The sequence below is a fragment of the Lethenteron reissneri genome, chromosome 32 (genome assembly GCF_015708825.2).
Source record: "Lethenteron reissneri isolate LAM-NWPU_2019-01 chromosome 32, ASM1570882v1, whole genome shotgun sequence".
Classification (NCBI taxonomy): Eukaryota; Metazoa; Chordata; class Hyperoartia; order Petromyzontiformes; family Petromyzontidae; genus Lethenteron; species Lethenteron reissneri.
The window spans coordinates 14,112,065-14,184,153 of record NC_083810.1 but is presented as its reverse complement, the minus strand read 5'-3'; the positions used below and the strand labels follow the sequence as shown (position 1 = coordinate 14,184,153).

At 42.2% G+C, this 72,089-nt stretch overlaps 1 protein-coding gene across 6 annotated transcripts; it reads right to left on the bottom strand.

Moving 5' to 3' along the window:
- Window positions 1-45,082: 45,082 nt before the first annotated feature.
- AIMP1 (aminoacyl tRNA synthetase complex interacting multifunctional protein 1) lies at window positions 45,083-71,040 on the bottom strand. 6 transcript variants are annotated; one of them, XM_061564088.1, is made up of 8 exons: window positions 71,022-71,040; window positions 61,380-61,455; window positions 59,779-59,916; window positions 55,190-55,303; window positions 54,487-54,672; window positions 50,226-50,437; window positions 47,823-47,991; window positions 45,083-46,754 (listed from the first exon to the last, which is right to left on the bottom strand). In XM_061564088.1, exons 3-8 carry the CDS (start codon window positions 59,885-59,887, stop codon window positions 46,588-46,590), a joined length of 957 nt encoding a protein of 318 aa, XP_061420072.1. In that variant the 5' UTR covers window positions 59,888-59,916; window positions 61,380-61,455; window positions 71,022-71,040; the 3' UTR covers window positions 45,083-46,587. The 6 variants fall into 6 exon arrangements, with proteins under 6 accessions (XP_061420072.1, XP_061420070.1, XP_061420069.1 ...); XM_061564086.1 differs by lacking the exon at window positions 71,022-71,040 and adding an exon at window positions 62,778-62,831; XM_061564085.1 differs by lacking the exon at window positions 71,022-71,040 and adding an exon at window positions 62,778-62,818 and having other exon boundaries at window positions 59,779-59,912.
- Window positions 71,041-72,089: the final 1,049 nt, after the last annotated feature.

Below are 72,089 nucleotides of genomic sequence, written 5' to 3'. Positions count from 1 at the left end.
TTTTATTTTTATTTTGATGTTTTACTTACGTGACTTAACCGAAAAAACCTAAGAATATGCAATAACTCTATTCATGCAGTACCTAATTCTTGATCTTACGAGAAGTCAAAGTAGTTTCACGTGTAATTATTTTTTCTCAGTTAAGTATCACATAGAGCTAAACTAGGACTCATTTCCTGAACACACACACACACACGAAGATTAAAGATTATTTTGGATGTTCAGAAACGCAAGCGTGATTGGGCAGAACATGCCACTAAAAATACGGGAGGCCACTTTCACCCCGGAGATCGAGCATGCAGGTAGCGAGGTGGATTCTTGCATCGCATAATAGAGGTGTTTTTAGGTTAGATCGCGTAAATATAGAAATGTGTCGTTAAACCCGCCACCACCCGACACAGCCAACTAGTAAGGGCCGTAACGTAAACAGAACGTGCGAATTCGTCACTAGTACAGCACACCGGTGTGTTGGAGAGCAAAGCCACAACATTTACAATCCGAGTACGACGTTTCGCCAGTAATTACAACTAGCTTCATCAGGCGACAGCCAGATTTTTCGAGAAGTCTTAATGTTTCGTTCCTTCTACAGAGGCGAGGATGCCGTGACGACGCTGCTGCTGCGCTCTTGCGCCACGTGGGGGGGGGGGGGGGATTACTGAGTCAACATCCATGATGCGGGCGCTTTGATCTTGTCGTTCCCGTCTATTGTGTGTATTAACCCAACATCATTGTATATTTCTAGATTTGAAGCTTTCGTGACTGCAAGGATTCATATTCTTAGGTTTTTTCGGTAAAGTCACGTAGGTAAAAAAATTAAAATTAATAAAAGTTAAATTAATAAAATAAAAATAAAATAATTGTTATTTTACTTGTATTAATTAAAACGTTTTACCTACGTGACTTTACCGAAAAAACCGAAGAATATGAATCCTTGTATATCTCAGAAGCCAAGCAGCCTGGCTGGTATTGGCATGAGTGACCACAATGCATAACAGGTGTTACAGGTGTCGGAACTATGTTGTGTGCAGTGCAGCAAAATATATAATTGGTCTACTGTACCTCTGTGCTTTCCACCATCACGAACCTGCACTGACAATTGTGGTGAAGTATGGTCAAATAGAGTTCACAACCGGGATATCATGGGGAGGCATCATCTGGCAGGGTGTGGACAAGGGGCTGTACATGTGTCGCGATGTACTCACACAGACACTCTTCGCTTTTCTCCGTGTCACTTTATTTACCTCGCAGCCAGTGTGGATGTTCCTCATGTACACACACACACACCCTTGTTCCCAACTCCTCGCCAACTCCGCACACCCCTTATATCTCCCTCCTCATTAGGGGCCCTCACTCACCCCCAATGAAGCTGGCGCCTCCAGCACGTGCTCGCTCGCTCGCGCTCTCATCGCCTCCATCTCCCGCCGCTCCGGCGGCTACCCCGTGTTCCAACGCCCGCACCTGTTCGTCCCCAGTTGCACCCTCCCTTGGCTCAGCCCGCGTGATCCGCCACTACACATGAACAGGCATCGAGTGCTTCTGCTCCCAGAAACGCATCGTTCTTTAACGCGTTTTTAAATTATTTAAATTCTTATGCTTCGTAATTGTATGTTTGATATTTCTTAATTTAAATTGTGCACCGTTAAATATTGCTAATGGTGTTGCTGCCCTTGCGGTAAGTCGAGACATATTTAATTTGAACTCTCGTCGTCACCCAGTCCTGGCAGGGCTGCCGCCTCCAAGATTCAACCAGTGGGATGAATTCCTGTCCTGGCAGCCACGGGTCTCGAGGCGACCGCGCCACTGATGCTCACTGTGCACGCGTGACCTGGATTCACATTCATATACACATTTAGTAGCGCCCGATAGGTCCGATTGATTTGGTAATGGTTCAAACATAATAGGGCACGCGAGTGTGCCTGAATAGAATATAGACGTGACAGGAAATAAATGGGTAACGCTCCATTGCTGAAGAAACCAGGGACTGAGCAATTTCACTTCAGCATAATACAACAAGTTGAAAATCCACTAAAATTCCACACCATTCTCTTGATAGACCAACCACTGCTGATGTCCTAAAATTCTGAATACATTTTATAGCACGAGCAGGGATAACGGGCTGAGTGAATCATTGACTGATATTTCAAATCATCACCGTCTGAGTGTTTGACGGGGTTTTTTTTGCCAGTTTGGCACCAATCAGGTTAACTCTCCACCACCCAACAAGATTGTCACGTTTACAAAGGTATTAGTTATTCGTGACAACATATTTTATCATAATTCGGACTAAGAAGGATCACCAGTGGCTAAAGAAAATGCATGGCTGAACCTAAAATCAAGATCTGTTTCCTGTTGCCGAACGAATATATTATAAGGTCACACTCATTACACACAAAGTGCTTGCCACGAATGAACCACAACACCTTGCTGATCTCATCAAGGAGCATAAACCATCATCACGCGAACTCCAATCATCCTCGCACTGGCTTTGGCTCGCCATCGAACACAAACGGTCACTGCGTCGCGCGCGTTCAGATCCACTTCTGCGGCCATCTGGAATGCTCTTCCTTCTGTTATTAGGAAGCCACTGAAGCTCAGCACTTTAAAATCGAGATTGAAACCATTTTTTTTAGAAATGCGTTTTGTGTTTAGTTGTATTGTCCTTCCCCCACACCTCCGATCAGGATGGTTGGCTACGTACGGTGCGAAAAAAGTTCAACGGACAAATGTATATTTGACGTTTCACTAAAACTGCTTTGAGATTCTTCAGGTATTTAGGTCGTGCTTTTAAGTCTCAATGTCAAGGTGTGCACTTGTAATCAGAAATAAACTTCAGATACATACAGTATATGTAAATGTTCAATTTCCTACCAACAGAAATTACTTTCACATTCACCTTTCCTGAACATTTAATATTAAAATAAATCTCATCAACAAGTGCCATATCCTTGACTAGACGTACAACTGTCACCCCCCCCCCCCTTCCTCACCCATCTGCTCGGGAATGTGATCACTCAACGAGCCACTCACAAACAGCTGTGCTGCTCTCTGTCATGCCGCACGGTGCTGTGCCCTTACCCTCAAAAGCCCCCTGGGACTGACTCCACGTGACCCCTGGGACTGACTCCACGTCACCCCTGGGACTGACTCCACATTACCCCTTGAACTGACTCTACGTGACCCCTTGAACTGACTCCACGTGACCCCTTGAACTGACTCCACATGACCCCTTGAACTGACTCCACGTGACCCCTTGGACTGACTCCACGTGACCCCTTGAACTGACTCCACGTGACCCCTTGGACTGACTCCACGTGACCCCTTGAACTGACTCCACATTACCCCTTGAACTGACTCCACGTGACCCCTTGAACTGACTCCACGTGACCCCTTGAACTGACTCCACGTGACCCCTTGAACTGACTCCGCGTGACCCCTTGAACTGACTCCACGTGACCCCTTGAACTGACTCCACGTGACCCCTTGAACTGACTCCACGTGACCCCTTGGACTGACTCCACGTGACCCCTTGGACTGACTCCACGTCACCCCTGGGACTGACTCCACGTGACTCCTTGAACTGACTCCACGTCACCCCTTGAACTGGCTCCACGTAACCCCTTGGACTGACTCCACGTGACCCCTTGGACTGACTCCACGTGACCCCTGGGACTGACTCCACGTGACCCCTGGGACTGACTCCACGTGACCCCTGAGACTGACTCCACGTCTCCCCTTGAACTGACTCCACGTGACCCCTTGGACTGACTCCACGTGACCCCTGGGACTGACTCCACGTGACCCCTGAGACTGACTCCACGTGACCCCTGGGACTGACTCCACGTGACCCCTGGGACTGACTCCACGTGACCTCTGGGACTGACTCCACCAGCCATCTGGGCAGTGGGCATTTCCACTTTCTGAAATAAATCCATTCAAGGTCAACATTTAAATTGCGTACATTTATATTTCATACTGTTTTGGTGGTGCATCAGATGTCGTGTTACATACGGAGTTGTAATGTAGTAATGTAGGAGGTAAATACAAATGGAGGGCACGACTAAAGAATCGGACGCCGCTTAAAACAAAAGCAAACCCCATCATTTAAGTTAGTACGAAAAGGAATAGATACGTATACAATGTTACTCAAATACAAATACACGTCTTGAATTTGGCTGTAAAAAGCTTTACTTAAAATGATCACTTGTATTATGTTATTTAGGACACATCGTAAAAATCCAAACTGTCAATTGGCAGAATTCATCCAGAAAAATACATTTGCTACATTTGAAATGTGCAGTGTCCAAGTCAAGGTCAAATAATAATAAAAGCGAAATAGCCTTGCAATGTATTAATATCAACCATTGTGACAATGTGCTTTGATATATCTTCGAATATCTTCATGACAATTTCCTACACAACGTAAAAGTTCTCAGCCATAACGTCCACTTGATTGTGTCGTGAAATGTAGGAGCACATTAACTGTCTTGTTACAATGAAAGGGCACCAAATCTGTCGCTTTTTGTCCCCATTTTACAACCTCATCTGTGCCTGTATTCAGCTTCTTACATCATTTTGACACAAACATACATGTCTGGCACCATAATGAGTAATCTCCATCAATGGCATTCATAGCCACGTGAAAAAGGAAGCCAAAAGATAATCACGCATTTTTCAAAACAGAACCTTCGGCTCATCTGACTTGGTCCTTGGTGTCCTTCACAGCTTCATGTCCTCATTTCTTGGCTTTTGAAATGAATGGCTACATCAATTTCCACTGAGTGAAATACTGTTTAACAAGGAAAATAAATCAAGAAATATAAATGGTTTCTGTAAAGATTTCCAAAATGAATCTGTCCTTGTAAGTATTTAATTAGCAATTACAACAATATAGCATTACAAGCCACAAAATTAGATGACATCACATCGCTCATGAGGTGGGACAATGCCAAGATATCATCACACAATTATGTCATCAATAGGGAGGCAAGCATGTCTTATAAAGCCATCGTTTTTGCAGACAAGGCATATCCTTTTACCGCTGTTTTTTAATTGCCAAGTTATCAATTGGTCAGTCTTCTATAGGGCGAGACCACAATGTTAGTATAACCGCGTGTTTCTATTGGATCATATTTCTGAAATTCATCATATGCAAGTGGGCATGAGTAGGACACATCACAAGCAGTGATGGTAGCGGGTGGTCGAGACAGGAACGAGGTAGATTGACGCATTACTTTAGGAACGAAACCACAATTGACAGATCGTGACTGAGATGATAAACACAAAAAAATATATTATTGTGATGCAAATCAATACAATTTTAAAATTACTTATTTTGGCCTCAAGATCATTACATCTTCCAGAAATATTTTGTACAGCTAAATTTCTTTTATGAATTCACACATATATACACAGCAGTACTTTATATATATAATGAGCAGAATCCTTCTTGTGGAGTACTCTCTTAAATACATGTTATTTTCGCGAACCAGCTCATCTCTCTGTTTTCTATATCCTTGCAGGCTCACGGATATTTGTTTCTTAACTTAAACTGCAAAAAACATTAATGTTTGCGACGTAAATTGGAAGAAAAAAAAGTAGGGCATGTGGGCCTTTGTTAATTTTCAAGTTTGCCAGATTTGAAAATTGCGATTAAACTCACAAATTACTTCGTTAAAAAACCATCCCCCACTTGCAGGCCGGTGCATTGTTCTCCGCCTGCAGCAGCGAGACTGCTGCAGGCGGGTACATCGTTCCCCGCCTGCAGCAGGGAGACTGCAGACCGTGTGAAAGAGACCACCTACATGGAAAGAGACCGCCTTCATGAATTACGTAAATACCAAATATACAAAATTTGAGCTTCATGGCAATTTCTAAAATGCATTCGCAAATCAATAAATAAAAACACTGTAACGTTATAACTGTGCAGCTATGTTCTTATATTTTTTCTTACATTTATTTGAACCTGACCTGCTAATTCTTAGTTACTCATGCACCATGAAAGCAATCTCAATTTGAAACCTACACGGCAAATGTTTTTCCAATGTCGTCATGCGTGTTCCTTTCAATGCAAGTCGTTCGTGTGAGAAGAAGCCTTTCACATTCAGCAATAACTTCTTCGGCAAGTTCCGGAGCAAAATATCATCATAAATCCGTTCATTATCTTCACGTGAATGCTGGTGCTGCATGATAAAACAAGTGACTGATGTTTTGGACAAAAAATCCTTTCAAGGTTTGTCACACACGGAGACACCGTTTCTCTGAGATAAAACAAACGTTCTTCTTATTTCTCCTAAATCACTATTAGCAAAGCGTATAACATTTGACACACTATGCAGACGTGATTTTTGCCGTCTAGTCGTACAACAGTAACTTATCCATATATAAAACACATTATATTGTGATACTGAGTTAGCGATGGTGCACAAGCACAATTAATATAAACACTCAACACTCAGAAGATGGATCATTGCCCGAAACATGACATTTAATATTTTCTATTACAGCAGAGATTTCGACGAATTTTTTGGGTGTTGTCAGTTGTGCTTACACAACACTGTCAATGCAGTATCGCAAAATAATGTTATAGCTGGTCACAAAGACAGAGATGCCCATGCAGCGATTAAGAGACTGCTGGCAAATGCACTTAGCAAGCACCTATGAAGGCCGGCACGGAGTGGGTGGTGTGGTCAAGACCAAGTCTAGCCATTGCTTTCTTCATTTTAAGGCGGAATTGGCCTACATCAGACCCAGGACCAGTTCAGATATCCATCACTGGTATTATCCATAAGCAGGAATCAAACTCAGATTCCTAGGTACAGAGTGCATAACAGTAACTACTACACCGCCACTTCCCACCACACACATATGCACAATATTATGGACGTCTGTCACTCTAAAAGGAAATCGCAAACAAAATTTGTGCCAATGGTCATTGCTTATATACCCCATAGCTTCTCGACTCCCTAAAGCTCCCTCTCTATATGCACGGCTAAATCCAAGAGATCATCATTCCGCTGAGACGGGAAGGTATAACAAGTTATGTAACACCACAACAACACCACGCATTTATTTGTTTACGTTCCTGGCATCCAAATACATTTTCTATATTTGACATTTGATATGACATTTCCAGTTGTACATGGCTCCAGGTGGTTTCCCACACACACCCACAACAAAGCAATCTTGAATATGTATTTAACCAGAAAACTTCAAATAGCTGCACATCAAGGCACATTTTGGAAAGCGACTTGGTAATGCTCCACCGCATTGCAGTACCCTGGAGTCGACAAACTGAGTTGCATTTGTGGTGATTGTTACATTGGGGAAACAAAACGACACGTATCTGACCGCATTCGCGAGCACAAGTCAGATTTGAAACACGGTAGGACGAATTATTCTGCCGTGGCTGACCATTGCTACAACCCAGTGGGCTCTCATGATATTGTTTTCTCCGATATCAAAGTGCTCTGCAAGCCGTCTGGATACCACCAAATATTTGTCCATGAAGCCATCCAGATATACAAACATAAACATAACTTCAACCGAGAGTATGGATTCAAATTGAGCAATCATTGGAAGGTTGTTATTAACCAAGTTAAAATTTTGCTACCTTATAGTTTATATTCATATCCACATCTTCAGTTTTTTACTCCCAGCCTTGCACACTACCATCACTAGGAAATTTGACGTGCAGTGTTTCGATCGTGCAAATTTGTCCCCCATATCCCACTCCTCCCATCCGAGGTACATGAGCAGTATGAGCAGTATGAGCAGCATGCCCAGGAGCATCACGTCCACCCTGAGGATTAGCCTCTCCAGCCCACTCCCCCCCACCCTCCTCAGCTATATAAACCGTTGTCAAAGCCATCTCTTTGGCATACCTCAGCAACTGTTTTCACTGTGGTGGTCCCCACCTAATGATGGACGTTTGTGTTGCGCCCGAAACGTCGTGATTTAATTTAGTTGTTTTCACTTTTTTAATTTATTTTATTATTATTTTCACCTACGTGACTTTGCCGAAAGAACCAAAGAGTATAGGTGTCATCATGTCATTACATGTGTGTATCTCACGTGTCGTGTGTAAATAGTGTTTATCACACTGTGATAAGATCCCTGCCACTGCTTATTGTTGTGTTTAGTTTGTTGTCCTTCCCCTGCACGGTTGCCTACGTACGGTGCCAAAGAGGTTCAACATACATACATGACGTCAGCAGTAAACAGCTATTGTATACACCACAACATTAATGCACTGCAATGTCAGGGTGTAGATTTAAAACAGATGAGCTCATTAAAAGTGTACCAAATGTGGCAACGACTTCCCACTGCCTGCTAACATGATGCATATACAACAGTAATTGTACGAGCATTACGAATTATGTGCTGTGTTCTTGCTTTCACTAAGAATTTGCTATTACAACTGTGGTTGTCAAAATGTGTAAGCTGAACCTAAATAGGTTGTTTAGCGTCTGGGACAGAATGATTTCCTTCACAGGCAAGCTCAATTTCATGCAGTGGCACACAACTCAAGTTAACCCTTGCACAAGGTGACAAATGGCTTAACCAATATTTACTGAATACACGTTTCCGAAGTTAGTGAAGCGAAATATATATTAAGGAGGCTGCACCAAATGAATACTCTATATATTGTAGCTGTGTGCTCGAATTTCACATCAGTCATATAAAAAGAGGATAATGACACTGCATTGAAACCGGAATATAAATGTAACGTTGGAAATGCTGTGGCTGGCTGCTCTCCATGCAAAGCGATATAGATCTACCAATTTAAATGGCGACTCTACCTTGTAGCTTTGCTTTTAACGCAGTTTCAATTACCTTGCATTCATGGATGAATCGCTCCTCTGCCAGCAAAACCTGACGAGTTCCGCGATAAAGAAGGTCTCTGATGTCGGCGCTCTTTGATGTGGTGCGTTTAAATGATTTATAACACTCTCATTATAATCTGCAGCTCCATTGTGAGTAATTTCAGAGATGGCATCGACAAGCGAATCAATGCTGACGCAGTTCATTGCCGATATATATTTCCACCGGTGTTTAAAGTTAAGAAACTACAGACAGGGTCAAAGATATACAGCACGACAAACATCTCACATTGTTGACTGCCTGTGATCAAATTCAGGGTGAAGCATTTTTCCCCCTTTGTTTGCTTGGCCTTACCTGTCTGGCACAGATTTGATCCTCAGCGTGCCCTGTCCAGGGCTATGTAAATCATCCACGTGTCTCCTCTACGACGCTCACGCTTTTGCGCAAGGTTGGGCCGCACTCGGGATTTCTGTGGCCATGAAAGATCTTTCAAGCTCAGCATGTAAATGTCAAAATTCTTGCAAAAATTGTGTCTAGAGTTTATGTAATTCTCTGTCATGTGCCACTAGAATGTTAAATGCTTCTATAACTTTGGGGAATGTAAACGTGTTTTTTGATTTTACCAAACAAATATGTTCCAAAAGAAGATTTTAAATTAAGAGAATATATGCAAAAAACATGCACTTTCATGAAAACACATGTTTTATACGCTTGGGAATGTGACATGAATTATGTACAAGTAAAAATAACATAATTAAACTATATTGCCCAAGTGACATCCTCAAATGTGTCGAACAATAATTAATATCCACTATTTTATGAGTAGAAACATCTATACTATACAATACAAAGCAATACCACTGTTCTATTTTTGGCGTATTGATTAAATTGTCATCTGATACATATGCATATTCACAAGCAGATCGTGAAGTTAACTGTCGATCAAAAATATATTGGAATTTAAGCTGATAAATACATTTATATACAATTCATAACAAATGTGTTTTTAAGGATGACTTCTCAAACATTAATGGAAAAATATAATATGATTGCTGTGGGTAGTTACTTCATGGGGAGAACAACATTTTAGCCGCTGACATTTACATTCTGAAGCTGACTGGTATTAGTCGTAGGGAAAGATGAGTCTAAAGTTCTAAATAGATTAATGTTCATGTTAAAAAGTGTATGTCTAAACGTATATGATCCCTAGCATCGGTGAGCCAAGTACTTCAAACTCCCATGCAGTGCGATGTTAAAGGCTTACTCTTTATAGCCTAGAATGAGGGCCACTAACACAATCATCATACGCTCTATACAGTTAAACGTCAACAATCCGCGGATCCTGTGATCTGTAGCACACCGCGAAATGAGTTGTTACAAATGAATTGTTACAAATGAATTGTTACAAATGCATTGTTACAAATGCATTGTTACAAATGCATTGCTACAAATGCATTGTTATAAATGCATTGTTACAAATGCATTGTTACAAATGAATTGTTACAAATGAATTGTTACAAATGCATTGTTACAAATGAATTGTTACAAATGCACGGCAACAAAATCGCAGATTTTAGGATTTTCCCTCCCCCGTGTATTTTGGGAGTTGCTGTGAACCACGTGGGCACTCCTAATCACAGACACCGCAGACCATTGGGGTGCAGATAGAAAAGTGTCAGTACAATAGTAACGTTAATGTTTAATGTTTAAGCATTTCCTAGAGGACAACACGTGTCGTATTGCAGAATGTACGTAAGACTGAGATGTAACCATTCAAGATTTATACAGAATGATGGTTAATGCCGCATTGTCTCTGACATAGCTCTCTCGTGCCACGAACAATGCCATTTAAATGCTTTGTTATCTCGTTATGAGAACTTCAATGAATGATACGTAGCGCCATGATTCACCTTGAAAGGTGCGTAAATAAATGATTATGGGACTCGAGTGTTTCCATGTAGTGTGTGTTCTGCAGGAACCCATCGCATACCAATTTGCACAAATAATTATCAAAGGCTCCAAAATAATTTTTCCACGATTACGAATTCATAAGCACATGTCCTTAACATAACAAAACAAGCCAAATGTCCAAATATAATTCTGAGCTTAATACAATAAAAAAATCAGAGAAAATCTTCACATGACCTGAATTTAGCCTCCCAGTTTTTAACCTTGGCAGGATTGTGTACGCATCGTTGCTGTGTGCATGCTCAAGGAATTCCCGTATTTGCTAAATAGATTAATGGATCATTTACCACAGTAAACAAACATTTTCATATACAAGATTAGCTATATAATACATCATGACTTTTTCAGAGTTATTGATATATATTAGTGCTCATCTATTGATGCGAAAACAAATACTGCTTTGAATTAAATGCAATACATTATCTACTTTTTCATATTGGTAATACTGAAGCATTAAGATTGATTATAATTTTGAAGCAATGTCACATTTTACGAATGGCATATACTGACAGGAGAATGACTCTTTTGCAGCTGACATTGTAAAAAATAAAAAATTAACGCAATGACCCTAAAAATGAAACGTAAGATGCGCATGTGCCCATAGACGTTCAGAAATATGTTCACGAGGAACACAAGGGAACGAAGATTTACAAGTGCACAAGTTATCATGTAGAGAGAGACGCGTGCTTGGAATTACGTTGGGAGACATAAAGTGTTAGACGTGGATTTGAGAGCATGCGCAGGTGAAAGACATGGTTCAACTCATTCAGAGAATTTCGATTTAAAGCTTTCGTGACTGCAGGGATTCATCTTCTTGGTTCTTTCGGTAAAGTCACGTAGAAGGGAAGTAATAAAATAATAAAAATAAAACATAAAACATAATAAAATATTACTTCCCTTCTACGTGACTTTACCGAAAGAACCAAGAAGATCATTCAGAGAAGTCAAAGTGGTCTTGGACAGAGCTTGTTGCTTGCAGGCATGATGGCTGGTGGTCAGAATGAATCAGAGTGGTAGCCAAGCGATGGGACGCGTCAACCCAGCTCTAGTGCAGGTGCCAGGCGAATAATATAATCACATCGCAGAATTGTGATTAATAAACACGACCTGTACATTGCTCATGGATCTCATAGTTGTGCTCTATTATGCTCTATTAAGCACCATACATGAGAAAACTATGATCGATTATCATGCAATTGTCTTGTGTGAAGCGTGCACAAACTTACACTTTAAAACAGGGAGACGTGATTATGGGTGAAGATGAAATTAAATTCCGCAATGCATTTTTGCTCAATATATGTAGCTGAAGGAAATATGTTGTGCGTAACATTTGGGAACAGAGTTATATTTAAGATGCCATTCATTTTGTTTGGGATGCATATTCGTGCTTATTTCTGTCCGGTGCTTTTGAAGCAAACTGGATTTCCCATGCCATTTTTGTGCCTGTAAATTGCAGCACGCTTGTCATGTCCACAACGCCTGCATCAATCGAGAATACATCATCCATGTGACTGTGATGCTAGAGGGGACACCCAATCACATGTAAGTAATGATTTAGCTTTTGTATTTTCCAAACCAGCGATACATGCTATGTGAGAACGGCAAGCCGAATTCCACGTGCAGTATGCAATTCTTATCAGTCTAGGAAAGACCTGATTCATGTAAAATATTTGCGTGCGTGTGGTCCGCTGCACATTTCACCACATTGTGTGATTATTACCTCGTTGTAAAGGACAACCGAAGTTGTACATTTTTAAGGTCATCATATTTTTGGATATTTCACGATTCGTAAGCTCCATCCGAATAATTATCCTGTCAGTCTGCCACGTGCTTAAAACGCGGCATTGTTTCTCATCGACAAGCTTCAGTTGTTTTCACACTAAAGCTGAAACAGTCTACTCAATTCACAAGGCAAATGTTAGCCAGTTCACGGAGCATCATTTACAATTGAGTACGACATTTCGCTGATGATTACAACCAGCATGATCGGACGAGTGCCACAACTCTGGCCAATGTTTAATGTTGTACAGTTGCTCTCAAACACACCGGTGTGCTAAAGCTGTAACAGACTGGCACGTTTTGTTCACGTCCAACCCTTACCCATTGGCTGTGTCGGGTGGAGGTGGGTGCACGACACGTTTACATGCTTGCAAAGGCCTACGTGTTAAATCATCTTCATGTGATGTATGTGCTTAAAACCCACGATAGATCCAGTATGACAACAGAAGGAATGAGTTGGAGGTTATTTTTGTTGAAAAGTACCATACATTTAAAAGTACTTCAACAACATTTTGTGGAAGAGCTTCAATTCTGACACAAAGGGTACATTGGCTTGAAATCATCTAAAGGGCTTTAAATGTCAGGACTTTTTGCAAAGAAAATGTAAATGTTACTCATTTTGTTACACTTTCGAATGGACGAGCTAGTTGATGGAATAAAAAAAAATCAGGATTTTAATGCATGGAATTACATTGAGAGATTTAAAGAATGGATATTGAATGAGCTAGGGCAGAACATGTCGCTGGAAGCGATGAAGGCGATGGTGTTGTATAATAACAGTGGCAACCGAGGATTGGAACGCGTCCGAGAGGACATTTGCTACAGAACTGAAGCAATTAAATTGGCTCAGATGCAGGTAGTCAGTGGATCATTACATGACAGGATTGCGATGTAATATTTACCCTGAACTGACTGAATTCTCCACGACTGAATGTACCATGCTACGAATTGTGTGGAAGATCACACGAAACAAACGAATAAAGACATGTTCATCTATATGAACGTGAACTTAATCAAGAATAATAATTTACAATTTGATCGATCAGCACTTTATGCTCTTTTGAGTTATTGCTCTGAAAAAATGTGTATTTGCGAATATTAGTCACTTTTTCAAGGATGTTGCCATATGATTATAAATACAATAATACGCTACGAACTAAACTCTCCATATGCACTTCACTTGTCTGTAATGAGGAAGATGTTAAGTCTATTGTTGCTCAGTTGACTTCCAAACAGTGAAGTTACGGAGTCGGAGTTGCTCGCAGTGTCTCTCGTGAAGACGATCATTCATCCAATGCCAGAGTGATGTACAATGAAGATGCATTCAAGTAAACTAAATAGAAAAGAGCAACGAGGTGATTGCAGATATTTTCAGAGAAGGACAAACACAGGCGGGAGAGCGCGTGTCGCCACGGACCGGTGGAATGGCCACACACACCACGCACAGCTGGTGAAGGTGGCAGCTCTGGCGATGCTGGCTCACGCCACCGTTGACGAACCTTCGAGAGAATTTGGCCGACTGTTGTTGGCCAGACACGTTGGAAGAGGTGGAAGTGCCCCACACTTTACCCTGCCAGTTGGCTACGTACAGTGTGGGAAAAGTTCAACACACGTACATACAACCCATTTATTACTGCTGCGGGATTTGAGAAACTTGTTCCGTTGTTTCTGCTGCCACGCCGAAAGATAGAGTCGAAGCAATTGCACCTGTAAGTAAACAATAACAAAAAAACTACTTTCTTTGTATTTCCCAGGGAAGGCCCACTGAGCTAGAACACTCTTTTTCAGATGTGACCTGGCCACAAAGGATAACTCAACGAAGTGGCTTATCATGTGGAAATATCAACCAAGTCAGTTCGTGCCAGCCCCCATGCACACAGAGTAAACATACTTTAAAGGGCAGAATTGCCTGATTATCATTAATACACTCACATACAGATTAGGTGTTTTATGATGCACAGCATAGCCTCACAATTCATAATCGATTCGTGTTTATCACTTGAACGTTGACATTTTTCTGTTTATAGAAAAAGCATGCCGATGAGTGAGAATAACTTCTTGTTAGTTTAACACGAAGTTTTTCGCGAACAAAATTATCCATAATACAGGTTTTTTTTGGGTTATATCGCATAAATATAAATGTGTCGTTAAACCCACTACCACCCGACACAGCCAGTTAGTAAGGTTGTCACGTCAACAGAACATGCAAATGCGTCACTAGTACAGCATCCACCGGTGTGTTGGAGAGTAAATCCACAACATTTACAATCTGAGTACGACGTTTTGCCAGTAATTACAACCAGAATCATCAGGCGACCACCGGATGTGTGGAGAAATCCTCCTGTTTCGTTCTTCTGTACGTCTTGTTTGTCACTTGAACATTGAACATGCTGTATCTGGAGAAAGAAATGCTGATGGGTACTTTGTGAGCAGTCAAACAGGAGATTTGTGAACAGTGATCCACCACATAGAGCACGTGACTGCCGTTGACAGCTATTTTCATTCTAAGACGAAATACGTGAATGCGTCATTGAATTTTTACTTTGTATGAAAAGGCCAGAACTAAAAATGTGTCCACGATTTCTAATCTACAGCCAAATTTTAAATAACTCAAAGCCATAATTTGCATGACAAACTTATCTGGTCTTCTGGTGTCTTACAAAGGGCAGCACAACAAAAGGTAACTACGTGTGATATTTTAAAATCAAATAATATAATAAATGCCCGTTATGTAGGCTTGGTGTTAAGATATTCGTGACGAAGCTTGGCACATTTTATAATGCCTCTCGCACCCACGCGAGAGCATTTGAAAAGTGATACGAATAGCATTTCCGAACGCCTCGGTTATCAAGAAATGTGGCAGACAATTCGTCAGAAATAAATGTAGGTGCAATGTTTGTAACAGACATTCACACCCCTGCAAACATCGCATGTTGAAGTGCCTCTTCTTTATCAAAGAGCATTAACACTGCACCTCCACACCAACCTGATGGTTTGAAGAACAGAGGGGTACCCTGCGCTACATCACCACAAGCAATCAGCATCGACCATGGTCAATACACTGCTTGATGAGTGCTTTCTCAATCCCGATCCTTACTAAACAGTTGCCTTAGATAAACATGTTCTCTGGTGGTTTCGCGAGCTTGTTGGATATAACTTTTTGTGCTCATATGTATCGTTAAACTAACCCTGTAGCCTTAAGTTGATTTGAAGCTTTCGTGACTGCTGTGTTTGTCTCACCTGATGACAATTTCTTGTGTTGCGATCGAAACGTCGTGATCTATTTAGTTTCTATCTCCGTATATACTTCTTTAAGTTATTTTATATTTTCTTGAGTTAATCTCCATAGATTTTTAGAATCACGATGTCATCAGAAAATATAACATGGTTCATCTTTTCTCTAATTGTTTCTCCTGACCCAAGCATGTGACAATCTATTTCAATGCTGCTGTGAATAGCCTTGGTGAAAATGTGTAGCCTTGCGTGACTCCCGATTCCTGCTTTTACTCTCTTCATGGGCATCTCTGTGCAGCCCTTTAATCTTCTTGTCGGTTTTGATGATTTCTCGATATTTTTGTGAAGGCTTTGGTAAATGAGATCTTGGATGACTGCATCAGTCTCCACTGAACCAAATAACTGTTCGTAACATAACTAAAGCTAAACATAATGGTATTTGATGTACATGTCTTTTCTTTAATTTGATTGATTGCATGTACGTAGTCAATGACACAAAACCTTTTCTATACACAGCTTGCCATGTGCTTGGTTGGCCTCTAACATGCCCATTATTAGATTCCCTAAAGCCTTTCGTGAACAGCTCTGTAATTCGTCATATATTTTAATTTAAAAAATACTGATGTATCATTCCATAACTTGTCGATGTGATTACTATGTCACGAGAGACATTGGGATTTGGTTACTGGTTGAAATCAAATTTTGTCCATGTTCCTCAAACTTGTCTCAAACTGAGCATGAAGAAGGGCTTCCTTTTGCGTGAGTCTATACATTTGCCAACAACCGTACGAATATCTGCAGAATGCTAAACGGTTAAAGAATGTGTTGCTCGAGTATTGGAATTGGCAAGAAGGAATAACGTTACGTTGTAATCACTTTGCCACACTGTCAACAACTCTCAAGCACAGTTACACGGTGCAGGTTTCCTAATAATGTGCAGTATAAAGCTGTAAGTTACACATGCCGTCATTAAAAGTGGACATAAATATTGTGAACTCAAGGTATTGGAGGTTTAAAAGTTAAACTCCGATTATGCAGATCAGGATTTGAGAAAATTTAGAGGAATACTGACAGCTTAATAAGAACATAATCTCGTGCTATTATAATTAGGGGGCATATGCTATATGAAGTATAGTGCATGTACGACGAGGTTCTCATATTTCCTTGAAACTCAAGTTCATTATCTTTTCTCCTGTTCAGGAGTGTCCTGACCCGATTTCCATATCCACTCTATATCTCGAGGAGTGAACACACACCATTAAGTGCGGAGTTAAGTGGTGGGCAGCAGAGGCTAGTGCAGAAAAGTCAACCATTGTGCTGTACTATACTCAAATGTCTGCGCTCCCTGCCATCGCAAATCCACACTGACGAACGTGAATTGTAGTTGAATAACCCTTTTGACTGGCACGGCATGGCAGGCCTCCATCCAGCCATGTATTGAAAGAGAGGGGGTGTATACTTACACACGCTGGCAAACACAAAGGCATGTCGAACAGTCGTGTCGAACAAATGTCTTTGATTTAAGTTTCTACCGATCCAGTTTGTCAGTTTAACATTGATATGTTCATGCGATCTAACACACACACAAAAATCACCTCTCTCATGGCAATCCAGTTTGTCAGTTTAACATTGATATGTTCATGCGATCTAACACACAAAATAATACTATCATGGCAATCCAGTTTGTCAGTTTAACATTGATATGTTCATGCGATCTAACACACACAATAATACTCTATCATGGCAATCCAGTTTGTCAGTTTAACATTGATATGTTCATGCGATCTAACACACACAAAATAATACTCTATCATGGCAATCCAGTTTGTCAGTTTAACATTGATATGTTCATGCGATCTAACACACACAAAATAATACTCTATCATGGCAATCCAGTTTGTCAGTTTAACATTGATATGTTCATGCGATCTAACACACACAAAATAATACTCTATCATGGCAATCCAGTTTGTCAGTTTAACATTGATATGTTCATGCGATCTAACACACAAAATAATACTCTATCATGGCAATCCAGTTTGGTGGCTCGGTGGTCGAGCACAGCGGCTCGCCATGAGAAGGTTGCGAGTTCAAAGCTCGGTTCGGGGTTGACTCTACTCGTCACCCCTCCGGGAATGAAACAACGAGAGCTCCTCTGCGGAGACGTCGGCGGAGGTTGTGCTATGGATAAACTCGCCCCCACCATGGCAATGTGCCATTTCCACCACTGGCTCATGGCTGTAAGCCGGAGACGAGCACCGCCTCAATGCACATTTGAGCAGGAAATCACTTCGACTTTTTTTCTATTCGTAACTTTGACCTTCAAAATGATGTTCAATGACGCCAAGGCAAGATGAAATTACCATCAGCATGGGACACATGATTTAGCCTTTTCTTGTCAAAACCTGCCGTGTAGAATTAATAGAAGCCTCAGTCGTCAACCTTCACTGCAAATGACTCAAAAAACTGAACGTTCCCATGTTCGCCAATGTTTTTTTTACAAGACGGAAATTTGATTTAAAATAGTGTATTAATACTGCCAAACATTAGTGATTCTTATTCAAATGTAATTTTACAAGAGCGTAGTCTATACACAAGTGGATTTAAGAAATGTGGCAGGGAGTGCACGTGTGTTTTTTTTTACCAAAGCTGGTTTGCAAAATCATAGTAAGTGGAGATTCATAACAAAAGGGATCACCGTGGGCCCAATACTCTGCTAACATCACTAGAGAGCATTTGGCTTTTTTAAATGTAAAAACCTCGGGTAAAAACCTGGGGTAAAAACCTTTTGAAAACGCACTTTGTAATTTCAGGTAGGACATTTGCAGCTCCATTTTCATAAAAAATGAAATTACATGAACTTTAAAAGCTCACAGCCATCAAATGTGCACCAAATAACCTTAATTCATTCAACAATGATGAGCAATTTTTCAATAATTTTAGAAAATTATGACCATACTTTCAATATCGGACATTGTAATTTCACAATGTGAACATAATTATAATTTTCCCCACATATTGCACCTTGTGTTAAACCAATAATGGAAATAATACGATAAATTATTTAATGTTCATGCGGTGGCTAAAGATAGCCGTGTTAATTTTTGTTGTTGGTATTGTTACTGCTGATCCTGCATGAAAACGTATGCAGATGATGCAGCTTGAGAACAGAATGTTACAGATAAAAGAAAGAAAGTGTGATTCGGGGCACAGTGGCATGGTTGAGTATATAATGTCATCCTTTTAAGCTATTGAAAAAAATCCCCAACTACTTCAGCTAGGTAACACTTGCACATTACACGCTACTTTTGCAATGATTTACTCTGGGTGGTTTATGACGAAAAAATATTATCTGCACTGCTTTTTTGTATTCCAAATCCCACAGAGAAATCACACATGGCGAACCAATGTCATTTTCTGTGTCATATAATACCAATGGTTATTGGACAATAATGTTTCAATAATAATGTCTTGAATTTCCTCAAAATCCAATTTAACATTCGAAAAATCCACTGAAACAAAACAAGCGTCTTCAATATATAATGTATTCACGTTAATTGTGCAATATGTAAAATTAACAGAGGCGGCCCAACTGCGCTTGTGATTGTTATATGAGATTGTTGTCACTTGTTCGGCTTTGTCTTTTGGCCTGATAAAGCCACTTATAAATTGCATCAGTATCTCAATGCAGGCCAAGGGGCTTATTAAATAAAAATGAAAGGATGTGCACTCCAGTATGTAAGATGATAAAGTAACATTATAACTCCGAGTAATGCAGGTAATTTATGTAATCCCATTGAGAACTTCATTTTATAACGTGCACATTAGGCGAATTGGAACATTTAGCCGAGTGGTGCCACAGCTGGAGGGGAATCATTTCAGCGCTTTAGTGTTAAACGATTCTATGAACATTTGGCCAAATAGGATATTTCACAAGTTTAAGAGTGTGAACTACGGACATGGCAAATGTTCCTGATTCGCCACTTGTTCATGAAAAGCATGGCGATGCCTGTCACGAAATGTAGGGCGATTAGCCAAGGTCATGTGCTTAAATCACGTCCATTTGACTCTCACAGATTTGTTTGTTTTTAAGGACAGCTCATTATGCGTTACAGAAAGCAGTAATGACATCATGGAGGAGAGGCTCAACAACATAGTAACAATGAAGAGAACGTGAAAGTGATGTACGTATGTAGTCGAACAGTGGACAAAATGTATCCATTTGAAGACGACGATGAATGATACAATTCCATAAGGCAGCCTGATTGTGGCTTGTTTTACTTCAGGGAGGCACAGTAAAACACATAAATGATGGATGACTAAAATGCATTGTCCTGGGATAACACATCCAATGCTTTATTATTTTCCTCGGGGACCCTAAATGCAAAAAGCTGTACATGTTGTATGACACATGTCCCTTCACAATCGCTCAAGACTCTTCTATCCATCATGTTAATATTGAGACGTATCTGTTCACTTCTGCCAGGAGCTTCACATGACAAATTATTGCAATAATTGTACCATTTGATCCGATTTATTCCCAACTAGCTTTACTAGCCGGCTTCGCCCGAGACTTGGATTCTTGTCTTGGGTTAATAGACGTCCTACGTGGAGGGTGGGGGGGGTAATGCGTGACGTCAGCAGGCACACTGCGTGACGTCAGCAGGCACATTGCGTGACGTCAGCAGGCACACTGCGTGACGCTGCCGCATGCGGGTGACATCACAGATGTGACGTCACCGCTCACTTTCCGTGAAATATATTACATATATTATTGCGCCCCCCCCCCCTCCAAAATACAAAAGTCTATTTTCATACTTTTGGCATTGTGTACAGTCTGGAAGCTACCCATATGCCAAATTTCAATGTTGCATGTCGGGAAGTACGCTAAACATTTCGAACAGACACACATATTCGCAATTTTACCTTTTATATATATAGAGAGATATACATATTTAAACATAAAACCTTACAACATACATAGTCGGATACGATACTGAATGCTGCTCAAATAACCACGCATGCATATATTTCTTAACAGCGATTTCAGACTGTCCCACTAAACGATATACATTTTTAAGACGTGGTAAAAATCTTAGTCATTTCAAACTGTACATTCTGATGTCTTGACAACCATTTTACAGGATCCCGAGGAACAATTGTTTGAAAAATGGTTCTCCATAAAATATTGAGCATTTTTAATAGTAATTCGAAGCCATTTCTTCAACGCCTACTCCAATGTGCCAAGTATTATACTCTAAGTATCCGTTTAATAATAATAAATTAAAGGTTATTAGATAAGTGATGCATAAACGAAACAGCTTTAATCAGGATTTGTAATCATGAAATAAATGTGCCTTTCAATAGTGAGAGCATTAATAGCACATCTACGCTGTGAAATACACTGCGAATGAGGAGTCACTTTAGCCACTGCTTGTGACCATGAGAGGTCAAAGTGAGTGCCTCCAGTGACAATGGAAGTTTCACTGTATGTGGCATGTACAGAATTAGCACACTTCTGGTGCTAACAGAGGACATTAAGCATCACTCGTGACAACTATTCTCCAGACTATAAGATACTCTGGAAAGTAAAACACACCTCAAATCTGTGCCTGGTGACAATAAAGTTAAACCAATCTTGTCTCACACAGAGACACCCAATCGCCCAACTATACAACGCACCCCCCCCCCAACTTTTGCTTAAAATCCAGATACAATAACTACAATATATTATCATTATACAAGTTCCTCTTATTAAGTTGGGTGCGTTTTATAAATTCGTAAAAGGTTTTCAACATAACATTTAAAATGTAGAGGCCAACCACGTGAACAAGCTGGGTTTGGTCAAGGCTTCCTCTCCCGTCGAGAACAGAGATATCATTATCACTATTATTATCATTATTATAATATTATAATGCTGCAAAATACAAATGAATAGCATATTCCATATTATAGTTAACCATTGTATACTATGTAAAGACATATGACTCAATGTAAATGTATTCCATCATAAAAGTTCTCACATTCCTAGGCCTAAATAAATATTTAAGTAAAATTATTAACAATGAAACATATTTACACTGTGATAACATGAAGAAATTACCAACATATATATTATAGGGGAGTTATGCAAGTAGACATGCTCTTGCATATATTCCAGTTAGACTGGAGAAATAAAGGTGTACAAACTAATGGAAATATATTAAAATCTGAGGTTTGCTGATAAAAGCCGGAAAGTGGGGGCTCAAGATGAATATGACCAGAGAAAAATTTATGCGCAAATTCACGAAACAATTGAATGTGACTTTACCGAAAAAAACTGAGTATGGACCCTTGCAGTCACGAAAACTTCAAATCTAGAATTGAATGTCTGTTAGGAAACACACGACTGGAAAACACATGAGATCATGAGTTACCATGCCAAAGCCCACATTCACTCGAGTGGCCTTGCCAACTATATGTGTGGAATGCTACAATTCCGTATGCTGGATCATGGCTCGTGATTTGTAGAGAAATTCCACAGTTCTTTAACTCCACTCCAGTTGCATTATATCCCCATCCATTCCTACCAAATCCACTTTGCCGACTGATGCACTGTGGAATTATTCCCAACTGTAATCGAATAGGACACTTCATGAATTATCATTTGCGAAACTAGGCTTACTTTCCACAAATTTAGCAGCAGTCATTTGTCCAAAAATCTGGCAGTATGATAACCAAAAGCATTTTATAAATTGGGCTCAGAGTTCTTTTAAAAGCTGGCAGTGAAGCACACTACCAGTGATGAACATGAGACATACAACGTTGTCCCAATACAGGTTTGTCACTTTCATACGCAGGCAACGGTAAACTATTTCAAATAAATGTACACGACTCAGACCAGGTTAAGCAGGGAGTTGAATGCATTATGCAATAACAAGCAGGGTATTGCCCAGGGCTGAGGGTGATTGGGGCGAGATTGGGAGGCAATGAATGTACTCGAATATAAAAACACGGTAAATGTACCATATGATCGATATGACACTTGTTCTAGGGATACACATTGCCTACGTGTTTGTGTTCAGTGGCTTTGCGAAATTGGTGCTCAGTGCAATGATGCATATGCTGCCTACAATAGTGAAAGCATCATATCTCCAAACCAATTTCTTAAAATGCCATTTATGATAGGAGAAAGGCATTCACAACGTCTACATTTAATTTTTATTTCAATCTAGATATTTAGCGACTCCATTATGCACGTGAAATATACTGTCATTCAAATATATCAATCACCTTGCAGTATTTATGTATGTGGTTCATGTGAAATAGGCTTAGCACAATAAGAAGCAATTTAATTTTGCACCAACCATACTTGGCACGGACATGAAATATATATATATACACCCAAGAGGCGTTCAAAATTTAATGTGATCAAATTCCCAAATCGTAAAAACAGAAACCAAAATATCTACAGTTTCGCATCTTACCCTTCCACAAGCCTTTTAGTTGGCATGTTGTGTTCTAAACACAGAGGGCAATGAGGCATTAAATGGATTCTAAAAATGGATTGCATTCTTGAACACACGTGTGGTCATTTGAAAGTTGTTTTCTTTTGTATGCATACTCTCTACAATATTAATAGAAGCCACACCAACCACAACTTTTTAAATAATACAGCAGTCCTGTAGATGCTGTTCGAAGCAGTGTGATAACAATGACCTCCAGGGCAGGATGTCTACAACACACCAGCCTCTCCCTCGTGATTGGTGATCACTCAATTAAACTGTATAGTGGTCAGAGTTATGTGTTGTGTTATTAAAGTGTAAATGTTACATTGTAAATATTGAGTTAATTGCTACGACGTTATGAAGTGTTCACTAAATGTATTGGGTGCTAATGTAGATATAATTAATATGTCGTAATTACTTGTAGTGTGTCAATAATGGGTAAACAACTCTGATTTGTTACACTATAAAACCGACATTGCCAGGAGGCAGCACGCGGGACAGTCGGTAGGCCTCCGAGTTGGCGCTCCACATCAAGCCAAAGGCTGGGGACCGATGCTCTCGTTACCACCCTTTCTATGGTATGATAATGCCTTTGCCCAACTCAGACTTCATGCAGAGGATAATAAGCGAGACGTAACCAGGGAGATAAAAGACTAGAGAGAGAACGAGAGAGAGAGAGGAGGCTTTGTGAAACAGGTGGCGGAGCCTTCAGCCAGGACTTCAAAGTCTGCACGAACACGACGAGCTCCTGAGCCCCGAGGGCAGGGGACTGCAGAGGCTGGGCGCCGTGCAGACAGCAGCCCGGAGGGCACCCCAGTGCCGGAGCCTGGGGCGCGGCTACGCTGAGCATCTCAGAGATATCAGTGGAGGAGTGTGTGGGTGAATCAGCTCCTGGATGTATCATGAAGGGAGCCCACTTAAATCAGTGGGTGACCGCTCGCGGGTGCAGTTTGTACTCTGAATTTCACAGACGACACAAGTTAGAATGATAATGATGTCCTGTATTCAAAGCTACTCGTAGCTGGAGAAGAATGGAGGAGGGCGATGAAGCAAGAAGCGTTGGGGGGGTATGCAATAAAAGTTTGCTTATCACCTTCCATGTTACATTGTCTGAAGTTTTAGACCTCTCCTGAGATTAATATGACTTCTAATTAACCAAATTCCCACTCACATTTCCAATAGACATTATAATCTCCATTTCTATTGCCTTAAACGTGTTTTGTATTCATCCTTTTATTATCATCAGTTTTAAATTGTCTTCTATGACCAGCTGTGCGGAATTTTGATGCATTTGGTAGCATATGAACAACACACATATATAATTTTGTATTTTTTAAGACCCGCACGAATGACTTGATAAGAAACATATGGTTCAGGTCGAATGAAGCCCAGGTGATGGGGTTTGAATATTATCTCAAAAACAATTGGAAAACAATCCCATCCAAATTTCTGTGGAACCGATTGGGATCAGTAATTTTATATAATCTGGATCAACTGCCATAACATTTTCATTATTTCGTAATAACTAGGGGTGCACGAAATAACACGTGATTCTGTGAAGCTGAAAATTAATACCACATCCTGACATTCTGCGAATCTGATTTTGAAACCAAACAGCAAAAATAATTGCCTGCAACCCTGTGAGTCTGTCTCGCTGCCTTTGTCTCTCTCTCTCTCTGTCTCTCGCTCCCTGTCTCTCTCTGTCTCTGTCTCTCTCTGTCTCTCTGTCTCACTCTCTCACTTCGCTTACCTCGGTCTGCATCTGTTTCCATCTCCATATCTATCCCTCGCTGCGTCCCTCTGTTTTCCTGTCTATATCTTTTCCTGCCTCTTTGCTTCTCTCTCCTTGTCATTCTGCATTTCTCCCTGTCGACATTGTGTTCAAGGTCAAAGGCCGCAGGGCACAAGGTGAAGGTGTTCATGCAGTTTTTCCTGAATGCGCTACCTAGCCACTCCATCTCTGGCCCAGCCGATCCCCAACAAATCTTGTTTCCTATGGCATTCTTGCAATGTAGCCATTGTTACTGAAGTTCATGATTACATTTTGTACAGAATACAGGTAGTCCTCGACTTACGATGGAGATGCGTTACGACGACCCCATTGTAAGTCGAAAATATCGTAAGTCGAAGATGGCCCAGCCTACCCAGGAGTCTTAAAGAATGGTGATAATTTAGCAAAACAGAGCAATTTACAGTACCGTACTGTATAAACTATATAGTGTATGTATTTATTATTTACAATACTGTATTGCACAGTAAAATTAAAAGTAAAAAAAACAATGTAAATTCTTAGCCTACCGATATGAACTGCAATTTAATAAAAGTTTTTACAGGAAACAATCCTATCTGCTATAAAAACGTTTAACATGCATTGCACGTATCGTAACGTATCATATTGTACTGTACTCACCACGATTCTGTCCGTCGTCTGCATACTTGAACGATGTTAGGTTGTTTATGGCAATTTTGTTGTATCGCCATCGTAAGATCGAAATATCGTAAGTCGGACCATCGTAACTCGGGGACTACCTGTAGTGTGTTTATATATTACAAGTGCGAGGTGCATTATTATATCGCAGGATTGTGAAATATGCAATTGCCAAGACATTTTTCTGATATGACCTTTGCTGGGTTTTTTGCAAACAATATTTCATACGGAGAATATCGTGAATGATTTCCTGAAAATACATTTTTTTCCTATTTGGGTAAAGTTTACGTGACCGTTGCGACACATGCTGTTGGAACACATTATGTGGAGATCAGGACATGAAAACAAAACCCTTATGACATGTATAAAACACATTGTGCGTGTAGCTGTGTGCTTGTGTGTATATGGGTATATTTTCTTTAGATTCCCGCTCACGGCCAACACCAGTGACGATTAAATGAACCGGTTCTGGGCCTCCCCTAGGTTGACTCAATCTCAAATGAGTATCTGGTGCTGTGTAAAAACATTGACCGCTAGAGAGACAAAGGCGGCCGGGCGTAGTACTGGCCACCCACCCCCTTGTCTGCCGTTCCAGCCTTTCATAGGTGCTCGCAAACAGCACTTGCCCCAAATAGTCTGTTAAGGCTATACAGGGGATCTTTGTCTGTATGGGCATATATGCACTGCAGATTGTATTACATTTTTCTTAACCGTGACACTAAAATATTACTAAGAGTGAAATAAACAAGTTTAGAAATGTGTTGCTTGACAGGAGACATCACAACCATCACACGAAATAAAACAGAGCAAGTAAGAAATACCTCAACACTCAATGCAACATTTCCTTCAGGCTGTCCTCTCGATCGCTTGAGCCAGAGGTGTCCAGCTTCAGCGACCAGTGTGGACACTCGAAATGCGCCTGCTGACTTGAAAGACGATAGCAGATTGTGATTAACTGCCCCCTCCAAAGCACCGCTAGAGCACTACACACCGATCACGTCGCGGGGAAAGATTTCAAAGGTTCAGAGGATTTATAGATTCTTAACAGTCAAACCTTGCGATTTTTCTTTCCTTTTTAATTGTAAAAAAAAAATATTTTCCCCCCAATTTTATTTCTAATGTGCAATTGGTGTCACAGGAGCAGCCACCACAGCCTCGTGGTTCTTATTTTATTGAATATCGGCTTCTCTTTACCTTAAAATATTCCGACTTTTTTTCTATTTGCCACGAATCCCTTACCCCGTTTTCCTTTCTTCGCATGGATCGCTCGCGATGATGACCCCCGCATGATGACCCTCGCATGATGACCCCCGCATGATGACCCCCGCATGATGACCCTCGCATGATGACCCTCGCATGATGACCCCCGCATGATGACCCCTGCATGATGACCCTCGCATGATGACCCCCGCATGATGACCCCCGCATGATGACCCCCGCATGATGACCCCCGCATGATGACCCTCGCATGATGACCCCCGCATGATGACCCCCGCATGATGACCCCCGCATGATGACCCTCGCGATGATGACCCCCGCATGATGACCCCCGCATGATGACCCTCGCGATGATGACCCTCGCATGATGACCCCCGCATGATGACCCCCGCATGATGACCCCCGCATGATGACCCTCGCATGATGACCCTCGCGATGATGACCCCCACATGATGACCCCCGCATGATGACCCCGCATGATGACCCTCGCGATGATGACCCCCGCATGATGACCCCCGCATGATGACCCCCGCATGATGACCCTCGCATGATGACCCCCGCATGATGACCCCCGCATGATGACCCTCGCATGATGACCCCCGCATGATGACCCCCGCATGATGACCCTCGCATGATGACCCCCGCATGATGACCCTCGCATGATGACCCCCGCATGATGACCCCCGCATGATGACCCTCGCATGATGACCCCCGCATGATGACCCCCGCATGATGACCCCCGCATGATGACCCCCGCATGATGACCCCCGCATGATGACCCTCGCATGATGACCCCCGCATGATGACCCCCGCATGATGACCCCCGCATGATGACCCCCGCATGATGACCCTCGCGATGATGACCCCTGCATGATGACCCTCGCATGATGACCCCCGCATGATGACCCCCGCATGATGACCCCCGCATGATGACCCCCGCATGATGACCCTCGCGATGATGACCCCCGCATGATGACCCCCGCATGATGACCCTCGCATGATGACCCCCGCATGATGACCCCCGCATGATGACCCCCGCATGATGACCCCCGCATGATGACCCCCGCATGATGACCCCCGCATGATGACCCCCGCATGATGACCCCCGCATGATGACCCTCGCATGATGACCCCCGCATGATGACCCCCGCATGATGACCCCCGCATGATGACCCTCGCATGATGACCCCCGCATGATGACCCCCGCATGATGACCCCCGCATGATGACCCTCCCTGCGGTTCCCGAAAGGGGTGAAGGCACCGTGTTCTTTTCCTTGCGGGTGTCAACTTGAATGCAAGGTGCTCGCCTTTGCGTGCCGACTCAAAAGAGCACACGCCACTCTGTCAGGACAAGAACGAGAGAGGGGCTGAGAGCCTGAGGCCCAGTCAGGCGATCCCTCCAAACCTGCAGCTTCCTTTCATTCAAGACCCGCTCTCTCCACCCACAGCTGTGGTGATGTCGCTGCTCACCCCGAGCTGTAAATGTCCTGATCGTGGCATTGTCTTTGTGCTGTTCGCCTTTTGGCGTTCTCTGGTCTAACACTTTGAGACTAGGCCCTAAAGCAAGCTGTCTCTGGTGTAGACCAATCAGTTTCAAAGATAATGCTTATATTACCAGAGCATGTTGTTGTTTGCATGTTCACCGCAAGTACGTGTGGTTTATGCAGACATGATTCCTTGCAAAAGGTTTCTGTTTGGTGTTTGAACATCTTAACACAACTGTTTTATTGCCAGAAAGAGTAACACCTATTCTTATATTCTTACACCAATGTCATCCATAAAGACCTTGTGTGACAATGTGCTGTAATGTATGCCGAAGTGCCAACAGCCGACAAAATTGGCCATGCGTTCATTAAATTCTATTGAAAGGGGTCTCCCAAGTAACTAAAATATCACTCTATTTCCAGTTATCTCACAAAAAACAAGCACAACGTATTTTCTTTGCTACACAATATTTTTCTGATCCGTCCGAAGACTAACATGAGGTTCGGTAGTTCAGCAATGTTGTTGTTCAAGTGATATATCACGGACAGAACACGGTATGTGCATTCATGTGGCCAAGACTCGTAAAAATAATATTGTATATGGAGTACCCCAGGTTTCGATGTTAGGCCCATTTCTTTTTAGCATCTGCATGCTACCGCTTGGCTCTCTGTTACATGAGCATTGGATGTCTTATCACTCATATGCCGATGATACTCAGTTGTACATTAGAGTTGACAAAAGAGATTGGTAGGAATGATCACTTTCTAAACTGATTGCCTTTCTGACATAAAAAAAATGGATGACCTTCAACTTTCTTCAGCTCAATGTCAAAAAGACAAAGCTTCTTCTTGTCGGCACAAAGAAGCAAATCGAAAACCGAGACAGTTCTTAATTCAGTAGGCTGTAAGATAATTTCCTCATTGTAAAGAGTTCAGGTCCCATGATGTAGCTGCTCAACCTGAGCTCTCAATGTCCTGATGGTGGCATTGTCTTTGTGCTGTTCGTCTTTTGGCGTTCTCTGGTCTAACGCTGTTTGAGACTCGGCTTTAAAGAAAGCTGTCTCTGGTGTGTACCAATCAATTTCAAAGACAATGCATCATCATATACTACTAGAGCATGTTTTTGTTTACATGTTCTCCACAAATATACGTGGTGAATGCAGACATGATTCCTTGCAAAAGGTTTCAGTTTGGTGCTTTAACATCTTAACACAACTGTTTGATTGCCAGAAAGGGTAAAACCTAATCTCGTATTTACGGGGCCTGTGTACTCGCTCGGGGAAGGGTTAATAATCTTTAAAAAGTGTAACTAATGTGTGTACCTTTTATTGCGTTGTCTAATTAAAATGTGTATTAATGTAATATTTTCTACGTTTTTAATGTGTCCATCTGTGAAGCACTCCATGACAATTTTATTGTGAAGGTTACAATCCTGAATAATTTTTGATGGAACACCTGTGGGGAAAGGTTGATTTGATATAGCCCTCAATGTATACTCAATTTAGTTCCTTAGGAAGCTCCCAGAAACGGAGAGAAACGCCGTACAACCCAAAAACACATCCAACGGAGAGCCAATCAGCACAACCGCAGGCATCTCTTGTTGCATGGATTTGTTTTCTGGATGCAAAGCACCCATGTTCTTTCCAGCCATGAAATAAGGACTTCATTATTATTGATCTTTGCAGTGTTTGAAGTATGAAATGAACAAGAGAGTGTTATTGAGATCTAAAGCCTCACTTAATCTTGCCGTCTTGAGACAATATTTCAGAAAAGTCCTGGGATGTTTGACCAATTCTATTAATGGGTGTAGTTTGCAAGAACATTGTATCTTATGCATTACCTCTGCCTTTTTCATTTGAGTAGACACTCTATTGAGTATGGTGCCACTTGTAGTTTTATTTTATTTGTAAAATGGATTTATAAATGGAAGGAGTATGAACTCACAGATACCATGGCCAAACCTGATGTTAAAGTGTGTGTTTTAGGTACTGGTCACTAAGAAAGATACTCTGTAGCAATGTTTTTATAATTAAAAACAATCCTGATTGGGATATTTTGGAATTTAGCCTGCACCATAAGAGCATATTTGGGATAGATTCTGGCCAGTGCAGAAATGAAAGCAAATTGGGTTCTTTTCGGGCTTGTCAAAAGGTACAAAAAATGTGATCAATATGGGATCATGTGAGACACATCCTTGGTCCAGTACAATTTACACCCTTACCAATGTCAAAAAAAATGCGAGAGAGGAATTCCGAGGATTATTGCGACTCTAGATATTGAATGATACACTATTTGTGCATGTTCCATACAAGACTAAGGCATATACAGAAAATATTTAAAAATGTTTACCATCTCTTTCACCAAAATATCTGTGCAACGATTGGCTTATGCCATTGCTGGAAAGAAGGGCCTCTACGAGAGTGAGCCCTGGAGGAACCTTCTAGAGAGGAATCTTCTAGAGAGGAACCTTCTAGAGAGGGTTTCCGCTTATTCTTCCACGCTGAGCAGGCGTCTTGTAGAAGGTGGGAAGTGCCCACGTCACCTGCCGCTCAACAAATGTCGTGATTTACCCAATACGTCTGCTGGGTGGAAAGAGATGGAGGGATTTAAGAAATATATCTTGTTTCATCTGCCATGCTAGGAGATCGAATCAAGCAGTGCGTATGAATATTCGACTCCATATACATTGCAATGGGTGTAATGTGATTATGTGTTTACGATTTTAAATATTGAGAGCCACTGTTTGCCCTTTGAGCATTTGTTGATTACATTACATAACACACAGTAATTTCTTGACAAAAGTTATGTAAGATTCCTTCGAAAGCTTGAAGGCAGCCTAGAGTAGGTGCCAGGATTTGTGCTCATGTGATCTTTATGAAGGATGCTTGCAAATTAATGCAAATTTTCTCATTCTATATGGCTTCATAGGATCCTCTTCAAATGCAATGTGTATCAGCCAAGGCTTTCAATGTGTCACCACTGTAAAATACCAATTGTGTTCAGATATAAAACATGAAAACTATTCATTGTGAGCCTGAAAACTGCACAAAGGAAATGTTTATGCTTAGGAAACTGATGCCCAACTCCTAATGTGTGAATGGTCATTTTGCACAATTTATGCCTGCTATGATTTGCTTAAATGTTCATGATTGAAAATGTTAGATTGCTGATTTGGCAAATTTAACATTGATATTGTCTCATGCACTTGATCTCATTAGATCTTGAATTATAAGCAGGTTGGAGTCTGGATAGTGCTTCGATGGGTGACCACCCAAGCATAAAACAGGTGTCATAGGCTGCCTCAAAAGCTTTTTGGAATGCGTTACACAATCCATGCAAATGCATTATTGTTATTCCACATTTCTTGCTGTGAGGGACACTTGCGTATTCAAGTGTGAGATCTGAAAACAATGCCATACGTTTATATTGCGCCCATAACGCAAGGAAGGTCATAATGTATGGCGGGGTGTGAGTCGCTTCTTGAGCCCTGTGGGATTGACTGAGGCAGCGTCACCCACTGCACACGTGGCGTTTGGTTGCTCTTGAATTTCGTTTTTTTTAACCTGCTCTCCGATTTATATTGTGATGAGTTTTCTCGTCATTTGCAGGTCGTAAATATATTTTATGATAAATATTTCACGGCTTCATTAGCGATGAATGAGGCAGTGACGTTGGTAGCAAACAGGCAGCAATGGATGGACTTCATTCAAATCCATTGATGCAACTGAGCAGATGACATAACCTATTAAATAAGAAGACATTTTGAAAATAATTTGAACAAATTTTATACAACTCCACAGTCGGTTAATTTGGTCAAAAGAAGCACTGTATTTACATAATTTAAACAAGTTCTCAAATAATGTGTGCATGTGTGAGCAGCCGTGTGACCGCACACATCAGCTGCGATGTAATGGAGTCCCCCCGTGCTCTCAACTAAGTACAGCGATCCCAACGATGAAAATCAATGGAGCAAGGTGTCAATAAAAGCCAACGGGGACCCCAGGAGGGGAGGATGGGCATGTGCTTATTAAACTGCTAAAACTAAACTATTTTTTTTTATTTTCCAGGCGAGGCCCACAGAGCTATACAGCTTTTTTCCAAAGCGGCCAAATGATAGCTCAACGAACTGCCTTGTCGTGTGGAAATGTATAGCAGCCAAATACTCTACATGCTCAGGGTCTGGGGTATACAGGACGTCGTAGTTTCGAACTCACGACGTGCCGTATACCAGGCCAGGGGGACTACATCTCGTAGCCACCGTTGCGCCCGTACTCATGCGTGTGGAGGGTTCTGCAGCTAATGCAACAAGGTTCAGGGTAGACAATGGTCCCACTGCATGTCATGTTACAGAAAGACGGACAGATCTAATCCATGGAGTCATGTTTGCAAAAAGATGTCAGTTTTATTGCCAGATAGTAGGGTAAAAAACCAATTATCATATTTTTTTACTGGCAAATGAGGTTCCAATGGTGAGATCTAATCCACTAATGCTTTCAACACGAGAGTAGAAGGAAAATATTTAAAAGGGAATGCTCCTGCAGAAAATGTTATAACTATGGACATCATGAAAGAAGGGCGACCAGTTATTGGGAAAAAAAAGAATCTACCTAAAAACTAAATGTATACACAGAAATGAAATGCCTCAATTACTGAATTACTTAATTATCTTATGCCAATTAAATATGATGTGCGGCAGCCGGAAGCAGGCTTTACTTTCATTGGACTTCTGGATCTCGCTCTGGGGGAGCGGCGGTGGCACGGTGGAGCTGTAGGGAGCATGTCCTGGGTCAGACTGCGGCTGCTTCACAGCAAAGTTTGAACAAAAGTTACTTACAAATCACTTTGTGGGGGTGGGGGGGGGGGGGGAGATCACCATCCCCTGCTGCCTTCACGTCGTGCTGCTTGGGGACTGCTGCCACTGCCGGTATCCTCGACTAAACCGCAGCTGCGCATTTAAATTTCTATTTAAAGCTTTCGTGACTGCAGGGATTCATCTTCTTGGTTCCGAAAGAACCAAGAAGATGCAGCAGCGCAGTGGAATGATTACGATGATGTGCCCGACCATTTGAGTTGCCGAGGCATGTTAGTGCTCTCTTAATGCAAATCCTAATGATCTATAGCTCGTCTCTGTAAGTCGATCCTGCCATATTCGTAAAATCACTGCATTTTTGGGTTGTAATTATTTGGAGCCCATTTGGTTTTCAGATGTGTATTGTTATAAGCGTAGAATTGGCTATATTCGTGTTGAATCTATCTTCCTCGACATCATAGAACACAATTACGATTTTAACCAGTCACACTAATCTATATACATGAGATTCAAATACACATAATACGGACGGTGCTAATGAACATCTCTAAAGTCGTAGCTCACAATGTTTAGCAAGTCGAGTTTACGCTTCTTACAGCAACCGCAACAAATCAGTGGCCACCTGAAACTGCAAAAGAGATTTGTTGACATTTCAACACCAGAGCCTCTATGAAATACAGCAGTCAATAACTCTATACTAGAGGTTTTTGGGTTAGATCGCGTAAATAAATGTGTCGTTAAACCCGACACCACCTGACACAGCCAATTAGCAAGGTTTGTCACGTCAACAAAACATGGCAATTCGTTACAAGTACAGCACACCGGTGTGTTGGGAGAGCAAAGCCGCAACATTTACAATTCGAGTACGACGTTTCACCAGTAATTACAACGAGCATCATCAAACGACAGCCAGATTTGTGGAGAAATCCTCCTGTTTCTGTCTGGAAATGGAGAATTAGCGAGTAGTTAAATCGCCGGGCAACCACTGCTGACGAAGGGTGGATGTCTTGTGGCCCAGGACTGGATGTGATCCTTCAAACAACGACCAGAGAGTTTACGCCGTTAGTCTCTATTCTCCAGGGGCCGCTGCCTTGGTGAATAACGCGGGACGCACGATCCGCTGAGATGGGCTGGGGCTCACAGCAAAGTAAAAGAAAACAATGGCAAGGTCGATGCTTCAAACCCCATTGGGAACAGACATCTAATGGAAAAAAGGTCATTAGGTTGACATCGCTTTAAACTACATGTCTCTCCGCATTTGTGCGTGAAACTTATTTGTTTGCAGCTTTTAGAACTCTTTCATTGGAATGCACAACTGAGATGCATTGCACAATTCCTGATATGGTTCCAAGGGCACCGCAATTTATATTCTTTCAAAATTATCATGCTGGGCACGTGACTTAAATGTAACGTAATGCAGTGATGGATTGTGGTAAATACAAAAATAACTTTTGTGTCCTAAAATAGCAGCTTGAGGGATATTTTATACTTTTTTTTAAGACATCATGCAAACCTATTTCCTACCTCATTGTCATTATGAATTGCCTCTTCTGATTAACATTTCCATATGACACAAACCCAAGTAACAGTTATATTCGTGGGTGTTTCGGTAAAGTCACGTAGATAAGTTCAAAGAAAATAACAAAAAATAACAAAAATGACGTTTCACTCGCAACATAAGCGGTCGTCTTCAGGAAACGGGGGGTTAGCTTCCAAGGGAAACTGTTTATAAAGGTTTGAAATGGGCTTAGCCCAAATGTCAGCAGCCAATGATAATGTAAGTGGTGGGCAGCCACCAATCATAGGGCTGCCAGGTGAAAAGTAGCATGTTAAAGGGAGACTAGCATGTTAATGTGAGATTAGCATGTTAATGGGAGATCGCAGAGCCGCAACCGAGGGGTCAGCGCGCGAAGTGGCTGTGTTGGTGTGAACCCTGTGAAAGCGCAAGGTTTTAAATGGGCGTGAAGCACAAAACTAGCATCGGAAGGTGGCAGGATGGGAACATCACAGCCCGTTATTACTTTGGTAAACAAAGAGACCACATTGAAACTAACGAGCAAATCACCTGGAGATAGAGAGATATCTTAATTAACGATACCAAGTGAGCTGAGTTGAGTACGGCTTGTTTACCAACGTTCCTGTGCTTGACACCATTGCAATCATGTCCTCGCACGTAACACATCATGACGCCCGTTGCATCCACGATCGAGTGTGAAAGTGGTACAGCTGTGAATGGACCCACGGGCTGGAGGGGTCCAGGAGCTGGCCTGAGAATGGGTTTCGGGAGGGGGGGGGGGTCAGGAATTGGAGAGGGGTGGGTAGGGGTCATTACGTTGCTTGTGCAGGGCCCATGCCATCCATGCTACACCACTGCATTCTCGGTGGTGTTTTGTTCTGCGTTTGAGGTCATGTCGCCACGGTGGAGAGATGCTGTGTGTATGTTGAACTTCTTTCGCACCGTATGTAGCCAACCGTGCTCATTGAAGGTGTGGGGGAAAGACAACAAACTAAACACAACAAAGTATGTTAACAACCTCGCCTGGTATACAGGAGGTCGTGAGTTAAATCTCGACCCTGACGCCTGTATATTTGGAGTTTGCATGTCTCCTCGTAGTTGTGTGGATTTTTCGCCGGGTCCTCCAGTGTGTTGTATTGTGAGACTTGCATGTATGTATGTATATGTATGTATATGTATGTATATGTATGTATATGTATGTATATGTATGTATATGTATGTTGAACTTCCTTCACATCGTACGTAGCCAACCGTGCTTGTCGGAGGTGCGGGAGGGAAGACTTGCACCGTTGCTTTGTACCCCGAATACGAAGTGATTACGTGGTTTGGCAGGCGCTAAACCTTTAAATGAAGGTCACTTCCACAAAACAGTTCCGTTACGAACCAATTAGGAGGAATTGACGTTTTGGTAGTGCACGTACTGAAGACACGGAAACGTGACGTTGAATTTTAAGCAGTTGGTTACAGTATTCGTTAAGAACATCGCCAATGCCCCATTTTCCTTTCACCTATAGCACGATCGGAAATAAACCCACACACATTGCTCCGTGTTTTCGTGACGCATATTTTTGAGTGTTGCTCGTCAGCGCATATATGCATTTATTTATTTATTAGAGTATGTTGCGTTATAAATCACTTTGGCTTTGGACAATTTACTTGAAAGTAAATCTTAAATATGAATGACCGTGTTTCAGACATTTCCTCTAATGGTAGGTGCTTGATATCAGTAAATAAAAAAGGACAAGTTTGCAAGATTGTATAAAAATATGGTCTTGCTTTGTATCCTTGTTAAAGAGATACAGTACATTAATCAGACCATTATCTTTTATAAACAATATTTCTTTACATCTCAGAGTTGTACGTTTTAACTGTTAGGCACTATTAAGAGGTCATTTGACACCGTTAAGACCTTTTACATTCAACAAAATGTGGTCGGATTATGTAACATGTACTTTTTAGACCTCTTTTGTGATATTATTCTTTTTCATGTGGCATGTGCCTTTTTCATCTATTTTGAACCACTATGACCCCAATTATGTCCGTGGTTGTATTGAGCCTCTCTTTGAATTGTATCTTAGGATCCCAAATCCAGAGAATTTCGATTTTTGTTGCATAAGCAAGCCAATCAATACATCTATATCGACTGCTTGACCTTATGTATTTTCCAGCGGTTGTTTAACATTTTCCTTTATTTGCAATTTCCTGTCAAGGTTTGCAGAGACCCGAATGTTTGTGTCTCAGAGAATCTCGCAAATGTTTGAACATGTCCTTCATGAGGTGGGATGCTGCTGTACGCTCGACTTAGAATCCAGAGGTCACTCTTTTGTTCTTCTGGAGTGGCGGTTGAATCAATGGGTGAGTTTATTCAATCCCCCCCCCCACCTCTGTCCACCTAGCACAGGGGTCGGCAACCTACGACTCCAGAGCCGCATGCGGCTCTTTACGGGCTGCTTCTTGACGATATGTACGTATGTACATAGATGCATTGCGGCTCTTGAAATTCTGAATTTTGTACCGAATTGGAAAGAAATGGCTCTTCTTGTTATTTTGGTTGCCGACCCCTGACCTAGCAGTATAAATAGGTACACAGTCGACCAGCAGGTCACGTGTGGTCGGTTAAATTGTGGGTACTCCCACTTCTTGCAATACGTCTGGCCAGCGTGGAAGAGTAGGCCTAACACCCTCGCGATCAGTCTTAGAGTTTCCACTCGTAGAGGCCCTCTTACTGGCGGTTGCTGGGCTGCGCTTTCCCCAAACGAGTTGCAATGGCGGACTTTCCCTCTATGCACATTAATGGGCCGTGTGGCTGGTGCGCTGGATATATGCCAGCCACGTCAACGAAAGCCTTTGATGGGAAGTCATTAATGGAGAGCTTGATCTCAGCATCTTTGCTTTTAGATCTCCCTTGGGAGAGCTGCCAGCTAGTCGGGGATGGGTCAAACGCGTGCGTGTTGATTCATGGTGGTGCAGGCCCATTGGGCTAAACAGCCTTTGTCGTTTGAGACATTTTTGTTCACCAATAAAATCACAGCCTGACATATCACTTCATGTTCTCAGGATGTTTGATATCCGGTACAAGTGCCTTGGGCATGGTCCAAAAAAAATGAAAACGTCACATCACAACAAGAATGAGGTTTAGAAATGAGAAGTGGTAACACCATTGGAGGGCAATCTATTTGAACACAAAAGTTTGAAGTGACCAAATAATATAATAAACACATTGTTACGGATATGTTATCATTGAATATAAACCAAGAGGTCAAATGTTGTACATATGTAATACACAAATCAAGATTAATACACAGTACTTCTACAACACATATTTTAATCATTCACTGTAAATATCCCCTGTATTGTATTTTTTTTTATTATGAAGATCATTACTGGAGAAGTCAAGGGTTGTTGCCCTGTGGACAGACACCATCGGGATGTGGATTGTCCACTCCTGTTCCAGAGCAGTAAACAGAAGAACCGCAACGCTCATGTAAGCCGGATAACACTTTGACTTGTTTTTCCTTCTTGTGATAAAACTTAACATCTGCTGCTGGGTCTGCCTTATGTGCAACTAAGACAGTGGTTATAAGTGTTCAGAGCCGAAGACATGCAAAGTACATATACCCATGAGAACAACACTGTGTGTAAACATTATCACCCAATCTATCAAAGCATTATCCCTGAGACTTTTGGATTATATCCAGAAATACATGTTCTTAGAGCCCATTCAGGTTTCCCTGCACAGCCTTTTCTTATCCTATAAGGAACAATCCACATAGCTCCAGGACATGATCTGACTCATTGCTCCAGCTCTGTCGTGAGCATGCGCTCAGACGTGCGACTCTATCTTTAGAATGACGTCATGGGGTCTTTAACGTCCACTGTGAAGCCCTTGGTTGCATATGTACGGTCAATACAACCCCAGTATTGAGCAAGGCAGACGGACCGCGAAAGTCTACAAGCAAGTGGCAAACGTGATACCCTTCGTCCATGTCACCACGCCAATGAGGTTGCCAGCATCGCGGTTCCATATTGATCGGGCATTACGATGCTTCTTCTTCTCGCTTGTATGACAACATATCTTTCAGGCCACCGACACACGTCTGCCACGTGGACCTCAACATGGACCACAGCATCTGTCAGGTGGCCGATGCAGCAGGAGACTTTATTTTCCTTCCAAAGCAATGCATTGACTGTGCGCTCCTTGTGCAGCAACCAAAACGTGCTCCTCAAATTGAAGTGCACAATTAGCAAGCACAGCACTTGTGTAATAGCTCAGCCCTCATGTCAATCCCTCCACTTGGAGACATGCAGGCAGATTTGAGCATTTGTGGAATGTTGCACCATTATGATGTAATGGCCGAAAAAAATGTCTGCAATCATTCTGACAATTCAACCTCGTTTTCTTATTTGCTGTGACAGTCATACTCGGAATGCGCCCGACCTCATCAGAAGCTTGGACGCGTAATGCCATGCAGTGAAACAAGTGTCGCAGGCTGCTGTGCAGCCACGAAATACATTGTCCTACTGTGCCGTGTCATATAAAGGGTGGCCCTGAAGTCAAAACACGTCGGGTTGATTAATTTAATTTAACACTGGCTATTAAACATTTTAGTCGGTTATTTTTTAAGTTAATATTTTATCAATCATGGTGATAAAGTTGCATTCTTCTTCTTCCCGTAGGGTCACCTGAAATCCATCGCTTAAAAACTCGACCAAGAACCCTGAATAAGTTTAGACAAAACACAATTAATGAATGTTCAAAGATTACAACAGTAATCCTAAATTAAAAGTCATAAATTAATTTCAAAAGAAAACTCATGCATGCATTAACGCTTATTGAAGTCAGTTTGAACATTTGTTAAAATAAATTAAATTAACCCTACGTGATTTGGTAACATAAATATAATAATCCTGTGTGTCCTGACTTTTGGGCAACACTGAAGGTTTTTGCTCCCGATCTTCACCAACCAGTACTGGGCATGGTAAAGGTCAAATAACCCCCAATACTTGCACAGTAGTGGATTGACAAAAGGGATATACATGATACGTGTATTGTTATGAGTATTGCTACTGTTATCAGTCCTGTGGAGGCTCACATTAATCACATTCATATTTATGATCTGCTTCGATGACAAGGCAAGGTTTTTTGGTTTCAAAAATCGAATGACTTCAAGATCTCTTGGGATCAGGAGAGACTGAGTCGTGCTACAAACTGTCTTAGCAAACATACCGATGATTTCCTCAAGTCCATTGAAATGTTTTAAAACACCAAGGCATCATAAGTAGTTAAAAATGGTTTGCATATTGAATGCAAAAAACATGTAAAATAAAATGGCAGTTACACTACAACACTACAGATATTGAAATAATGTTTTTTTTTGTTTTCATTGTGCAGAGATCTCAATTGTGCACATTTTAATCTTTGATATTAAATTTAATCTTTGATATTAAATTAAATTGATTGCATTCTGTTTATAATGGCTGGAGGATTACTGAAAGCGTGCAATTCTGTGGGGATGAAACTCTTGTTTAAAGCCATTGAGATATGATCTAATATGATTTATTTGTGTGTAAGCATTCTGGGTGGCCCTGGGCACTAATGCCAATGCTCGTGCACTGATGCAACAACTCCAAATCCTTGGATTACAGCCCAGAAACAAAGTATTGAAACATTATCCATGTTTTTTTTTTGCCTCTTCAGTTCGTCAGAGCAGTGCGTGTGATTGTCTTGACCTCATAATAGTTTTTACTCACAAGATAACCCTTCACAAAATTGGTGATTTTACTTTGGCTGTTTTCATCAGTGGAAATGTGAAAAGCTCAGAGAGAAGGGAGCACTGCTTATTGACCGAGACTCTGGGAGAGGTCTTGTGATGTTTTTTTTGGGCTGTGTATACCTTGAAGATGATCATATCATCATGGGACCTCCTTTGCCAGTACCAAAATATGAGAATAGGTTATTCCCCTTTTAAAGAAAGCTGTCGCTGGTGTAGGACCAATCAGTTTCAAAGATAATGCATATATTATCAGAGTATGTTTTTTTTGCATTTTGACCACAAGTATTGTGGTGAGTGCAGACATGATTCCTTGTAAAAGGTTTCAGTTTGGTGTTTTAATAACTTAACACCTGTTTTGTTGCCAGATAAAAGGGGACAACCCTATTATGATTATAATATCAGTAGGAGACTTCAGTGATGGAAATTAAGGTTCTGTTTTCTAAATAATGCCCAGGGACACATTGGCAGTGGTAAAAGAAATCATTCTGTACTTCAGACAAAATACAGAGTCTATGGTACCTTAAAACCTCAATGGGATTGCGATGTCTGATTTTTATGTCTGTATACGACCTTTCTGGATGATTCAAGGGCAGAAACTAACACACATCACCGCCATACCTCATGATCCTGCAATGCCACAGTCCAACTCGTTCATGCACGTGGGCCGATCTCTTTCCCCATCTCCACAGTGGTCGGCCCCCGTGGGTCTCCCCGTCTTCGGCTGCCAAGTCATCATTAGTCATGTAAATTCGCCTCCATGCCTTGTAGCGATAAGCCCACCTACTTTCATGAGTTGTCAATATGGTGTCTTTCCCTTGTGATTGTTCCTCTGATCCATGTATTTCTCTGGGTGACATTTCTAGCATGCATCCATGTCATGGCAGATAATAGTCACTGAATGAAAACTGAATTCTCTCGGTCAGCGGTCCCCAACCTTTTTGGCACCAGGGACCGGTTTCGTGGAAGACAATTTTTTCACGGACCGGGGAGGGGGGGGGGTCATCATTGGTTCTTTCCCCCTTTTCAAAGAAGCTCTCCAGCGACGTTTTTATTTTACTCATTGTGGCTACTCGGGGTTAGAGCTTGTGGACTTACCAACACTGTGACTGAGACACTGCGCAGTGCGGGAAAGAGGCGCGGACGGAAGTGGTGAATGATAAAACAATGGGGGCGGGTTCCACGCGCGGACTCACCGCTCTCACCTCGTGCTGCTGTGCGGCCCGGGTCCTAACAGGACACGGGCCGGTACCGGTCCACGGCCCGGGGGTTGGGGACCCCTGATCTCGGTGCATATTGTGCTGATTTTCATTATCACATTCATTTTCCAAAATCACTCCATCCTGTTCTTGTTTGCCTCTTTATTTCGTTAGTATAATCCTGGTTTGCTTTCAACAATTTCCCTAGATTTATATATTTCGTTGTGTTTTGCACTGTTCCTCCCAACAAATATATTTTTGTTCAGTGAACTTGTTGTTTGTGACATGTTTTTTTCTTGTGCAGTATTTACCTTCAGTCCCACTTTGCAGCCTTCTTCGTTTCTACAAATCATATTGTAATAGGTCTTGTTCGTTGACTTCCACAGTTCTATGGGTCCATAAACACATTTTTGTCAACACACAAAACCTCCTCAATTCTTATGTTTCAGCAGCAAGGATACATCACAATACATGGACGAGTAAACCACGCAAAGCACCCAGACTTTTCGTATCAAGCTAGGTTATTGCAATCGAGGTATTCATCAGGACTGCGGATGGACGCGTGGTACCACGCTTGTCACCTGAACAATAACAAAGATATTCTGATGGAACAATGTGAACACACGCAACGGCACACACGCCGTAGGCAAGGTTTTAGTGTCAGAGGTCACTTGAGGTGACCGATAGCTTCCATACGTACTTCAGTGTGAATTATTTTTGTTTATAAACCAGACGGCTGTTTCAGTATGTCACCAGCCTTCCACTGTCAACAAACAGAATCACACAAGCGTGAGAGTTCGAAATGCTCACATCTTAACATATATATGATAAGTAATGTGACAACGGGTGGTGTCAGGAGGGTTGGTCCATCCTGGGCATCGGGCACGGTTGGCTACGTACTGTGTGAAAGAAATTCAACACACGGATAGTGATGAATCAATTGTGGTGAACTCACAGCTCTCTCGCACAAACTCCCAGAGCCTATTTTGCAGTTGTACATTTTTAATACAAGTTCAACAACAGCTACAACACAAACACCGGTGTGCAGACTGTGTATCGATTTTTACCCGAACAGAGCACACACTATAACTGGCTCTGACTCGGGCACATCCAAGTACACAACAGTGCTCTCACTTGACACTAATTACACGCGTTTGGCTCGAGTCCAGTAGTGACAGACTTGATATCGCCTTGGCTTCCCATCAACAGGATTGGCTCCTCCCCTGTTCCAGTCAATTTGGTCGGAATGTCAGAAGCGAAGCCAGCGAATCTCCCATGAGTGGCCTACGTGAGAACGCCTTTTGCCAACATGGCTAACCCACCGACAAGACGAGGACAGCTGTCATCAGCAAGACTGAGGTCACCCAGGCTCCAGGACGTTGTAAGCATTCGCCCGCTTCACCAGTATGCTGTTCTCATAGAGATCCTCTCATTGCTCGTTGATGGGCCAGCCCAGCAGCTTTAGCTTTTATGGGTTTGCAAAGACTGAATAAGGCTTCCTTGATTGTTCATTATCCAGCCTCCACTTCTCGACACGTTAGGATCCTGGAGATTCCAAAGCCGTGCCTGCACGACCCTCCACACCTTCAACGAGTGGTCGTGGAGTGAGCAGAGCTCTTTACTGGCTTGACAGCCAGGCACACCTCCCTCAAACAGCACCTCGTGATAAAACAAATCTAAACATCTGAAAGAGAGCTCGCAACGGGAGGGTACTCGCGAGTGGTATTTGAATCGCTGCAGGGTCCTGTTGCCACCATGTGCGTTGCATACGCGAGCCAATGATGGACCGCTGCTGCCCTACACCACGTGGCCATTGTGACCATGTGCGCCCATCTACCGGCAGCAGAGCCAAGAAATCTGGGAAACCTCTCCAGCCCATGGGCCGCAGTCAGCCAGGGGAAGCACTCGGTGCTCGGGCTACAGCAAAGCTGTGGCGCAGGTGACCCGCGGTGTTCATATCGTCTTTGGGATGTCCATTTGACGTCAACTTTTTCTCTTTTTAGGACCAAAATTCCCATCGAGCGGTCGATCCAAAAAAGGGTGTCTGCAAGGTGTTGTCAAGATGCACCTGGCGGCTCGTTGGGCCCTCCTTCAATGACGTCGGTTCCAAGTCTCAAAACGGCGACCTCACGCACACGCCGCGATCGCACCTGGAACCCGCGACGGCCGCAGCTTTGCATAAATTTATATTCTTAAGTTTTTTCGGTAAAGTCACGTAGGTAAAACATTGAAATTAATAAAAGTAAAATAAAATAAAAATCACGTTTCGGAGGCAACACAAGTCTCCGTCATCAGGTGGGACCGTCACAGCCAGATTTGCTGCATCTGGCTGTGACGGTCCCACCTGATGACGGAGACTTGTGTTGCCTCCGAAACGTCGTGATTTTAATTTTTCTTAATTTTAATGTTTTACCTACGTAACTTTACCGAAAAAAACTAAGAACATGAATCCTTGCAGACACGAAAGCTTCAAATCTAGAATTTGCATAAATTCCTGCCAAAAGATTCGACAACGCACCTTTATCAACTTGGCAAAACGAAGCTATGCTACGTATACTTACGGCAATTCTAATGACCCTCACTTGGCATCTGCTTTGCTACGTTATTCAGCCTGACATTGTGAATGGCACTTCTAATTAAGATCATCTTCGCCGAGCTAGATTGCAATTGTTTTATTTTGCACTGCACAAGTGTTACGAGTATATGAAACGTCCACTGCAGTAGCTTGTCATGTACAGTGCACGAAGTAGATCGTTAAATCTTGGATATGCAAGTTTTCGCAAGATGCTCTCACTTAATTATATATCATGATATTTGAAAAACATTTTAATAACAGTAAGGAATGGGCTATTAAGGGAATCAACAATAAAACCAAGCCATCAACAAAGTTCATAACGATTTTAGCAGCATTTTGTTACATTTTAAAAAATTATCCACCAAATTGGAACATACAAAGATAACATTTGTAACTGGTCCCCTTTAAAGAATCTATTTTATAGTTGCGGGCATGTATCTTATAAAATATCTACGCTTCAGTACACATTTACGATACTTATCGTGGTAATCTAAAATCCAATATAAAACGCCCTTATGATGGAAAATTTAAATAGTGAAAATTTCACAGTAAATTTCTACCAATGATTCTGAAATTGCTTTCGGACAACACATTTTCATCTAATCTTCTTTAACAATAACAACCGAATGACCTTCAATTTCAATAATTTGCTAAAAGTGCACTGCATGTTTCAGCACACATAAATATTCAACCAACCCAGTAATCTGAAAATGTTGTCATGAATACAGCCAACTACCATGAAAGAGAATCACTCAAAATATGAAGCAGCACACATCAAGATATCACACACAATTCAACCAGCAAACAATGCTGTAGACGTCGATTTATTTCGAATACCAAAAAAAGACAATTTCAGGTATACGTCGAGTAGGAGTGCGTTTGTCCTTTGCGTTCTTCTTACTCTTTACAAAATATAAAGTTACGCCAACAGTAAAGTGATCAATTAACATTTCGGCTTATAGTGTCGCAGGATGATAGTGCTGACTTGGGGAGGCCTTCAACTTGATAATGATTGAGGAACATTTCAATTCAGATTTTATTTTCCCAAACCATGGCAGTAAAACTCTTATCCACAGCCTTCTTATCTGAAACTCCCAATTTCCAAATGGTCTGGCTGATCCACAATTCTTCCCTAACAGGAAGGCTGTATGTATCGACAACAATGGAAGATTACGTTTTGTGTTGTGGATGTTGTTCTCTGTACTGTTTCCTCCAGTGAGTGAAGGTGCTGCTGCTTCGACAAGTAATATACAGGCGTGTCTGGCTTAACGAGCGTTCTTTCTACGAGAATTCGCCACAACGAGCAATTTGAATTTGTTGGCAAAGCGAGCAAATGTTTGCTTGGCGATGGGACGCTGATCGATAAATGTCCGTCTGGTGGTGGCAGGGAGCACACGGTGGTGGGGAGCCGCAGCTGTTTTGTTTCCCCTCTCCTGTGATGTGCCAGGGCGTCGAGTTGTATCGTGGAGGGGGCCCTCGGGGTGGCACCGTCATGGGTGGGTGGGTGAGGGGTAGGTGGCGGCACGAATTCATTGCAGCCGCTGAGGATAGGAAGTCGCGCTCTGTCCCGTACCCTCACATCGTGGCTATGAACCCAGCAACCCGTGGTTCGATTCCCAACCACGGCGAACATCAGTGGCGAGTGATATTTGAACCTGCGGTCCTACGTGGTGGTCCCTGCTGCTCCCTCCACCCACCAACATCTACCCTTCAAACAACATCAAGGCCAGGAACCTGCAAGCGCTGTGGTTCTTCACGTGTGGTGTTACATTTCATGTTTCATTAATTTATTAAAAATTTCACATTTGTATTTCTCACGTTGCAAAAAAGTAGCTCAGCTTTAAACATGGGAGTGAGTCAATGGGAAACGATTATCGTTTAACGAGTCTTTCCTTATCGAGCAAATTTTGTGCAACCTATCTTGCTCAATCAGCGAGACGTGCCTGTACACTGCAGTACATTGCATCGAATTTAAAATGAAGGCTATTATCCACGATTTTACAGGTTAGCCATAGATAGGACTTTAATACAACTAATTTTAGCCATGAATTTGTCTTTGAGTGAATTTCCTAACTCCAATCCTGGCAAAGTGGAGTTTTACTGCACCAAGCACTCAAATCGTCAACGTCTGCCAGTGTCTCGTACAACCGGTACTAGAACATAGCATCAAGTGAGAATTACTTAAATGTTCTAACAACACAGCATCATTTGTAGTCGTATAGCTCTCTATAATTTAACATTGAAATACCCTTATTCAGCAGCAGGTAGAGAGCATTGCACAAACAATTTAAGAGCCCTTATTTGATTCCACTGTTGGCCATAGTTTGTGCCTTGCACACACCCTTGCCTGCCACTTCAAAGGGCACACCCTTGTAGGTAGCCACGAACTCAGCATTAGTCAGAAGATCTGGCTGCACTTGTTCCCAAATCTTTTTCTTGGGGTTCAGCTCCTTGTCTGGCTCACCTGCAAAGAAAATGCAAACAATTAGTTGTGACGCAGAGGCAAAGACAATGGTTCTTAAATACAGTCAGCAAGGCATGGGGCATATGACTAAAGAAACCAAAATAGCAATGTTAAAGCGTGCCGAATAGTTCCAATGTGTACTATTCACTGCTGGATATGAGAGGAGGCCTGCAGAGTCAGATGTTTTTTAACCCCATGCATTCAAGCCTCAGTCACAACATTACATGCTAGGATAATGAAATTAAATTGACATGCTCCCACTGGAACATAAATTTAGACTTTGCATACACTCAAATTTGCATGTAATAAGTACAGAATAATGTATAGTTATACACGTACATACTTTGGCTTTAGCTATTGGGTCATGACCATATCCTTCTTCACTAATATCTCCTTGCAGTGGATTCTCCACTTTTCCCCGTTCGTCACCAATGTTTGAACACTTACTATGCAATATTTTTATGAATACACAAAAGTTTACATGCAATGACTAAATCCCCAATTTTATTAACCCGCAAAAACAGTGAAAGTTATGAACAATTCCTTTTAAAATAAAATGCTGCTTTAAAAAAAAGAGTAAATATCAGTGACTCATTTACTTAATTAGGAACATTTACTTAAATTGAGATACATATGCAATAACATCGAATACTTTCCTCGGCAACATTAATGCTGTGATTTCTGAGAGGCGATTACCGCTGTTCGGCCATGTCAGACCGATCAGCTGCATGTCACGTCGAGGCTCAGTGAGGCCAGGTGGCAATTTAAAACGTCCAGTTGTCCATCACACCTGGCTGCGCCAGTTTGAGATCGACACGGGGTCCTCTGCTCCGCAGGCACGGACTTCTATGAGTGACTGGCTGGGACAGACGGTGCTACAACCCTTTGCCAATCAAGTGTAATACTTGCAGTGAGTGTCAGGAAAAAAATCAGCTGCAGATGCTTTAGGTCAGAAGTCGAATATTAGTTTCTACTGGAGGAATCCGATGAGCTCTAAAGCTCTTTTTTCACAGATGTCCAAGTGACTGGCTGAGACCAACTGCCAGGTTTACCTGTAGGTGAGCTTACCTGGGTACCCTTTGAAGGTGATGCGGTCTCCAGGAACGGCCCCAGCCGGGGGGTCCAGGATCTCTACCTTGTCGGGCGAGCTGGCGCACATCACCATGGCCTGCGACAGCACACCCCGCATCTTGGCCGGCTTGAGGTTACACATCACCACAATCATCCTGTCCTGCATCTGCTCCCAACGACAAAACAACCATATCTCAAAAGCAAAATACATTTCAGAATGTTTGATATATGCGTACAGAACCATTCCTCTGCAACGGAAAAGAAGAGACAGCTCACATTTTCATACTCTTTTCACAATCCTGTACTCAGAGCAATAAAAGGGCTGTGTTTTTTAAATGTAATAAAATTCAAGATATTACGAACAGGGATCCCCCGCGATGCACAAGGGATGCATTTCTGGAAAATGTTACCCAACTCAAAATTACTTTAAGTGAATTCCAATTTCTCATAGACATGTTAAAATCAGGGGTTGTGTTCCTAGCCAACGTTTCTGGAAAAAAAAATGTGACTAAATGTCATGAAGTGTACAAAAATGCATACGATTAGAAGTTAACGTACATTTTAAGTAATAATGGGACTAAAGCAGCTCCACCGTGTCCAACTCCTCCACACTGTCAAGTCAAGCTTCCCTCTGCCATGTGGAGGTTTTTGGTGGTACATGCTAGGCGAGTACAGTACGGCATCACATCGCAAAAGTCCGTTTTCACTGCGTGCTTTCCTAGTTAACAAATTGCGTGAAAAAATGTTTGCACAATTTTAAAAAAGAATGCATATGCAAAACATTAGAATATGAGGAAATATGTTCCCTCACTAATCAATAACGTGTGTGCAAAAAACGCGTAATGTGGCAATTTACATTGGGGGATTCCTGTATTGTGAGGTTTTTATATTCTAAAGGATTTAAAGGAATATTCAGGCGAAAGAATGACATCAATAGGAGCACAAGGTGAGAGCAACGTCTAATTACCCATGTCAGTCTTCTGTATTTGTTATTCCCACCTCTTTGGTGTCGCTATTTTTGTCTTTCGAACTTCTTCTGCCCCGCATTCAATTCAATGTTTATTTGTTAAACACAAAATCTAATTGAGCCAGTTACCCAGCTAATTTCCATAGCAACAGCACACCCCCACTAATCAATAGTTGTTGTTGGGGTGGTGAGGAGCCCAGCCAGCATCCAGCAAGAAAACTTGAGGCATAGATTATTTTAAATAGTAGTAAGGTGTGTATATAAAGAGGGGGAAAAAATACAATTCAATTTAAAAAGTGACATTTAAATTTCAGTTTGTGAAAGTCATTGTGTTCCACCTCGGTCACAAAATTTAATTAACATTATGACATGAATATAAAAAAAAGAATCCTCCATGGAACAATTAATTAGTCAAATAGGACTTAACTATGTAGGTCTGTGAAAATTGAAAATAGCACAAGTGTGCTAAATTCTTGAAACCAAAAAATGTATATTCAATTTTTTAAGTACACAGTATTAAAATATAATACACACATGCATTTCGGGTTTAATAATTCAGCACATACCGGTGATGCGATGAATTGTCTCTCTTCAGGGTCGCAATTGGATTCAATAATTATTTTTAAGCAATGCGGTAAATATAGCAGCCACTAAGTTGCTGCAGGGGCCATGTGAACTCTTAACATACAACATGCACAAACTAAAAGACACATTTGTACGCACACAATTCCATTACATGTACTTTAGTGGAAGAATCGATATTAGTTGGTGAACCAATGACAGTAGAAGCTGCATATAAGCACAGTTCTAATAAGCAACACATGCTAACATTACACTGGTGAGGGTGAAAGCAAAGAGCAACGTTTGATACGAGCACATTTCAGATATACCCATTTCAATGTAATCCATAAACAATAACTTTTGTTCTCAACCAGAGCTTATAATGGCTTTAAAACCTTTCCCCATAGTTTTGTGACAAATCATGAAACGGATAACAATAAGTATAATCCGTAAAAACAAAGTTTTTCACTATAAATCCTTTATATGCGTGGCGGCTAGAGTCTTCTCGTCCTCTGGCTTGAGATGGCTGCCACCTATGGGTCAGATGATTGTCTGCCAGTATTAAGCAATTGGTAATTCAATATTAAATTTGTTTTCCCTAAACAGTGTAAAATTTTTTTTTAAAAATTTCACGAACATTAATTGTCTCACACAACGAGTCTGTGTGCAAAATGTAAGCTCGATTGGATCACGGGAAGTGAGTTAAAAAACGACCGAAAGATTTGCACGGTCGTAAGCAAGCAAGCAAGCACGCAAGCAAGCAAGCAAGCGAACTTAATATAAAGGATTTAAAAAGATTAAAATTTCACACACACAGAGCAGCGCCCACTGAACAAGGCCCGGCACACCGGCACACCGGCTCACCGGCTCACCTGCTCGAGGGGGATGTGCTTGACGAGGCCGCTGACGACGGTGCGCGCCGCTGCCTCCGCCACGTCCACCTGCTCCACGTACAGCGAGTCGGCGTCTGGGTGCTTCTGTGCCGACACGATGCGTCCCACGCGCAAGTCCAGCCGGGACACGTCCACGGGACGAGCCGCCTCCTCCGCGCCTCCCACCTTCTTCTCCTTGTCCTTCTTTTCACCTGCAGCGCAGACATTCAATATTTACAAAGGCCGTCATTGCACGTGACGTAATTCTCACGAGCTCTCTCGTTTTTTACTGGAGCGGTATCGTTTTTTGGCAACTGCAACTACGGGCAGTCCTCGACTTACGAACGGGTTAAGTTCCTGAGAACCCGTTCGTAAGTCGAATTGTTCAGATCTCAGTACTCAATATTCAATCGGTCAGTGTTATGAAATGTGTTGTGTTTCAACAAAAATGTTTAAATATTGTTAAACTTGTACATTTGCATGTAATTCTGTAATAAATACTGTATAGTAAATAAAACATGAATAAAGTAACATGCTTAACGTTTATTTTCACTTGCCCCAAGTCAAACGGTTCACTGTCATTGAGCATAACGCGGGATGCTGGGACTCATTACATCTCACGGAGGATCACTATCAAACCAAATAGTTCCTGCGGTTCGGTTCATGAGCACGAGCGAACGTTCGCAAGTTGAATGGTGAAAAATAATTACATCTTATGGCGGTTCTTTCGTAAATGATGTTCACAAGTCGGACGTTCGTATCTCAGGGACTGCCTGAATAGAGATTTTTAACCACATTAGTCTGAAGGTGGATATTATAATCTGTTGTTTATCCTTCACAGTGAGTTTATTCGCGCTCAACAAAAATAAATGGCATTCATATTCAATTGCAATTTTATTTTTGTAAAATAATCATATCTGGCAAAAAATGTGCCGCAAACAGCAATCGATGCCCTGTGCAGTTGAACAACCGTAACGATGGAATATTTTCAAAATAAAAGATTAAATAAATGATTCCATTGCAACAACTATTATTTAAAGTTACATAACACCTAAATGCAATCAATCAAGCGTAACAACTTTTTACAAGGATTGAAAAAACCCCACCACATCAGGGTAAAAGGGGGATGTAGAGGACATGACGGCAGGGACACATGGGAGAGAGGACAGACGGCAACACTGCCCACGGTGAAATGACTTGAGCCTGGCGACAGAAAAAATGAGCAGAGACAGCCAGGGCAGCAAGCAGCAGAAACACCACTAATCAGTCCCAGGGCATCCAGTCACGTGGCCATTCATGTGACTGCTCAATCATTTCTCGCTGCGCATGGGCACGGGTAAGGAGTGTGCCAAGGCTGGCCTTCACGACAATGTCCAAGTCCCACAAGCCCTTTCTTCCCTGAACGTCATGGTAGAATCGCAGTAGAAATGAGCCAATGATACACTCAGCAATATATATTAATAGTGAGCCTGGTTAACTATATTTGGTCATGATTGTGAAGCTAGCAGCTTAGATAAGCTATGTTCGCAATAGAATCTCATTCTATTGCATGAGAATCTCATTCAGGATGGAATCCGAGGACTTTAGTAAGATTCATGCAGGAATTGACCAGCACTTGTCATGAGCTATATTGCAACCCAAATGTAATATATTTCTTTTTTTACATATATAAACAAAACAGTGCTTCGTATGCATGTGAACATAAAATGAACTGTGATCAGTGCCCTATAGTGTTGTGTTGTGCCTCTGAACAGAAATGCAACGCAATGTAATTTTGTTATACAACACTGTGTCACATGTCATTAGCCCGATGACAACCTCTGCATTTTAACTCTGTGATAATGTGAAGACTAGCAGTCAAGTTAAAACAGTTTTAGCTTTAGGTAAATATCCACATTTTATGTTTTCAATTGATGCGAACAAGAAGTTATTTCGCTTATCATACAATGCCTTGTTATATTTAAATCCTTTCCTGAAAGTCATTTCAAAACAAAAACATTTTTAAAATGTACTCTGTTTCTTTTAATTTTCACAAATCAATTCAGCCAATATAAATACCTATACATTTATATTGGCTTACTCTTGGGTTTCCTTCAAACAAATATGCAAACTTAATTTCTATGGAAATACGTAGACAAAAATGCCAAATGTAATACTTGGTACGAAAGCATTTTACAAGACAGTGAAACATAAGTTAAGTTTTACAAGAAATGTCTCAATCAATATTCATTCAGCGATCTTGATTTTAGAATGAATAAAGCAATCAATATGGCAAAGGGAATGATAAATTTAATTCAGTATTTTGCAGTTAATTATGTTATTATAAAGAATGTTTTCACTATTTAATTATTAAAGATTCTCAAACAAAGTGTCAATCAAGTGATTTTTTATTTATAAATTGTACATTTCATCATGGGACCTCCTTTGCCAGTATCAAATCATGTCTGCATTAACCACTTGTGGTGATTCCTCGCAAAATGTTTCAGTTTGGTGTTTTAACTAATTAACACCTGTTTTATTGCCAGAAAGGGGAAAACCGATTGTTAAATTGTACATTGTTAAATCATCTCTCAGTGCAATCCTAAGCATGCACCTCTCTCTCCATTACAATTTTTTCTACTTTTATTCCATTTTCTGTCCATGTTACGGTAGGTAATACGCACCGATGGAAAACGGTATTCTTTAGGTGCATTAGTCTGTTGCTTTTCATTTTCAAGTTCAGTTTTCAAAATACACCCGCTCTCATCCGCCTCTACATTTCCTAATATTTATTCTGTGTTTTCCCGCTGTGTCCACACAAGATGGGTTAAAATGCCGAATTGTCATATTTATCAAATTTGTAGACTTCCTCATTCAGTACTTCAATAATAATTAATTTCCATTGTTGGCATAATTGCTGTTTAATCAGGAAATCTGACCACAAAGCACAAAATATAGAGGGCACAATACAACATTGATTGAAGATGTCATAACAAGAAATTGGGACGTAAAAATAAAAAAGGTGATAAATAATTGGCAATTCAGAAATATCAAACTACATAACATGTTCACTTTGAATGTCCTACAAAAATCGGGACTATTATTTTATTTTTTTCAACCAAATTATCAAACATTTACACAAATATTTGCAAATAAATTAATTCATAATCAACGTTTTTGGGTTTAGATCGCGTTATTTATAAATGTGTCGTAACCCTCCACCAACCGACACGGCCAAACAGTAAAAAAATGTGTCACGTTGACAAAAGACAAATAGTTCACTACTTTAGGCCACCAGTGTGTTGAAGAGTGAATCCACAACATTTTAATTTTTGAGTACGACGTGTCACTGGTAATTACATCAACCAGCATCATCGGGCAATTCGCCAGAATAGTGAGGCCCTCCACCTGCTCCCGATCTTAAATACTAATTGGCCATGTCGGTGGTGGAGGGTTACGACACGTTTATAAATAACGTGATCTAACCCAAAAACTTTTATTGTGAATAATATTGGTCGCGAAAGCCTACATGTTAAACTAAAAATAAATTAATGATGGAAAGATGCCTCGGTCATTGTTTTGTTAAAATGGATGATCTAACTGAACTCAAGAATTATAGACCCATTAGTATCTCATCATCATGTGTAGAAATGTTTCACAAAGGTCATTGGGAAAACAAAAACTAAATATTTAGAGACCAACCAACAAAATTAGCAAATCAGGTTTGGGAAGCTGTTCTACTACTACCGACATACATACGATCAATCACATTATGTGAAGAACTAATACATATCAATTACAATAACGCTTAACCTTTATAGGACATGGAAATGGAACGTGATGCATTCACCCAAACTGTCAAGATCTAGGTATAATACATTTAAATAGAATTAATACCATTACTAAAAATAAAACATTGAAACAAAGACTGCATGCATAAATCAAAATACATGTTATGTGAAGTATCAGACTAGAGATGCACTTCCGCCAAAGTTATTCAAAACCATTTGAATGTTTTCCAAAAACTGTAGTCAAGAAATAAAGGCAAAAACATCAATTATGATTTCTCTATGTCGGTGATTAGCATGAGCCAACACATCACGGAGGGACAATAAAAGCCAACTTGTTTGAATGGAATCAATCTTTACAGCTTGCTCAGCATAGCCAGACCGGTTTTGCAGTGGTCAATGTGGTAAAACGTCCTGTCCCACAAACCATTGAAAACTTAAAACAGTGAAAACATCTGGCCAGAATATGTGAACTGTAAATGTCTGAACATCACCTTTCTTCTCCGACTTTTCCTTTTTCTTGTCCCCCGTGGGAGGTGGCTGGGCAGCCGCCTGGGGCGAGTTGACGTCCGAGGGGCTGGAGAGGCTTTGAGACGTCTTCTCCGCGACAGTCTCGGTGCCAGACTTTGACGGGGGAGTGACACAAGCCGTCTGCTGCGTGGGCAGTGGAATCTGCACCACTGCACGCGTCACCACCATCACGACACAAACAAAACTTCACTCAAAAACTCTCTATGCCAATATAATGGTATGACTGCCAGAACAATAACACATTTATTCTAATCTGTATTTAAATGCGATTTATATTCAATTTGTTTATCTCAGATGATCAGCATCGTGTTTGACCCTATGATAGCAAAGACACAAGGTAAGAAATGTCATATGGGTAACGGCCTCATGAGAAAATCATTCACTGCATTAGAAACACTTAGTGCTCAATATTTAACAACACACATATTCCAAAGCTGGGCAGTGGGGGTATAATAATTCACGACAAATTAAGTGAATTGTTGCAATTCAGCATAACGTTGCAGTTGAAAATTGTATTTTTATTTTTAACACATCAATGTAGCAGGCTCAGAATCTAGTATGCATGTGCTTCCTCCAGTTACTATGGTTTCCTCCCATGTGTAAAAAAAATATAATAACGTAAATGAATTATTGCTTTGGTAATTTCATTGAAAAAAAATCACTTACATCCATTCCTAACTTCAGCCGCAATGAGCTGCTGCTTCACAACTTCAATTTCTTGCTTTAGTGTTTCATTCTCACGCTGCAGCCTCTCTTCTTCATTTTGCGACTGCTGCAACACTGCACAGAGTGGGGAACATCGTGTACAAAGCAAAGCAATGACCATCCTAGGTGGAAAAAGTGAAGGTCCACCCCAGCAAATGATCACTCACGCCACTGCTGGTGGAAGGGCCTGCACTAAGGGGAGCTCCGTGACCCCGCTAGATGGTCTTTGGCCAGCTCTTCCACGCTGGCCACACACTCTACCCCCCACCACATGCAACCTGTCGATGGACTCTAGGTGAACCCATTTAGTCCGGTATGAAATCCATTTGCCCATGGCAGCATCCCCGGGGCGGAAAACCCAAACAAATTGTAAATACACGCATGAATACAGATTATAAGTAAAACTAAATATAAACTAGAAAGGCCCGTCGGGATTCGATCTTACAAAGAAATATGCACTTGGAAAAATACAAACGCACGTACAAGAGGCGTGCACTAGCTTCCACCCAATGTGTTCACTTTTGAGCACACACACACACACGTGAACTACGTTGGTAGGAATCATATTATTTTATGTATAAAAACTTGTAGGAAATATTTTGTTGCCAAAATTGCACCAAAAACTGTGGTCATTGGGATTGATAAGCTGTGTTGCAAGCTGTGTGGTGATTGCCTTTGGACTTTTACAGTTTCCATGAAAGTATGTTAAGTGTCCTCAGATGCATGGACAGACATTTTCTGGACAGAACAATAGCCTATTCGCTCCATAAAACATCTAGACTTTTGTTACTTATAAGGTGGACATGCAAGCCAGAAAAACCCAGAAAATCAATACACAAGCAGGTAAGAGAGCGCGTAAACGCATCTTTCAAAGCACATCCGCCGAATATTGAAATAAAATTACTCTTAACTCTAGACTGAAACTACTTTTACATTATTAAATAAAATCATTCTTCACAACAGTTAGTTAGATCTATATATGCAGTATAAGAACCTTGGCCACAAATCTGCAAAAGCCTTGGATGCAAAAGCTTTAACATGTTCCATTAAACTGCAATGCGATTAATTCATCAGAAATGTTAAATTAAATTTTTTTACGTCTGAAAAAAATAGATGGGATAGCCAGCTAAATGTTCCTACTGACAATGTGTTGCTAACGGATAATGTTCTCGCCACTCTTTGTATTGGCAGCTTGTCCTCTATACATAATATTGCATCCCGACAGACAAACCAAATTATAAAACTCTTGAATATACCTCACCTATTTATATAGTAAATACTTCACAAAACATTTAAATATAAAAGGGCCAATTTCTTTATTTCTAATGCTATTACAATTGAAGCATGCCACAGAATATGCTTTAATAAAATACCTTGTCCCAATTATTCTTAATAAATTATTTATTTGCTCACTGCTAAATATGCACACATCTCATTGTACCTACAAATTCCCATTTCCCTTGGACTTTATTTTAAATCAGATAAGTAAAACCTACTATAATCACCCAAGAATGTCTGTCCTTAACGCTCGTGACGTCACTCCACATCGAACAGCCCCCCTAATTAATAATCATTAAAAGGTGACGTCCTCCAAATGGACACCCCCCCCCCACCCCATTAATAATAATTATCGGGTGACGTCACTCCACATGGGGGGCCGAGGCGCCTCCTCCCCCCTCCTCGCGTCAACTTACAACCCTCACAAAGCCAGAACCCTCACGTCACGTGATCTCCGTAACGCAATTGAGACAAAGTAAAAAGGACGTCATGATGAACAAGGGATTATAACCTTTAAATGAAATAAGTCTGTGTCACCTCGCCCTCACAAACTGCGCACGCATTGCTTTTGCTTGCAAGTTTCAGATTCACTGCAATAGACCCGTCCTTGGATGGGCAAAAGGCTAATGTCTAATAACTGTGCAAAACAATAACTCTGATGTTCGAGCTCAAACCACTAAGACTCCTTTCACAGTAATAAAATGTAAACATGTGTGGTTTTTTTAGCAAGTTCCTGGGACACATTGTCTGCATTTTAATGCACATCAATAGAAAAGATGAAGGTTTTCTTTCGAAAAAATACTCTGAATGTTCTGAAATTCTTGGCATGGCTAGCTAATATTCCAATGCAATTCAAGGTTGGTTAATTGCACTGCAGCCTGTGGCCAAGAGGCAAAATCCTTCTTTGTAAGCTGACAACACAAACAGAAGCATGAACGGCCTTTAAATCCACAAGGAAGTCAACTTTCTTCATTGACCCTAATAGAAATCTTGGTTCAGTACGAACCTCAGAAATGTTTGGAATTCACAACATTTTCTTCTTTGTGCCAGATTTTTTATTTATTTTCCCAACATCAACCCCATGTCGTAAATTTTAATTGCATGCGGAATAAAATTTTGATTCATATTAAATTCATTGGCAATATTAAAATCTGATAGCCCAACTTAGATATCAGGGTGCAATTCACATCTTGGCAAAGGACAATTTAAACCTGGCAAAGCACCGTTTTGTCACGAAGCTGAAAGAGGCTGAAGGAATGCAAGTTAGCCTTGTGCCCAAAAACACAATTCATAATTTGGACAGATCCACCACGGATTGAGCCTTTTTGTATGATTTTCCATCTCTGCGGAACGTGGCAAGTGGTATATGTCCTTGCTGTGACCATTTTTATCCAGGCACACCGAATGACTCAATTACGAGGTGAGTAGCAATTTACACAACCAGGGAATCTGCCAGACCTGGTGGTAGGTCTGATGTCAAGACTTTAATTTTAGTGCCTTAGAGGGTCAGACTGAGGCAGTCAGGATTCAAACAGTCTTAAGTAAATGTATCAGTATCATACAAGACTGTAACGTTGTGAATTTAAATCGCCTTATTAGGCACACACCTATGGCTTAACTTGATGAGCTTTTGGCACTTCTGATGTCACGATGCCAATGCTGTACCCACATTACTTGGCACTACTTTGGCAGATCTTTGACATTTGCTCAATCTGCTTGAATAATAACTCTCTGACATGAATGGGATTAAGAAGACTTGGCAGAAATCTAATTACATCAAGTGTTTTTTTGCAGATCCGTCAAAGACTGCCAGAGTAATGTGTATCATGCCTAAAGACTAATCTGTTTACATAAATGATCTACTCTTTGCATATTACAGCATTTGGTGGTGAGACGTAAAATATTAATGATAGCGTAAAGGTGCATCCCTGCAATTGCTTGCTTACATCACTGCTGGTTGAAGAACCTCCACTCGAGGGAGCTTTAGAGCACTCCTCAGATATAACTGTGATTCTTTCGGTAAAGTCATATAGAAATAAATTAAATTCAAAACGTCGTATTCTATTATTATTTAATTTCTCTCTACGTGACTTTACCAAAAGAACCAGAGTAATTCCTGCAGTCACGAAAGCTTCAAATCGAGTTTTTGCTCTCCGTTATATTTTGGCCTACTATTTCACACTGCCCAGACATCTCAGAAGAGGCACCAGTATCCACACTTCACCCTACCCATGCAACCTGCCAATCATCTAAGTGGTATATCCATCAAAACTGCTGGGTGAACAAAAACGGGAGGATTTAAAAAATGTGCACCATTATTTCACCTGCCGCCCACAACATCAAACCAGCGAGCACTCGATTGTCAATCCAGCATGCTTATTACACCACATATACATCCCTTTATCTTACCAATACAATAATACACAACTCGATGTCAACCACAGGCCAAAATATGACATTTTTACTTAAACAGTAGCAACCCACACATCTATTGAACATGACTGTCTGTTTAAAGCTTTCGTGACTGCAGGGATTCATCTTCTTGGTTCTTTCGGTAAAGTCACGTAGAAGGGAAGTAATAAAATAATACAAATAAAACAGTCAGCCAGAAAACCTTTTTATATTATATAAAGCCCCAGTCTCTCTCCACATTTCTCTTGCCTTCTCTGGAATGTACATCCACATTCATCTCAATCTCTCACTGTCTGTTTCTATCCAATTCTGTAATCCTGTCCCCTCTTCTATCTCTCCGTCCATCCATCTACATTCCTCTCCTCCGTCCACTGGATCTCACCCACTTCCCTCCCCCAATCTCTCTCCCCATTTCTCTCTCACCTCAGCCTCGCTCTCGTTATTCCCACCCCTCCCTTTCCCGTTCCAACCTCTTGCCTCTCCTTAATCCTTCCTCCCACCGCTTGTTGCTATCCCTCACCGTACTCTTTCCATTTTGCTCTCTTTCATCTCCGTTTCATGCCCTTTCACTCTCTCTCCCTATTCCTTTCCATTGCTCCCCATCTCTTCCTCCCTCTCCCATCTCACTCCCTCACCTCCATCCTTGATCTCTCTCCTCTATCGCGTTTGGCGTGAAGTCAGCACACACGAACCCGTCTCGAGCCCGTGGGATGAGACCGACGTCATCGCACTAATATGCGAGGAAGATGTCACTACCGATAAGAATCCAGGCAGGAATACAGCTGGCAAAACATGTTCTCATACAGTATGAAACACACAGCAATGTTTCCATGTGATACCACTGTGTGTAAAAGCCTCACCAGCTCTGTCCTTGAGTAGAGCCACCTGCTGCTTCAGGTAGGCAATGATCTGGTCGGCCTCAGCAGCCCGCTGCTCCAATCTGCCAATCACCGCGCTTTGCTGGGACATTTTGACAAATGGCCGCAACACAAACCTGGCTGCAGCACACAGGGAGCTCAGAGTGAGAGAGTCTGCCAGTTTCACAGTATACAAACATGGGGGCTCAGAAATCGATGTCATTCCATTGTTGAATAAGGGCCTCACTAACTCCGTGCAGGTGGTGGGCTTTATTTGACCCATACTTTACCACTCTGGTCTGTGTGGGTTGAAGGTGGGCAGTAAGAATGAGAGAGCATACATGTATGTATGTACAACGATTTTAAAGCACTGCTGTCTGCAGGCCCCGAACGTAGCCCCGCAGCAATCTATAAAACGTGGTTAATGTATGATCATCGCTCATCCAAGGATTATCCAGGCTCAATGCTGCTTAGCTTCTGGAATATGACAAGATCAGGAACACCGGGGCATTTAATGTTAACTGTAATCAATATTGTGGATTAATTGTATTACATTTATCATTGGGAAAAAACACATCTCGTGACTAACAGAAACAAATAAGTGACACATTGTGAAACTACCGTATACAGATACATTTGAGTGTGTGAAACTACTGCATACTGATGTATTTATGCATTTAAAAATGTGTAGTTATTTGCACATGTCTGGATTTACAAAACATGCCTACATCTGCACTGTAGTGTACAAAATTATGTAAACCATACAGTACGGTGTGAAAGTGCAGCACTTGCAAGTTGATTTTTGCCATGCTTTTGCTATGCCAAGAACTTTCTAATTTAAATTACCTTTGCCTCATACTGCATGCTACTGAATACATCGTCACAATGTTATAACTACATGAGCATCATGTCACACCACATGGTAGCATTACCTATCAAAAAGCAGCTGTAGTCCTCTGGGCCCCTTCACTAAACTGCACCGAACCAATAGGATAATTAAAGTCCTGCACCTCCGATTAGCGCGGTTGGCTACGTACGGTGCGAAAGGTCAACATACATACATAAAGTACGATTTTACTGACACATGTATTTTTCTCATTGGCATCGAAATGAGATTTCTCATTTCCATTGCACTACAGGGTTTATCTGTAATGCATGGGCACATGTCTGTCAACTTGCAAGGACTTGGAGGCCAAAGGAGGGATATGCGTCAACAGTTACTTACAAAAGGTGCATTTTGGGAGGTGCAGTGGTGGGTACTACTCTATGGTTTAAAGATCACTAAATGACTGTAAGCACAAACTCTGAAGAGCAAGAGTTCCTGATTCTTAAACTGCACATCATTTACTGGCAAATGCAGCCGTTGCAGTAATTTGTGGGTGTGGTGGCACACGCCTTACCTACCATTCAGCCAACCGGAATAAAACCTTGGTGGTGAATGTGCAATGAGAATAAACTCCATGAAAAACACAAACTCTCTACAAGAAGCCTGGAGGCAGCAGGTTCGGCAGGTTGGTTGCTAAACTGCCCTCGTGGAGTGTCAGCATCCCCACACACGTGTGCGTGTTTTCCTGCTACTCCCGTTTCATGCCATTCGTACTTACATCCCCCGAAAATACTTGAGGTGGCGTCCGTTTCAAGTCGTCAATTGTAGAGCCGGTTTACGTCGGGGATGCGGTCCTGAAAAGTGCGACAGCGAATATCGAAACAACGTAAACCAAAGACAATTTACAGGGTACGGACACGAGGAGGGACGATGATGATGATGATGCTGTCACCGCCGTGTGGGTTGAGGCGACGTCAATGAGGGTGTTTTGCTGCATTTGTCGAACCAGGTGAGAACGAGAGAGCAGGATGAGTGACGTGGATCACCACAATGACAAGAGAAAAACTAAATAATGTTCACTGTATGTTGAACTGCTTTCACACCTCGTGAAATGAAGCAAATAAAAAAGGCAAACCTCACTGCCAACGTGAGAGGTTGAAACTAAATGATCATGCGTCGGTGTTAAATGATGAATTTACCGTAACGCAAGTCGACTCGAACAGAATAATTTTAGACCGATCCTCGTACAATTACAATTAGTTCATCACAAAAACACGTTCGTCAAAAACATCTCCCTCAGATGGATAAAGTGAACATGCAACTCGAGATACCACGATTAATTCTCGTGCGTTAAATGTAAACTTTGGCTGTGTCCTGGGCTGTGTTTTAATGTGATTAAAGATTGTTGATGAGCGAGGCAGTCGGGGTTCGATCTGTGAACGCGACGCGCCAATAATCATGACGCAATCACTGAAACAGCAGCATAATAACTTCACACGCGAACGAAGTTGATCCAATTCATAACCAGATGAAAAACAAATTGAGTCAAGAGATATGTTTTTTTCCACGGAGTCAAAGTGTCGCCCCTTATCAAACTGCAATCACGATGGAAATTCCACGTTCCCGTACCCAGGGGCCGGTCTATCCATAGCACCACCGTTAACTTTGCACGAAGTGGTACTGCTCGCTTTATCGACCGCCTTACTAGCAGGGGGGTGATGAGGGGCCGCCTCGATCTCCAAACGTGCAGCCTTCGGCAATATCACACGACCGTCCCTAGCCCCGCCACATGAACGTAGAATGCCCAGGGCCACCAAAGGAGATGTGTCGCCTCAATGCTCACCGAGGCAAGCAGCCAGCGTGATAGAAACGTGTTAACGATGATGTCGTTAACAACACGCGGTCTCGCGTGTATCTTAAACCCTTGTAGAGTTGACTGGTAACGAAGTGTTCACCCAAGACACGCGATATCGGCCCGGCAGTAGTCGCGCCGCTGTCAAAGGCGACCACCGCTACTCGATATCCACATCGCCGGCACGTGTTTAGACGCGCACCCCCTCCCACTGTGTTGAACGCGCACGTCTTTTACTTCAACTTCGCGACGTTCACTCGCACAACAACAACAACAACACGCAACAACACGCGGTCAGTGCGCGCCGGGCGGGCCGAGACTCACGCGGAAGCCTGTCTCGTGTAGGCCTCGCCGCCGGTGACGTCACGGCAGGAGGGTTTTTGGGGGGGGGGCTTTTGGAGCTGACCACCCCCCCCTACCCCACTACTACCACCACCCTACCCCACCATCACCACCACCACCCCTACCGCCCCTACACCCCCACCCCCACCCCACTACCACCCCCACCCCTACACCCCCACCACCATCACCCCTACCACCCCTACACCCCCACCACCATCACCCCTACCCCACTACCACCACCACCACCCCTACACCCCCACCACCCCTACCCCACTACCACCAGCACCCCTACCCCACTACTACCACCACCACCCCTACCCCACTACTACCACCACCACCCATACCACCCCTACACCCCCACCACCCCTACCCCACTACTACCACCACCCCTACCCCACTACCACCACCACCCCTACCCCACTACCACCATCACCCCTACCCCACTACCACCATCACCCCTACCCCACTACCACCAGCACCCCTACCCCACTACCACCAGCACCCCTACCCCACTACCACCACCACCCCTGTCCACACAGATGAGTGTATGGCGCGGTGTCAAAACGTCAGCAAGTGGGGAGACAAAGGTGTCCGAGTATTGTTCCGGCCATACCAGTCCCTCGTGTGCCAAGCTGGTCTTTAATAGGGGCTGGCTTCGAGCACTGTCCCCGACAGCCTGTGTCGAGAAGATTGTTGTCTTCGTGTCTGTGTGTGGCAGGTCGGGGTGTGGTCTCGTGTCCCGGGATCAAAGTGGCCTAAATCTGACTGCAGCTATTGACATAGCACCATGCCAGCAGGCAAGGGGTCACCTAGTCCAGTGGGTCCCAACGCGTATGGACTGTGGTTGTCTGGTGTCCGCATGGCACAGTGGTTTTTCTGAGATCAGGGTGAAATGGAATCAACACGGAATGCATACTTTTTCACTCATTGTTATGCACCAGCGTGTATTAGCTAACAATTAAATGCAGCATGATTAAAAGTAAGAATAATGTTTTGTCACTGAGAGATAGGATCTTAACTTTTTGGCCAATTGAAATTGTATTAAATAGGTATCCCAAAACGGTAAGTTAGAAAAATAAGAAAAGCCCAGTCAACCAAAACAAATGTAAGATTGTTTTCCCTCTCTAACATTAATATTATATTTAATTAACCTGTTGTAAAACTTCACTGAAGCAGTACCTGTAAGCGTTATATTAACACGTTGTTTGTATGAGCTCTCTGCGAACAGGAACCAGGTTTGAAGGTTGGGATTCATTTAAAGAATACAATATTTTTACCATATATTTTTTGCCAAGTATTTCCTCTAGGGTTTGCGAGATTACTTTGATGTCCTTACTTTACATTATATTTCATGCATATTCCAGCAAATCTGCAAGTCTTTGATAAATGAAGTAAAAAATCTAAAATAAATACGAAATGAGGTAATATTGCCTATTTGTCTTAAAATATTCAACAGTTTACTGAAGGATTCTGTATCGAAGATATGTAGCACCTCCAGCGGTTAATTCAATTACAATACAAATTAAATTAATACAATCGAGTATTATGAGCATAATAATCGATTATAATTCATGAAGAGACACATCTTTGCATGCCCAATGTTTATACTACCGGAATGCTATTCTGAAATAGTTGGTAGGCTTCGGCACTACAATATAATTATAATTGCAACGGTTTTAGTTTTTTTGTGCCAGCTCAGCAAATATAAACAATATTGTCCTCATTGCTCCAGCTGCTTTTCTAATTAAAACGATTACTTTGCCTCCCTTATTTGACATGCTTAATGAACACAGCAGCAAATAAGCATGTCGAGTTTTTGATATATAAATTACAAAAATTAAGATAACGTTTTTTGTCTGCAATAAATGTAAATTGAGGGATATTGCCTCAACAGTTTGCTGAAGGATTGAGTAATGAAGGACTGTATCTATGATCGCTGGTCAAAAGCGCATTTAAAGTATTTTAGCAATTACACTCAACATTCAGCTTAGTAGTGTTACGAGAGCTTGATGACAGCTAAATGTAGGGTATTATTTTCTGAGAGTAAATTGCATAAATTGGACAGCTTTAACCCAATGTTGTTATCATTTCACTCTCCGTAGCAGTCACCTTTGAGAAAGAACCAACATGTCAGGTTCCCTTTAAGCGACAGTTCAACACATGGAAATAATGGGCCAAGAACAAACGTCTCAAAAGTAACTTTTTGCAACGCAGAAATTTATGGTGTTAATTCTTACATCACGTCTTCAATGGATCAAAATAGCTTTCATCGCGTATGATCCAAATCCTTGGCATTCACTGAAAGGCGATTGTCACATTTTAACGATGCAACCTATAGCATGCAGGGCTGGGCATTGTGGCATTATAATGGCGCACCTTTGAATAGATCACCAGAAGGGAAATTTGCGAGATTCTAACGAGCATCATCGCTCACTCGTAGGGTACCATGTCAAGACTGGTTGTACATGAGACGAGATCCAATTTGTAGATTATGTCATTGTACAGCTTGTTACAGCATTATATGCAACACAGTTAAGGGTCATAAAACATGTCTGTAAAATATTTTATTTATGTATTAGTTCGGCAGTGGGCAGAACTAATTCAGATGTCCACGGTCTATTGCATTTTTTTATTCAAGCTGTGATACCCGATTTTTTCAGAAATCAATGTCTCTATTGTTTCGGTTGGATGAGTCAACAGAGTGCACAACACACAAGCAACTGCAACAAAAAGTCTCAAATCTGTATCCTCAAGTGCTGCTGGATGGCAGGTTATCGGCAAAGCCTGGCGATATCATCGGCATATCATCCACGTCATACTGGGAACGACTTGTTGGTTTCCTGCCTGTGGGAGGCAGAATGTGGTGGAAGATGCCATTTGTGAAGGGGCACGAGGAGATAAAAAAAACAAATAAAGTTTGTCAATTAACACACTTAATCAAGTGATAATCTCACCTCTATTCTTATTTCTCAAACAAAGTGTAGCCAATGGATAAAGAAAAAGCATTTACCAATTCCACCGTTACTATGCCTTAAACACAAAAATGTATAAAGTAGTAGGCTTATGCCCTTTTACAACACAAAATATATATTCTTTGGGTCTTTCGGTAAAGTCACGTAGATAGGTTCAAATTCATATAAATAAAATAAACAAAAAACTACGACGTTTCGATCACAACACAAGCGATCGTCATCAGGAGGAGAATTCCTGCAGTCACGAAAGCTTTAAGTCAACAGAATGTTTCCTGTTAAAATCTTGGAATAATGAAGGTGGTACATTCTTAATTGAGTGCTTGTACACCACTGCCAACATGGTTACTTAATTTTGTATTTAAGATGGTTCATAGAGTTTTAATGAATTATAATTTCATTTTCAGTCCTTATTTAATTCACAGCAACTGCTTTGGGATAAAAATAAAACACATCATTGGCTTATTTGCAATAATTTTGTGACCAGTGTAAATTATGCAAACACAAATCTAAAATATATTTCAATAGCCAGTTAATGAGCAAATGCTTGAGTCAATGAATGTAAAGTGCTGCTGTATTACCCAGTGCATGTAATCAGGAAAGTGACACTTTCAGTCATAGATAATTGTAATATCACACTTCTCGCAAATTTAATTTCAAGTTATGTAATTACCGCGTTGATATATTCATTCAGGTTGTAACTGGAAGGACCAAAGGATCATGCACACATTGTCACATCCATATGTAAACCTCACCAGAGAAAGAGGTGAGCCAGATGGGGACTTTTCAGTGTCTTAATTAAAATCGAGGCAATCCACAGGTGAATCCTTGTTTGAATTCCTGTAAACATGGTCACTGTGTAATTTAGGAAAAAAACAATCCAGTGATTTGTTCTTAGGCACTCAATACAGTGCCTAAAATGATGTGTGTATTAATCAACGTTTTTAATTATACAAAATACAATGCCAATGTTACCTTTAGGCTAGTGTCATAAGACAGAACAAGACCAACCACGACAGATACAAATGAGTCTGTACAAAGGAGACAAAGAGGATCGGTTCATCTATCAAACCGTCACCCCAAATTGACAATCAAATCGCATGGGGAATTCGTTATATGCCTTGTGCAATACAAACATGTCTATTTATTCTATGCCACACTGCTTATATGTAGGCTTGCTGATTGCAGATTGTCGAATAGATCCACACGTTATGGGTTAACATCCCAGAGTAGCTTGGAGATTCACCACTCGCACTCCCCACTGTGCCAGCTTGCTGTGTTTTAGCCAGCAGACTCTCTGCTCTTTGTTGTCCCATGATTGCTGGAGGGCAGCTGCCGGCAACCAGCCAGCAGTGTCATTCACATCGACAGAGGGCAATCTTCAAACCACACATACTTGCCATCGGCAAATCCGTTCAGTTCCAAAGTCATCCCCTACTGTGTCTTTCGTCTTGCCCGTACTGCTCCTCTGAGCCCCTCTATATCTGACCAAACAATATGTGCATGTATTGATTGGCTGGATCTGGAAGCTACAGGAACAAAACACAATATCCCCACCTACCAGAGCCCACTGATCGAACTCTGTCCAGGCATGCCAAATACCTGTGCGATCCTCAGTCCAACCTAAACAAAACCCAGATGGATAATCAACAGGCCAGACTGAATAAAGAGAGGGTATACTTATTGCTGATTCAGAGTGAGACCTCTGCCACCAAATAACTGGCCAAGAGCACATTTCAACATAGGAGCTTCTCCACGCACTCCCAAAACAGTGAATTACTAATTGAGGGGAAGTGGGACATTCAATGACCCAAAGTACCCAGGTAGGTACACTCGCACACATAAACAAAATATACATTTTTTCACTGTTGCTATTTTTTTTATTTTGGCACGTCATAAGATTTCCATTCAGAACTCTGACTGGGTGACGCAGTTAGCAGTGGATCACCATGTCAGAGAATGTGAGACGTCACAACTATTTCTGAGGTCACTTCAACGGGCCTCTGTATGCACGTGAAGGGCACACCCTCTATATGCCCTGAAAAGTGTTTTTCACTGCCAAAAATTGGCAGAAATTGCCCTGATGTCAGTGAATAAATAGTATCCCAGGACTCTTGCTCGAGTGATGTAGCATTGTTGTCTCAGTAGGCTATCACGTGGACCAAATGGAAGAGAATCAGATACAGAAGATTACATCGTCAACACTGTCAACACTTTACCACTGCCATGTCAATGCACCTTGTGCTTAAGTTACAGACTACACTCATTTACCAAATCCAACAGCAGCCTGTATCCAGAAAAGCCTCACTCACTAGGACTCGTGTTCTAGGAAGGTCTGGAACTGGGATGTTTGGCCAATTCCGATAATGGCTGGCATGAGGGAGAAAACTGGTGTTCCTGGAGAAAAACCACTCCACATATGACGGGGTAAACACTCAAAGCGGTGCACAATTACATTCAATACAATTGCTGTACTGCCATCTCTTGAACATATCGCGACCTGCACTCATCACTCTCCAGCAAGGAGGCGACCCTCAGGTCACCATCCACCCAGCATTGTACCACTTCTCGCCACATTCCTCGCACGTCAGGAATGTCATGAGCTGCTCGTCAGGGCTGTCCCCACGCACCCAGCCCGGGATGAAAAGCGTCCCGCGACAAACCACCGACACGGAGCAGTTGAACTTTCCGCAGCGCCGGCAGCGCACGCGGTCCGTGCGCGTTCCGCCGGGCCTGTGCGGCAGCTGGTGTTCCCTGAGGGCAGCTTGCTGGTAAGAGTCCCGGAGGTGCCTCAACTCGGAGCACGCCATCTCCTCCGGGGTCATGGCGGCGAACTGTGCCGGGCTCACCGCTCCAGCCCGCACCCGCCCGGCCAGCTCGCCGTTCTGTGGGTGGCGAAGGTTGGCGATTTTGCTCCTCAGACACGCTCGGTACTTCTTGTCCACGCTGGGGTGCAACCCAAAGATGGCTCGCTCGATCTCTTTCGCCAGTTCAATGAGATGCGTTTTGTCTCCTTTGCTCTCCTCCTCTGACGGTTCTGTTTCCACCACAGAGGAGTCGGGACTGTGAGGACCGGTTCGTCTTTCGTGGACAACGCACGATTTTACATCTCCACTGAGGCTGTGAGAACCTAAAGTTTCGGTGCTCTCCCGTGAGAGTTCAGGACACTCACGAATTTTGTTTGCAGAACCACAAAAGGGTTTGCAGCTTCCAGAAGGTGCAACAGAGCGAGTGTCAATTCCAAGAAGGCCCTTGTAGAGCAGCTGAATCCCCTTCTCCCTCACTGCTTGCATGCTACACGCTTGCGTCGGCTTTATGTTAACATCTTCAGGCAACTCATTAGCATGTGGGTCGGTTTCAGTGCGATTACACCGAGTTACATTCACCTTGCCAGTCACAGTGTCAGCTTTGAGGGCCTGTGCACACCAATTAACATTGCCAGACTGTGCGCACAAATTAACATTGCCAGACTGTGCGCACGAATCAACATTGCCAGACTGTGCGCACGAATCAACATTGCCAGACTGTGCGCACGAATCAACATTGCCAGACTGTGCGCACGAATCAACATTGCCAGACTGAGCGCACGAATCAACATTGCCAGACTGTGCGCACGAATCAACATTGCCAGACTGTGCGCACGAATTAACATTTTCTGACACGGTAGCCATAAGCGAATTACCTCCAGAAAGCTCACACGCAGTCAAGTTCGTAGTCTCGGCATTATCTCCGCCTGTGGTTGGCACTGATAAATTTTGATCCGTGTAAACGTCTCTCAAATGTTGTTGCAAACTTTGGCTGCTGGCATCAATGGCCAAACGAGCGCAGCTCTCGTCTCCAAAATCTGCACAACCGCCCCCCTGGCTCTCGTCACCATCGGAAGCAGTTCTGTTATGCCCCACGGTATGACAAAAGCCATCAGGAAGCCTCTTATTCCGCTTGGTTTCAGGTGAACTCTGACCCTCAGCTTCTGGATCGCACGAGAGCGCACAGACCCTATTCCAGGAGCGCAGCAGGGAACGTGCCTTGGCACGCACGCTGGCATCGGCGCAGCCTCGTTCGAGTCCAGATACACAGCGAGCAATCGTCGTTTGCCGCAAGTCTCCCAAACACACGCGGGCAGAGGCCAACCTGTCCAAGACTGGCAGAATTGCTGTGAAGTGCCCGTCTGTGTGCAATCTCTCCAGGTGCATGCCAACTGCATTCAGGTCTTCGAGGTCCGCCATTCCTTCAGTGCAGACAAACGCACACTGTGAGTGGAGACTGATGCATAGCAGTTATGTTTCCGCTTGACTGATTGAGTTAAGTGTCGCCCTTCAGACTTTTTTTTTCAAATACATTTGATGTGCACGTTATATTATACATGACTTGACATGCCATTACTTGACGTAAAACATTCTGAGTGGTTTACCACTCGGACAAACGTGGGCCAAGTGCCCATCTCCTGTTCTACAACTCTCAGTGGTGGAACTTCTACTGTCCTGTGGCAGGGGTAAGTCCACCCAGAGGACAACCACCCCAAAAGTAGAACTCGCTTTACTCACTTTATGGATCCCGGAGGGATTATGGGCTGTGTCAACCATCAACCAGGATTTGAACTTGCAAGCTTCTGACAGGCCAGCCGAGTGATATCAGATGCCTGGTGAGTGTCATAGGCGTCAGGTGAGTTGGTACCTGATGGCGTGAGGTTTGTGTTGAACGCTGTCAGGTGAGTGGCATAAGGTGTGGTGAGAGGTGAGGGTGAGGGGCCTGCCGAGTGGCATGAGGTGGGTTATGAAGGTGAGGGACATGTGAGCAGTGCCAGGTGAGTGGTTAGCATTTGGTGACCAACTGCTCGCTGCTTCAGAGATCCAGGGCCCAACACAAGACAATACAACAATACAGATGGTCCCGTTGAGGACGACGGGTGATAATTAGTATTAGACTTGGGACACCCATGAAGGCACACGAGAGGGTGGGTGGCCAGCACCACGCCCGGCCGCCTTTGTCTCCCCAGTGGCGGTGTTTACTCATTAGAGGCTGAGTCGACCTAGGGGAGGCCCAGGACCGGTTCAGATAATCGTCACCGGTATTGGCCGTGAGCTGCAACCGAACTCGGGTAGCCCAAGTTCGTAAGCGCAGCGCGCTCGCCGCAACACTAACACACACGCCATGCAACATGCGTGCACATCACTGTTCACTTCTCCACCCGCTTTACAAGGACACATCTAAACGCTATTTCATAACACCGGCAGAGCTAAGCAAGACAAGCGAATACCTTCCGCGTGATCTCGCAGTGCAGGCGCACACAGCAGCGCGTTTGGGGCACGAGAAATGCGCTCCGCTGGTGTGTCCAGGGCAGCCTCCTCCTCCTCCGCCTCCTTTCCTGTTCACCTCTCACCCTTCAGCCCCAGAGGCTGCTCGCTGATAACAAGCACAGAAGCACCGCAGCTTTGGCCACGAGGTGGTAGCAAACGCCACGTTTCTCGACGCCGCGACGCAAGTCCCCCAATGTTCACCCGTGGATGGGGCGAATCGGAGGGTTCCAGCATTTAGAATCAACGTCACGCGTGGGGCTGTTTGCCTGCTCATACATTTTTCGATTTAAAGATTTCGTGACTGCAGGGATTCATCTTCTTGGTTCTTTCGGTAAAGTCACGTAGAAGGGAAGTAATACAATAATAAAAATAAAACATAATAATTATTATTTTATTACTTCCCTTCTACGTGACTTTACCGAAAGAACCAAGAAGATGCTCATACATTAACACGATGATGATGGTGGTGGTCATGAGCCACTTCGTTAAGCTGTCATTTGTGATGTCCAGGTCGCTTCTGAGAAAATAACTATAGAGCTCAGTGGGCCTTACCTGTTGAAATACATAGTTTAGTTTCCTTCTACTTATTTATTTTAGTTATTTGCCAATAATTGTCACTCCTATCGTGTTTTTGTACTGTTTGTTGTTGTAACTTTTTAACTCGCCTCTACTGGACATCTGTGTGAAAGAGCTTCATAGCTCATCGGATTTCTCCAGGATAAAGATGCCGATTCCGATCCATGATGGCTCAGGCTAGGGAAACAAATGTGGTGAAGGAAATGAGTGCAGTGATTTATGTTTCATTGATTTACCTTGAGTCGAATACATGTATTAGTTTTACACAGGTCAATCAATAAATGTAGGATGACTTAATGATTGGGTTTACAATATGGTCCACGTCCTTAGGCCCTTTCCTCCTATTACCCCAACTTGGGTATGAAATCTAAATGTCGTTATATATCTCCAAGTTTATATCTGTAGTACAGTAAAACCTTGGATTGCGAGTAACTTGGTCTACGAGTGTTTTG

Excerpts from the sequence above, each read along its gene's own strand:
- AIMP1 (XM_061564085.1), bottom strand. Across the intron at positions 55,304-59,778 it reads TCTACTCAAGGACAGAGCTG|TGTTGCAGCAGTCGCAAAAT; the intron begins GTGAGGCTTTTA and ends CACTCTGTGCAG. Across the intron at positions 50,438-54,486 it reads GGAAAAGTCGGAGAAGAAAG|GTGAAAAGAAGGACAAGGAG; the intron begins GTGATGTTCAGA and ends TCTGCGCTGCAG.